This window comes from Melozone crissalis, unplaced genomic scaffold (assembly GCF_028551555.1).
Source record: "Melozone crissalis strain CALT ecotype California unplaced genomic scaffold, PUWL_Pcris_2 ptg000012l_1, whole genome shotgun sequence".
Lineage (NCBI taxonomy): Eukaryota > Metazoa > Chordata > Aves > Passeriformes > Passerellidae > Melozone > Melozone crissalis.
The window spans coordinates 1,147,078-1,208,025 of NW_026535790.1; the positions used below are offsets into that span (position 1 = coordinate 1,147,078).

Genomic DNA, 60,948 nt, shown 5'->3' on the forward strand with positions numbered 1-60,948 from the left:
CCACCCAGGCAGCTGCAGAGAGGAAAACCAAGCCAAGGCTAATGCAAAGCTCAAAGAATCACCAAATTATACAATAAAATAGAATCTCCAACTGGTTTGGGTTGGAAGGGACCTTGAAGTCCATCTCCTTCCACCCCTTGAACACTTTTCAGGCATGGGACAGCCACAGCTTCTCTGGACAACACAATGGGATGGGGAAGTGTCCTCTAGCCCCAGGTATTTAATTTCTAAACCCACCAGCACAGCTCTCCCTTCAGCAAGGTTCATTAGAGCAGATCATGGAAAGCAGCCCTCATTCTTCTGTACAGAAAACAAGGGATTTGTTCCCAGCCTGCCAGACAGTTCATGCAATGCTTGGTCACCATCACCACTGGAAGCCATTCTGAACCAGCACCCCAGCACAGAGAAAGTTCTGCCTTTAGGTGCAGTCAGTCCTTCATCCCTGAGTCCCATTGCCACTGAGAGCAAGCCCATACCTGGAATGGATCTCTGCCTGAAGCATAGTTGGAGAAGGCATCTCACATCCTTTCTGTACCTGTCAGAAGGAGAGGCAATGGAGTAGGCACCTGAGCACCTGGCTTTGACAAAAAAAAAAAATCCCAAAAGGCTGAATTCAGCTGGCCATGTTCTGGATGAAGCAGAACCTGGGGTTCACCAAACACCCTGGGGCCAGGCTCAGCCCTGGCTGTGGGATTTGCCACATCCCAACAGTGTATTGTGACCTGGGGATTTCCCTCACTGCTTTCTGCTCAGCATTTCCCAGAAGAATAGATGATTTCTCCTACCTTTCTTTCTGTTCCATCACAGCTTTTACTTTGTCCAGCTCATCAGACCAAGGCAAAGTGCCACAGAGCCATTTCAGAAGACAGTAGCCCAGAGATTCCAAGTCACTCCGTCGAGATGGTCCTGATGAGAAACATGAGACATTCACACATCACTCATGAAGGGGCAGAAGTAAAGAAATTCAGGAGTTTCATGAGGATGTGCTCTAGGGTATCAGTACTCCTGGGAGCCTGCTAACATAGTTCAGGAATCACCTCCCAGCATCTGGAGGAAGATTTCCTGAACAGTGTGAAAGAGCAGTCGCATCCCAATGAGGAGAAGGACAGAATTTGGCACAGGCTGCCCAGGATAGTGTGGAGTCTCCATCCCTGGAGGGATTTAGAAGTCATGTAGATGTGGCACTTGGAAACTTGGGTTAGTGGTGACCTTGGCAGTGCTGGGTTTACAGCTGGACTCAATGATCTTAAAGGTCTTTTCCAACAAAAGTGATTCTATTATTTAAATGCCTTTCCAGCTCTCATTGCTTCAAGGTCAGAGCACAGCCTGCTGCAAATCTGTTTTGGGCAGGAATCCTGTCTGGCTTGAAAAAGATCCCTGCTAAGCCAGCACGAAGGGCCCTGTTCTCTATTCCCCACACGCCTGCAGCAGCCAAGGCTCCAGATGGAGCAGGAACATCCCTGCTGCAATCACTGAATGACCTGGCAAGTCCCAACACAGCAGCCATCAGGAGGCAGGAGTGAACAGCCCAAAGAGGAACCCAGCTCCTGGTGCATGTGAATGCCTGGAAAGCAGCAGTGCCAGCACGTGTCACAAACCCAGGCCCACCTGTGCCCTTGTGGCTGTCCAGGCTGATGAACTCCAGCGTGCCCTCGTGCGGGGTCCTGCTGCCCTCGCGCAGCGCCACGTGCTTCCCCCCGGGGCAGTAGCGGAAGGCGAAGCCGTAGCCAGCCAGGGTCACCTGCAGCAGCACAGAGCACCCACCTGAGTGCAGAGCAGCCCCCAGGCTGCCCCACAGCTCCTGCCTGAGCACTGTGCAGCCTGCCCAAGGCAGGGACTTGGAGGCTGCCTTATCCCAAGTCACAATCCCACCTCCCGTGCCCTTTCCTAGCAGCACTGCTCCTGCTCCCTACCTGTGAGAGGTCTGCTGGGTTCAGATAGATGTTCTCAGCAGTGATGTCCCCATGCACATACTCATTCTCATGAATGTACTCCAGGCAGTCTAGCTGAGAATAAACAGGGGGAGCAGTTTATATCAGATCCATGCAGGCTCCTGCAGCACCCTGGCTGTCACTGAGCTGGACCTTCCCCAGCTCCCTGGGGCCATGTGGATGAGCACTAAAAACACCACATCTCACAGCCTTCAAGTTCAAAGGTCAGGTTTTTCTCGTTCTTCTTATCCCAAATTCCTTCAAGGTGACACAGTGCTCAAAAGATGCTACTGAAGTTTGCAGCAGGTTTAGAGACCCCAACCAAGCCCCTGCACCAGCTTTAAAACACCTCTGAGAGATCCAGAAGGAAGTTAGAAGTCCTTTCTGAAAAAGTCCCTAGGGAAGGATTGGTTCTCCACATACCACACGAACTGCAATCTGAAAAGCTGCCTTCTCCCTCAGCAGGTGCAGGCCATCGCTCAGGACCGACTGAAGAGATCGCCCCAAATCAGAGAACACCAAAAATCTGCAGGAGAAAAGGGCTTTGCACATTGCAGTACCTACCTGGGTTGGAGGCCCTGCAACAGACACTTCCCAAATGATCCACTGGACCCCACTTCAACTCCACGCTGATCTGGGCAAACACTTCCTTAACTTTGATAAGAGAAAACTTTTATAAAGGAGACAGGTGTGCTCGTGGTGTGTTGCAGACACACAGCCTGAATCTCCCTTTTGTTTAAGTGTCAAGGACCAAAATAAGGTGTCCTCTGGCCTGAAGGGCAGCAGCAGCAAAAGCAGTAACTTCACCAGCAACACAAGGACTGAAGGAAACAAAGCAATGAGAGGCAAACCGTTTAAGACACGATAGGAGCACTGCATAAGGTCAGGAGGCCAAGGGGCAAAGACAAAAGGATTAGTGGAGAGCAAGCAGAGGAGAGGGAAAGCCAGAGATGCTCAGACAGCTCAGGAGCTCAGTCACCTCACCTGTAGCTGTCTGCATGCAGTCCAAAGCCAACACAGTTGGGGATGCCCAGCAGAGGCACGGAATGCCACTTCTTCCACTTCTCCACTACAAGAGAAGAGAACAGTGCAGCAGATGCTGCTGAGGAGCTCCACGAGGAAGGAGTTAGTGATGCTCCTCCTCTGAAGGTCTGCTCTGCCCTGGAGAGCTGACAGTGGCCTCTCATCCTGACTCTGTCCCCAGAATTCCAGTCTCATGTGTGCATTGGCATGTCAGTGAATATAGCACTGTAGAGCAAGAATAGAGCAGGGAAGATTCTGGGAATACCAGAGCAGGCTATGGCATGGGATTGCTACAGGGCTGGGGAAAACAAGGAGAGGGGAGAGAGAGAGGATGAGGGACAAGCAGATTTTTACACTTCTCCCAGAAGTGTAGATTTGACATAAATTCTTCCATCCCCCGTGCCTACATTCTCTGGGCAGCTTTGTTCTTGCTCAAGTTTTGGGATCAATGGAGTTGATACCAGAGAGCTGCTGGCAAAACCACCCATGGAAGAAGGACAGGAGGGTGAGCCAAGGTGAGACAGGCTGCAGGGCTGGGCAGCTCCCAGACACATCAAGAGAGAGTGAGGAGCACAAGAAAGCTGTGCTCATACTGCACTGTCTGCTGGGAGAACTGGCATTGACCAAACTCCTCAGCACTCTGGCACTAACCAAGCAGGGGATTATTTTATCCTGCTCTGGCCTTCCAAGAGATTCACATAACTGATGAGAGGGAAATGCCAGTTATCCTTAGTCCTTGCCCTCACAAGAAGCACCAACCTGTGCCTGCCTTTGCAGCTCGCTGGAAGAAATTCTGTTCATTGTAGATCCTCCCATCTTTGGCATCCTAAAGGGAACAGGGAGGAGTGTTAATTCAGCCACACACATCCTGCTGGAAAGGAAAGCTTGGGTAGATTGCTATAAGACCTTAACTACTCCTTTTAAAGAAAGCAAAGATCAACTAACAGAGCTGAGAGCGGAGCTCAGGTGTCTTGGTTCCCTATTTAATGCTGTCCCTAACAAACACATCAACTCTGAGTATCAGCACAGACTAGGAGAGGGGCCACCTCAGGTTGGGCCTTTCCAGCAACCCATTTACAGCTGTCTGAGGGTTAACAACAGCCAGGCAGTGCAGCCCAGGCACAGCATGGGGAGAGCTGTGGTCCCACAGCTGTTATGTTAGCAGGAGCCAGAGGTGACCTTCTTAGCCACAGCAGGGATGAGGGCATTTCTACAAACACACAAGTCTCTACAGAGAGCTGTGACATTATTCTAGCAGTCAGAAAGTGAGACAGGAAAGTCTGTATTAGTAACATTTGAGGTATTGCTGTCATCAAGTTACCTCCACTGCACACAGTCCACACTCAGAATGTCTGTGTTTGCCTACACACAACACACATGTCTACTCAACACTAACTCAGGACAGCTGCTATCCTGCATGGCAGAAAGTTATATTCTACCTGGTTTGATACAAAACTGGTATCAAAGCTGGAGGAACAGCAGCTGCAGACAGCACAGACCATGTCACAGAGGGTTTTCACTCTGCATCTTGCCTGTGAGCCCATGTGGGTCATCAAACCCAGAGCCAAAATGCTCTCATGTGCCATATCACACTCCACAGTGCTCAGCAGACCACCAAGCAGCCAAAAGAAACACAGAGAAGCTGGGAGTGTTGCCTACAGAAGTGATTACAGTTTCCCACCAACTGGTTCTAGTTTTGTGGCATTTAGCAGGTTTTTCTCATCCACACCGTATTCCTTCTCCATCCTCTTACATGTCTCCTCTGACAAAAGGCAGAGGGATTTTCCAAGTGCATGCAAGAGCCCCACAGAGCCATCAGTCAGCACTGGCCTCCTACAAACCAACAACCCCAAGAGCCACAGCAGACAAAACAGTCTTTCAGCTCTGGTTCCTGAGCTACTGAAAATCAATCTACTGAATTTCCACAACAGAACAGATGTTACTGGAAATAACACATTTCTGGAGAGCCCAAGATATTGACAAGTACCTGGAAAGCTGGCTTGGAACTCCCAACTATAATTCCTATTTGATTTCAAAGTGTGCTCTGGCTTTACATAGTGTCTCCATGGTGGCTCTCACACAAACCCAGCACAGCACCAAATTCCAACCTCTGCAGTTTCCTCAGACCTGAGCAGGGTGTGTGCACCCCTGCCATCGAGGAGAGAAGTTGGTCTGTGTCCTGGATTGTCAAGCAAATTGTATTCTATTTGCCATCTGTATGGCAGCTGTCTTCTGTTAAGTGGGCAGTTTTCCTTATCTCTTCCCCAGCCACTCCTCCCTCCGGGGAGACACCTGCTGATAACAGCTATTGAATGTCCCTGCATGGCTGATAAGAACTACAGCATCCCACTGGGAGATGTGAGCCCAGAGGGGAGAGCCAATCATTCTACCCAGATATAATCTGGAGATTCTGGAACACCAGCACAGCTTCTCCATTGGATTCCCAGAGGAACAGCAGCTGCCTCTTCCCCTGGATCTTCAGAGGAAGAGACTGCACCTTTCTCCAGGATCCCTGCTCCAGCAGAACCCGCCCTGACACTCCACGAGGGCTGAGCCACAATTCCAGTGGGACTGCTGCCAACAGCCTGACCCACAGGGTGTCAGGTTGGGTTCTGACTCTGTCAGTGTTGTTTTGGTTTACTGCCTTGTTTATTTTATCTTTTTATTTTCTTCCCTAGTAAAGAACTGTTATTCCTGCTCCCATATTTTTTGCCTGAGAGCCCTTTAATTTAAAATTTATAGCAATTTGGAGGGAGGGGGTTTACATTTTCCATCTCAGGGTAGGGTCCTGCTTTCCTTAGAAAGGAATGACACTGTCATTCCAAACCAAGACACTCTGGACATTCCCTAATCAAGATCTCCACTTCACACCACCAAGCTCAGTTCTGCAGGTTCCTGAGCCTGGTCAATCAAAGCAGCAGCCTTCTGTTATTAAGGCTTCAGGTTTTTTTTTAATCCTCATATCCATTTTCTTCACACCTTTAGCAGAAAAGCCAACTGAAATCCCAGCACAACACCCTCAGGAGGTTAGATCCATCTCCTAATTTAGCAGGGGCCTCTCTGACCACTCCCTCCCAATTTCTCAGATATTCTCAGCCAAACAGGTCAGGACACAGTACTCTATGCACTATTCCTTACCCAAACAGATCAAAACTCACAAGTTTGAGGGAGTAGCTTTGCTTTTGAGGACAGGTTCCAGATGCTGACTGCGCTGTGGAAGGATGGAACAGATGTGGTTACAGGAGCATGGAAAAGAGGTTGTGCATCATTAAATGCAGCCTGTGCAGCTGGGTTAACTCATCCTTTGCTTCTTTCCCTTGAGCTTTGCAAAGCAACCTCTGTGACAGCACCTTCCCAGATCACTACAAAATAATTCTTACCTTGCTCCAGGAGCTCAGCACCCTGACATGCAGTGCAGTTCTGCTTAAGTCACAGAAGCATCTGGGCAGGGCTACAGTATGGGGGGGGGCTTTGAGGAGTATGTGAAGAATAGATCATTAGTAGAATCTCAAAGGCATCCCCAAATTAATTTGCTGAGCACTCCCTCCAGCTCACTTCATGGTTTGACAAGTCTGTAAGGGATGCCAAGTCCTTCTGCTCTGTATGGATGTTAGAGTTGTATGTGGTTTCCCTTCTTCAAAAGCATTTGCACCCATGACTTGGCTCAGGGCAGTTCCTTTTATTGTGCCCTTAGACCAAGTGCTATCCACAGGTTACCTGCTGCTCATCACCTAAAACCTACTTCTATAAGAACACCCTCCACTATTGATTTTTATCACATTTTTTTAAAAACACAGATGGATGCTTAGACTTTGTTATGCAAGGGCTTGAATAGTGAAAAAGAAAGTAAAGCCAAACATCAGGCAAAACTCAGTAATGGAAAAAATTCCTCCTGGACAGCTTCCAAATTAATGAGAGAAGAAGATCAAAAACTCCCCTGTGGAAGTTCACAACTAGACTGAAAAGATCAGCACTTTCAGCATTAAATGGCTGAGAAGCAGCTTATGTGGTGTGGTTGCTTTCTTTGGCCCCAAAACCCATTGAGAATTGACATATAGTGGGTATTGATACCACTTACAGCACAGGAACTCCTGTACAGTGCCAGCAAATAAAAGAGAAAGAGGAAGTGTGGCAAATAAAAGAGAAAGAGGAAGTGTGGCTCCAACAATGGACATTTTATAATAACAGAGCAGTGTGGCCTCGGCTTGATATTATGCTGGTGGCAGAGTGGCTGACAGGCAGATGCCCAGTGAGGAACGGCTGGAGCTGTGTCAGGGCAGGTTTAGGTTGGATATCAGGAAAGGTTCTTCCCCCAGAGGGTGCTGGCACTGCCCAGGCTGCCCAGGGAATGGGCACAGCCCCGGGGCTGCCAGAGCTCCAGGAGAGCTTGGACAGCGCTGCCAGGGATGCCCAGGGTGGGATTGTTGGGGTGTCTGTGCAGGGCCAGGGGCTGGACTCCCAGGTACTTGTGGGTGTCTTCCAGCTCAGAATATTGTATGAATGACGGGTCCTGCAAGCCTGCGGGTCACCGCCAGCCCGGCGGACACCACGGTGTCACCCACTCCGCGGCCTCTGGGGGTTTCGGGATGTCCCGGCAGCTGCCGCCGAAGTCAGAGCCGGTGACCCCGCGCCCCTCGCCTCCCGGCGCCCTCTGCCCGCCGCGGGCCCCACGGTACCTTCGTACAGCAGCCCACAGCCGCCCTGTTCCAGCAGCCGCACCAGCTTCCACAGCCGCCCTCCCTGGTCCGTCAGCACCGTGTCCGCCGGGAGCGGCACGGCCGGGCCGGCCCGGGGCTTGCGGGGCGAGCGGGGCCCCAGCCGGGCCGCGGACGCCCGCGGGGAGGAGGAGGCGGCGGGGCTGGGGACTGGCGGCGGGCTCGGGGCCGGCGCTGCGGGCTCGGTGCGCTCCTCGGGCGGCGCGGGCAGCCTCCCGCCGCAGGCCGGGCAGAAGCGGAACGTGGGTTCCACGGCGAGCCCGCACTGCGGGCAGAACGGGCCGGGCCTGCGGGACACGGACAGCGTCAGAGCCCGTCCGCCGCCCCGCTTCCACCGCCCCGCTCCCGCCGCCCCCAGCACCTAAGGGAGCCGCCGGACAGCTCCGCCCGCGGCCGCTCCGGGGTCTGTGTCCCTGTCTGTATCCGTGTCCGTGTCCCTGCCCCCGTCCCGCGCCGCCCGCGCACCCTCCTGCCCGGCATGGCCCCGCCGGAGCAGCCGGGCCCGCCCGCCGCGCCGCCACCGCCACAGCGCAGGCGCCCCCCGGGCCGCGCCTCGGCCTGGCGGGACAGCGGGGCTGAGATGGAGGATCGGGGCTTGAGGGGACGTCGGGATCTGAGGGGATACGGGAGTCGTGAGGGAACACCGGGAATCTGAGGGGACATGCGGGCTTCTGAGGGAACACCGCGCTTGTGAGGGAATACAGGTGATGTGCGGGAGCACCGGGGATGTGAGGGGGCACCGGGGATGTGAGGGAGCACCGGGGATGTGAGGGAACACCGGGGATGTGAGGGAACATCGAGGATGTGTGGAGGCACTGGGGATGTGAGGGGGCACCGGGGATGTGAGGGGGCACTGGGGATGTGAGGGGGCACTGGGGATGTGGGGGGACACCGGGGATGTGAGGGAACACCGGGGATGTGAGGGAACATCGAGGATGTGTGGAGGCACTGGGGATGTGAGGGGGCACCGGGGATGTGAGGGGGCACTGGGGATGTGAGGGGGCACTGGGGATGTTAGGGAACACCGGGGATGTGGGGGGACACCGGGGATGTGGGAGGACACCGGGGATGTGAGGGAACACCGAGGATGTGAGGAAGCACTGGGGATGTTAGGGAACACCGGGGATGTGAGGGAACACCAGGGATGTGAGGGGGCACCGGGGATGTGAGGGGCCACCGGGGATGTGAGGGAACACCGAGGATGTGAGGAAGCACTGGGGATGTTAGGGAACACCGGGGATGTGAGGGAACACCGGGGATGTTAGGGAACACCGGGGATGTGAGGGGGCACCGGGGATGTGAGGGGGCACCGGGGATGTGAGGGGCACCAGGGCTCACGGCGGTCCCGTGGGCTCCCGTGGGCCGGTCGGGCAGGGACACGGGTGGTCAGGCCGCCCCGGTGTGGTCCAGCGGAGCCCCGGGATCTGTTCAGGCCGTGCTCCCAGCGCTGCCTTCTGGGGCCGAGTGTTTTCACGTTACTTCATAAAAGACACCAGAGAACTACTCAGAAAGGACCCTGAGACTGCAGAACAGGCGCTCACAGGTTAATGAGTGCAGGAGTTAATGTGTATTCAGCGTGTGCACCTGTGTATCCCATCCCTTGTATACATCCTACACCTCAAGCAGGCACCATTTCCATAAGAGAGGTGTAGGTGCACTTAAACCTTTCCCATCAGGTGGGCTGAGGCCGGGGTTTGCCTGGAGAAGGTGCTTGGCCCCTGAGACCCCACAGCAAAGGGGTAGCAGATGTGGGTGAGGGCAGTGGGGACCTGGTTCTTGTCCCACAGAACATCTCACATGTTAAGGTGTTTTTCAGAGCCATGGAACACCAGCCACTGGGTGCAAGCAGAAGCAAATTGGACCTGGAAGGTGACTGCTCACTGCATGAAGAGCTGAGTGGAGCAGCTGCTCCCACAAAAGCTTAGTGTGAAGCAGGAATGAGCTCCATGTGCTGATGGTGGAAGGTGGAGCAGTGGTGCAAGGCAGCATGAAGAAACCCTCAGGGTATGAACCCTCTGACTGAGCCCACCATGGGGCTGTGTGCAGGGCTTGGAAGAAGCATCACCAGGTAGGGTGTCCTGCACAGAGCTCATTCTGCCACGGGCTGGTCACCCCTTCTCAATTGCTCCAAATGCCAGGGTGTGTTCCTAATATTCACTAAGCACACAAAAAGTCACAGCAAAACCAGAACTCTGCCAATGACTCTGGGAAGCTTGGCATGTGCTTGAATCGGTTTCTGCAGCTGGTTCTGGGAGTTTTTTGAAGAGCCTGGACACTGTCAGGAGCGACAGGGCACGCTGGAGGGTTTCTTCCATTCCTGCCACCATGGCCATCAGGGCACTGCACTCCACAATCACTCTGCTGTTTCCCCTGGCATTGCAGGCAGCAGCAGAGCATTGAATTGCCTCACCTCCACTGCCAGCCCCCTGCAAAACCACTTCAGTTCCTTCTTCCCACATCCCATACAGGTACAGCCTCAATTCCTTTCGTTAACCAAAGCATCCCCTCAGAATTTTGACAGAAAAGAAGCAGCCCTTTGTCAGATTTGTTTGAATTTACCTTTACAGGCTGGTGGGTGGTGTTTTGTTTTCCCTAATTCCTGAACCAAGATCATTGTCCCCAGGCCCTCCATAGTAACCAGTGGCTCAGGTGGGAATGCCTTAGTTCAGCAGATTTATGAAGTCTTCCAATTACCATTTTAATTTTTTAAACTTAAGCTATTAATTCTTGATCATTCTATAATTTCATTGGTGGTTGCCTAGGGAACAGTGATCACGACCTGGATACATTCAATTTGGGGAGAGAAGAATCCATGCAGTAAACAGAAATACAGGGTGCTTTAAAAAGTCAGACCCCAAAAACACAAGAAAAACTGAGAAAACAGAGTGAAAGGCAGACAGATAATAGTAGGAAAAGGCAATTCTTTAAGATTTATTTCAAGAGCCACCAAGCCAGCATCAGAGAAGAGACTCCTCCATCCTACTTAGCGCTGCATTGAAAGTAATAATTAGCAATAAAAAGAAACCCATAATAAATAGATGAAAAGGGAAAAAATTAACAAATTTCTCCATTTCATAATTGGCAATTTACATCAACAGGGCAATCTGGGTGCCTGCAGTCACTGCATAGGGGATTGTGTCTGCAGCATTGCACCTTTTGCCTGGTATCAGCAGGAATTTGCTCCCCCTTTCCTACCTGGGGCATTGAAAACCAGTCTGGATTTTGGGCTGGAGAGGGCTCTGGCTCCTGGAGAGCCTCTGGAGAGCAGGACAGAGCAGATCTGGAGGTCAAGCTTTGGTTCTTTGAACCTTTCAGCTCTCAGATCCTCAGGTGAGCTGCCAGGGCCTCACCACCCTCACGGGGACGGATTTACCTGTGGATGATTCCCTGTTGCACTGCCCACCCATCTCACCCATTAGCAATCATTTAAAACCCCTCCCAGGGTTTCATTTCAAGGATTTGCACCCCACTTTTGTTCTCCTTTAGCCAGAGCTCATCCCTCGTGGAGATGCTCCTTCTATCCCCCAAGTTTCTCTGGTTTATCTGTAGGCTGAAATTCCACCCCCATATGCAGCAACCTACAGCACTTCTGCCCTGTTCCAGCTTCCTCGAAAGCAATGGGTTAGGTGAACTTTTAACTCTCCCTTGCTCTCAGAAGAGGGAAAAGTATAAATTTTCAGGAGAAGACCTGTCTTCCTGTGGCCTTTGTGTGTTGAGGATGGTCTGACAGAGTCACAAAATATCCTGAGTAGAAAGGGACCCCCAAGGGTCATTGAGTGCAACTGCAAGTCTGCTGTTGTGCCCTCTGGAAAAGTGCAGACAGCTGGGGTGGCAACAGAAAGATCCCTGTCTCCCCCCTGCAGGAGTTTCCTTGGTGCCAGCCCAGTTATATCTCCCTTATCTTACCCTTGGCTTCCCAGCACGCTGCCAGCAGCCCAAACACATGACTTACCGGATTTAGGTGCTGGCAGAGATCTTTGAGCTTGACAGAATGCCCAAAGCTGCCAGTTCTTCAACCTCTTAATGAAACGAGGCTGTTCCTTTTCATTTACACACCTCTTGGATCCTAAAGTGGTGCCTCTTGAGAAGCCATGCTAGAGTGCTGGGAGAGGCCTTGGAACCCTTTCAGCTCCAAATTGCCAGGTCCAATCCAGCAGCTTTGAGAGGTCTTGGCTGTTGGCACAGCCGTGGGAAGTGGCCCTGGGGACACCAGCTGCCTCTCTGGGCTGAAGGGACAAGCAGGCTGCCTTTGGGCAGTGCAGGCAGAGCCTGCCCATGTGTCCAGGCCATGCTGCCTCTCCAGCTCCCACCACAGTGGGAGGCTCACCCAGGCACAGAGGAGCAATGGGTGCTGAAATTCCCAGCCATGCCTCCTCTGTGCTGGTGGTGCTCCAGGGTCTGTCAAGGGCCTGGAGCTCTGTAAGCCCCAGCAGGGAAACAGGGACACCTGGGGACACTGCTGGAGGCTGATGTGGGTAGACACTGTGCCAGCTCCCTGCAGAGCACTGACAGGGAAATCACACTTGAGGAGAAGAGGGATTGGGAAGAGCAGCAGGTATTCTGGAAAGCTTCCTCCTGTGTCATCCTTCCCAGCCCGTGGAAATTTTCCTGTGTCTGAGCACCCCAAGGGGAGTCTGTTTCACTGTGCATCTGTTCAGCACTTAAAGGGCAAAGCAATACACCAAGAGACTCCAACCTGGCAGCCGAGATTGGGGGGCTGCAAGCTGGCATGCCTTGGGGTGAAGGGGAATGGGGGCCCCACCCTGGGGAAAAGAAGCCCAAGACATCTTGTCCTTGGCAAGTGTGGGGGGACCAAGAGAAGGTGTTGGATCCACTCACCCTCTTTAACTGGAACCACCATCTTGGCATTTTATTCCTGGGCAATGGCACTCCAGTCTCAGGGCTGCACCATGCAGCAGTACAGCAAAGTTAAGGATGGGAAGAAATGACAACAAGATGGAAAATGCTCTCAACAGACATCAGTGTGTGTGTCCCTGCACCACAACTCCTGGGATGTGTCCAGGGAAGCCCTTGCATGTCCCTGAGCCACCAGCTGCTCTGGAGGAAGGTGCCACTGGGCATCATGGGGTGTGTGTCCTGCTCACACTCCTTCCTCCCTCACAGGGAGCAGCAGGAGGCTGGGATGGAGAGCAAGGAGCAGTGCAGATGGGGTCACACAAGGACAGTGGTAGTGAATCTCTTGCCTGGATACTGCCCAGGGTGGCAGGGTCATGGGGATAGCAGAGAAACTGAAAGAGGAATTACTTAAGCAAGTTCTTCTTCCCAACATCTCATTTGGCTAGTGGCTGAGAGATGAGGGGCCAGAGCACCCTGTGCCAGGCCCACCCTGGCATGGGTGCCCTGGGGACTCACTGGCACACATCCTCCCCCCTATCTGTCCTGCATTTTGGATGTTGTTTGGATGGGGAAGGGAGGGTCCTTGATGGACAGAGATAAGATGGTTTCATGAGCCAGCCAGCACCTTTAACACAGACTAAACCCTGAAACCATGTGTGGGGTGAGCAGGGCTGGGGTTTTCTGAACCCAGCTGGTCTGAAACAGCAGGATGGATGTCCCCACTGCTGCTGACAGGATGGCCCCTGTGGCTGCCCCTTGGGAGTAACACCATGGGAGATGGGGGTGATAACAGCCAACAAGGAAAGGTGGTGGAGAACAGCTTGAGCCCTGATCTCAGGGACACAGGTGCCAGCAGCAGGAGCAGGGCTGACAAGTTTGGCACAGGGGCTGGTTCTTCCTTCCAGGGGTTCATGTGAGAGGTCAGACAGGGACATCCCCCAGGCAAGTGCTTTCCCACTGCCTAATCCCTGCTGTCCCTGCCGCCTCCTCTCTGCCTGATCCTGCCTTTTTCTGGGTTTCTCCCATGTTCCTGCTGAGTCTCCTGCACACTCCCAGCCTTGGGTGTGAGCTGAGTCACTGCAATGCCACTACACCTCATTGCAACATCTCCTGTCTTCTGTTCTAGGCGCCATGAGGAGCCTGTAAATAATTTCTTTGGCAAGATTTTTGTTTTGATCTAATGGCTCAGCTTCCTTCAAAGGCAGGCAGTGAGAGGCACTGCATGAGGCAACAGGGAAGGTCACGGGGAGAACTGAGGCAGCTGTAATTGGGGAGGATCAAACCCAGGCTTGAGCAGGGGTGTGGACAGGTGGCTCAGCCCGGGCTGGCGTGAGGCTCCGGCATGTCACTGCAGGCAGTGACTGTCCCAGATCCTCTCCAGGCCCACAGTTAGCTGTGACTACTCAGCTGGCTGCTGGCCTCACCTGAGACGGGGCCAGTGGCCCCTTGATGACAAAGATGCTGGGCAAGACCACACCATTACCAAAGTGGCCACAGCAGGATGCCATGCACAAGGGTGACACATGATGAGGGAAAGCAAACAGGGAGAGGATGAGCTCTCAGCCAGGCCATGCTTGGAGGGAAGGCACGTGCCATCCCCACTCCTGGCCAGCCTGCATCATCTCAAAACACTCGTGTGGCTCTGCTGAGGGATAACAACTCTGAGCCAGGCAGCTCCTTCCACCTCTGAGCACCGTAATGAGCTTTGCTGTGTGCTGCTGAGGACGTGAGTGTGAGCAGGGAAGCTTTGCTGTGGTCTGGTGGCTGCTCAGTCACCCATGGAGACAGCTTCAGTTCCTCTGGTGTCTGTGGAACCAGCTGGGGGAGGGCAGGAACAGGGCTCCCAGCTGCAGCTCTGAAGATGGGCACTGGGTCCAGGTCTCTCCCAGGGCACAGGCCAGACAGTCAGAACTTCAACTGCAAGCACCCCATCTGGGACCAGACCCATGGCTGTGACATGCTCCAGGTGCCCTGGGGAGCCAAAATTCAGCTTTGGCCATGGCCAGGAACAAAGGCACCATGGTGGAGAGTGGGGTCTCCCAGCTCAGGGGGCCCCAGCAGTGCAGTCACAAGTGCCACTCTGTTTGGCCTCATCTTAATACCAATGCTGCTGATTCCTGTTCCCGTACCCAGACACCTTCACCCTTGCCCTGGTTCTCAGTTCATTTCCTCCTCTCCCAAGGGCTAGCCGGGGTCCAGAAAGTGGCTACAAATCCCCAAGATCAGAGAGGAACACAGGTTTCCAAAGCAGTTGTACTCAAAGCCATCACTGTGGTATTCAGCTACATGGAGCCCCCCCAAAAAATATAGAATCATAGAATTAAAGAATCATTTAGGTTGAAAAAGCTCTCTAAGCTCAAGTCCACCTATTTCTCCAGCACTGCCAAGGCCACCACTAAAACATGTCCCCAAGTGCCACATCTATATGATTTTTGAGCACTTCCAGGGACTCCACACTTCTTTCAGCAGCCTGTTCTGATGTCTGAATTCCTTCTCTTTATCATGTGGAAAAAGGCAGTGGCTGGGGGCTGCTCTGCTTCCTGCCTGCCATAGCCTGGGGCGGGTTGTGTTCACTGGGTCACCCTAGCAGTAACAGCACCCAAGCTACCCCATGTTCCTTGTTCAGTAGAGCTGCCTCAAGCCATGGCTGTCCTTGTCCCCACCGCGGTCCCCTTTCCCCACCCTTCTCTTCCTCCTCCCTCTGCCCACACTGTGCAAACTTTCCCCACTTTGGTGCTCTCAGCACCAGCAGCACCTTCTCCTGCCAGCCTGGCAGGCAGCGGGCAGGACGGGCAGGGCAGCCATTCACTGTGGGCACACTCCAGCGCCGGCACTTGGATCCTTATCGGGAGCGCTCCACCTGCCCCCTGGAGTGGCCCGGCGGTGCCGCATTCCCACGCACGGAGCTGGCACCTGCTTCCACACACCGGGGCACCAGGGCAGGGCCCGTGTGGAGGGCTGCTGCTCGGGAGCGGCGTGGGCGGACAGACGGACACGGCAGACTGACCATGCCCATGCAGGGATGGACTGACCCCGCACCCGGAACCACCATAGCTGCTCACAGCCACTGCCCCCAGAGTGCGTGAGCTCCTGTCACGGACACATGCGGGCCCCTGCACACACACGGAGCCCCTACACACATACACACACACACACACAGCCCGACACACACACACCCAGACACAGAGCCCCTACACACACACAGACACAGAGCTCTACACACACACACAGCCCTACACACACACAAACACACACACACACAGCCCTACACACACACAGCCCCTACACACACACAGAGCCCTACACACACACAGCCCTACACACACACTAACAGAGCCCTACACATACACAGCCTCTACACAGACACAGCCCTGCACACACGGCTGCTTGCACGCACTCGGGTGTCTAAGTGGGCACATGTGAATTTGTGTCCCACACCTGGCACACGTGCAATGCCCAGTGCATGTGCACACAGCTGTGGAACGCCCAGGTGTGCACTCACACTGGCATGGGTGCACACACAGCCACAGCCAGCTGGCACACGGGCAATGCCTGGGGCACACACAGGTGCACAATGCCCTGCGCACACACACACTGGTGCATGTACTGCACAGCGGGGTGTGGGCACACACTGAGAGTTCACACCCAGAGGGATGTGTGCACACACACACCTCACAGACAGGTTCAGAGTACTACACACGTGCCATGCACACACATGATGACACACACGGGCACGGAGGACACACGGGCAGACACATAAATACCGCAAACAGTGAACAGTGGCACACATGTGTGCACTAAGACGTGTGTGTGACACACACACACACACACACACACACACACACACACACACACACACACACACACACACACACACACACACACACTGTTCCTGACCCTCCCACGGTCCCGCCCCGCTCGGGTCCCGCCCCCGGCGCGTGCGCAGTGCCGCGGTCCCGCGGCGGGCGCGGGCGGGGCCGCACGGAGCCGGAGCCGCAGCCGGAGCCGCCCGGCCCGGTGAGTGAGCGGGGGGGTGATGGGTGCGGGTGCCGGCACCAGCACGGGTGGTGGTGGGCGCCGGGGGGCGATGAGCATCGGGGGGTGATGGTGGCAGTAGCAGGGGGGTCGCGCCGGACGGGAGATGCGTGGGGCCGCGGCCTCTTGTCCGCTCGGCGGCCCCGCCCGGAGCTGCGGCAGCTCCGGGGCCCTTGGCCGGCTCCTCCCGCTGCCGCCTCCGCGCTCCGGGGCGGCTCGGGCTCCGTGCCGGCGGTGGCTCCTGCGCGGGCCCGCAAGGGTCGCGTCCCCCGTGGGCTGCGGCGGATGGAGGCGGCGCCGCGCGGGGATGCTCGGCCGCGCTCGGGGGATGCGCCTGGCTCGGACCCGCCGGCATCCCGGGGGAGCTCGGGCCGCCCCTCTCTGCCGGGAGCGGACACGGCGCTGCGGGCACCGGGGGGGGCACTGCCCACTCTGCGCCCCGGGCCCTGGCTCGGTATGAGAGAGTCATGCCAAGGCAGACTTTGATGGGCTGGAGCGTGTCGGGAGAAGGGAACGGATCTGGGGAAGGGTCTGGAGCACAAGTCTATTGGGGAGTAGCTGGGGGGGCTCAGCCTGAAGAAAAGGAGGTCCAGGAGAGACCTTCTCAGTCCACCACTCCCTGATGGGAGGGTGCAGCCAGGTGGGGGTCGGACTCTGCTCCATGGAAACAAGTGGTGGAACAAGAGAGAGCAGCTTCAGGTTGTGCCACGGCAAGTTTAGGTTGGATATTGGGAAAATTTCTTCATGGAAAGGGTGGTCAGGCACTGGAACAGGCTGCCCAGGAGTGTGGTGGAGTCCCCATCCCTGGAAATGTTCAAAACCAAGTAGAAGCAGAAGGGATCTCCCTATCCTCTGCTCACAGCTGCCCAGGTGGCCTGTCCTGCCCAGCCACTGAGAACTGCAGGGCAGGAGCAGGGCTGTACCAGGGTCCATGAGAATCCTGTGTGTTGGGCTCCAGCCCCTTGTTCTTGCTAAATTCATAAGGCCAGTGAGTTTGTAGAGTTTGTCTTTTTATGAGCAACTGCAAACTCACTGGGCAAACCAGTGATGTTGTTTTTAAGGCAAAGGGGATGACCAGCTCTTGCAGCAGTTTTGTCCCCTCTCTCCTGTTGCTGCCCCAGCACAAAGGCAGTTACAGATGCAACCATAGAGCCCATCAGGCTCCCTATGCCCACCGACCCACTCCCATTGCAGGGCAGCAGCTGGGCACAAGCCAACCCCTCATTCTGCAAACAGTATCTAGCCCCAGCTTTCTTCTTTATTTCAAGGCCTGAAGTTCCTGTCTGGGTCAAACCCAGACTCACGTCTCTGTCGGACACTTGGTGTTGGGTTCGTAGAGGGCTGTGAGGTCACTGGTCCCTGTTGCACCCACCACCCCACCAGCCTTACAGCCTCTTAGAAAGTTTTATTACTGTTTGCACAACCAAGGTGTGGTTTTTATGGTGTTGCTCTGCTGTAACTCCCAGATCTCTGTGAACACTGAGAAGGTGAAAACAGCCCAGCAGTGAGAGCTGTGTGTTACTGAACACTCATGGCTGGTCTGGTGGCTGCTGGCCCTGGTTGCTCTTTGCAGGACCTGGGACTTTCTAGATGCACCCGCCTCGGAAATCACTCGCTCTTCCTGTAAACAGTGGCCATAAAAAGTCCTTGCCCTGCTATGGCTGAATAATTTCCAGCACAGACACTGTGGGGAGTAGAGAGGAGTTTCCTGCTCCAGTGACAGTGTGGAAAGTACCCAGGCACTGACAGCCCTCACCAGGTGTGTGATGCCACCACCCTTGGCACAGCTGCAGAGGTGCGGGCGCCTGGCAGCTCATCTTGTAGGGGTGACACGGTGTCTCTGTACACCAGCAGGAAGAAACACCGGGTTTATATTAAAAAAGGCAACGTCTGCCATTTGCAGGGCTGGTTTCTATGGGAACGGGACATCAGAAGAGCAGAACTGCGGTGTGTGCTCTAAAATAACTGCAGGCTCCCGGGAGCACGTGGCCTTTGCTCGGCCCTTTCCGCTGAGGCGGTGGCCGGGCACAGCCTCCTCCCAGCAGCGAGGCGGGGTGGAAGTGGGTCAGGAGGTGGGATGCTGTGGCCTTGATCCCTGCCAGTGCTCAGCCTGTCCTCATCTAAATCCACTGGCAGAACGGCTCTGGTCCAGGCTGGCAGCTGGTGCCACCACGTTACCCGGCACAGCCTGGTACTGCGGCAGGGGCTGGTGGGGACCCACGGTGAGGAGCTGTCTCATATCCACTCATGCAGGCTGTGGGCAGGCAGCAGTGTCTCCTTCCTCACTGACCTCCCTGAGGATGGTGAGGGTGTGTCCACACTCATGTATTCAGGAGACCCTTCCTCCCGGGAGGAGGAAGGGAGGAGCTCCCCAGCAGGGAGAGGAACTGGGTTACTCTCCCTGAAGCTGGTGGTGGTCACCTCTCTCACCTCCCAGATCTTTGGCCCTGCCTCTTGGTGGGAAATTCAGTCTTATCTTGTGGTGCTTGAGGTCAGGTGGGAGCATCTCTGGCTGGCACAGCCCAATGTGCTGCCCAGCAAGGCACCGAGGTCATCATCCACCTGTGGCACTCAGCCCTCCCTTACTACCAAAGATGGGCCCAGACATGGACCCAGGCCCTGTTCTGTCCTCTGATCATGGACATCTCAGAGCTGATCCAGGCAGCACCTCCCAAAACAAGTTAACAGGTTTTCTCTCTTGGGTTGCAAAAAAAAATTTGTGCTTTGGGTACTAGAGCCTGGAAAACCATTTTTGCTCTCAAATCCAGCAAGAACTTTTGTAACTTTGCTTCTTCCTCCTCTCGTCTCCAGCAAGCGAAAGGTCCAGAACGAGTTTTCTTGGAACACTTAAAAACTTGGAAAATATTTATTGGCAGTAATGGAGTTTTCAGTCTTTGTATAGTGTTTGTGTTACCCAAGAGCTGCTTGACATTTTCCCAGCAGCAGCTGTAAGGCCCGTGGGGCGGCCGGGGGGGCAGCTTCAGTTGGAGGGTGCGGCGGGGCCAGCAGGGTTTGGGATCAGCAGCTGCTCCTGCCTGACCTGCAGCATTCGTCCTTTAAAGTGAGCCACAGCTTGGATTCCCTTGGTTTGCTCTGGACTCCTTCAAGGGGGTGCAGAACAAAGGTTTCTGCTTGGGGCTGGGGGGGCTTATTTGGGGCGCTTCAGATGCTGCTGTGGGGGTGTGGGGGCCTGGGGAGCTGCTAAGGGATCCTGGGGCACAGCATGGATGTTCTGCCTGGCCACACATGGACCAGAGGCCAGCTGGAGACAAGGCACTTCGGGAGGCACCTGAAGGTGCCTTTGCCAAGTCCCCATTGCTATTCCTTTCCTGCCTGCTCTGGGTGGGGTTCTGGTGGACTTTTTGGGGCTGAAGCGTAAGATTTCTGCTTTTTCCTGCCTAGAGAAAGATCCTTGAACACAGATGTCCCTGCTGTTGTGGGAATCTGTCTTCTGTGCATGGAGTGGCAAAGAGCTGGTGGGGTTTTTGTGCTCTGAGAACACATCTGAGTTTAGCATTGAGGCTGGGAAGGTGCTTGCAAAGCCAGGAGAAGGCTCCTGGTTCAGGGTTGGGGCTGGGAAGGTGCTTGCAAAGCCAGGAGAAGGCTCCTGGTTCAGGGTTGGGGCTGGGAAGGTGCTTGCAAAGCCAGGAGAAGGCTCCTGGTTTAGGGTTGGGGCTGGAAGGTGTGTGCCAGGGCAGGAGAAGGCTCCTGGTTCAGGGTTGGGGCTGGAAGGTGTGTGCCAGGGCAGGAGAAGGCTCCTGGTTCAGGGTTGGGGCTGGAAGGTGTGTGCCAGGGCAGGAGAAGGCTCCTGGTTCAGGGTTGGGGCTGGAAGGTGTGTGCCAGGGCAGGAGAAGGCTCCTGGTTCAGGGTTGGGGCTGGAAGGTGTGTGCCCGGGCAGGAGAAGGCTCCTGGAGAGCTGCAGGAGCTGGTGGCAGGGGGCAGGTGGGTGTTGTTGCTGTGCCCTGCCTGTCTCAGGTTGCTGCAGCTCTGTTGCCACCAGAGCTGTGCTCGCTGTGTGTGCTCACCAGCCCGGGAGCCGAGGTTGGCAGGGTGGGTCAGCAACCTCCCTCCTGTCACTGGGACACCCTGAAAGCCCTGCTCAGCTTGCTGGGTGCCAGCTGCACCCAGGGAGCTGATACCACCCCAACCAGGGCTGGAGAATGTGATGTGGGGCGCCTGCCAGGGCATTGCTCGTGGGTTCTGTGCCCCCCCTGTGTCCCTGTGGCACTTTCAGTGCTGCCAGGCTTTGGAGCACAGCTCAGAGCTGGCCCCACACCTGCCCGCTGTGATCCTGTCAGGGTTTGCCATGCTCAGAGGCTGGCACTGCTCCATGGGGGCTGCCCTGAGTCCGGCAGTGCGGGCAGGAGCCTCTGCTGGTGCCAGGGCTGCCCCTTCCTCCTCCGTGCTGCTCTGCAAGCCCAAAATCCCAGCCAGTGTCCTGGTGGGATAGCAGTGCTCCGTCAGGAAATGCCACTGCAAATGGAGACACAAACAACTTGAAGGGACGGCGGATGCTTCCCGGGAGGGGGAGGAGGCAGCGGGGGATCATTCTCGAGCACCGACCTTCCCCTGTGCTTCCCTTGCCCTTTTCTCATCCTTGCCTCTCCCAGCAGAGTTTCTGCTGGGAAAGCACCCGGTGTTGCAGAACCAACTCTTCACACGGCAGGGGGTGGAGGCACAGCCTGGAATCTCCACCCATCCCAAAATAATAGGCTGCCAGGAGTTTGACAGCCTTCCTGGGGCTGGTGTTTGTGGTTCTGTAACCCTGTGCTCCTGCAGTTTGAGGAAAGGACCCAGGGCTGGGTATTGAAACAGCAGCTTCCATTTCTGGGAACAGCCATGCCAGAAACCAGGGGCACTTACTCTTAGGAGAGGGAGCACAATGGTTACTTTTGGGGTGAAGCTATCTGCTCCAGACTGGGAGCAGAGAGCTGCCCTGGGCTGTGTGGGATGTGGGATGCTGCCCTCCTGTGCCCTGGGCTGTGTGGGGTGTGGGATGCTGCCCTCCTGTGCCCTGGGCTGTGTGGGGTGTGGGATGCTGCCCTCCTGTGCCCTGGGCTGTGTGGGGTGTGGGATGCTGCCCTCCTGTGCCCAGCTCCACCAGCAGCTGGCACTCACGGCTCTCTCCTCTCTCTCCTCCAGGGTCCTGCGCTGGGCCCCTTCTGATGGGAGGATGGTTCTGCTCAGGCAGTTCAGGCTGCTGCTCTGGAAGAACTACATCCTGCAGGTAGGCTGGCACTGCACCCGGGGGCTGCTTCTGGCGCCGCTAAATGGGGCACATCAGAGCTTGCCCAGCCTCTGGCTTCGTCAGGAAACCTCCCCTGTGGACACAGGGCATCTCTAGGAGGAAGACTGGGGTTTTTGTGCACGTGGTGTCTTTTGTGCTGGGCTGTGTGACCTTAGAGCTGTGCTCTGTCCTCAGTTTCCTTGTCTCTGGCTCCCCAGCCTGCCCTCCCTTCTCCTGGGACCGGGTAACCCACGCCCATCCTGTGACAGTGGGGTTTTCTGAGCTGTCTCATTGCACAACCTCCTCTGGAAGTCCGGTGCCTCCAAAACCCACTGGAGCCCTGGGGTTCTTTTTCTCCATTGCTTTCTACCCTCTCAGGAGCAGCTTTTATAGGTCTTAAAAATATTAAACTACTGGCTCCCACTGCCAGCCACCTCCCACCATGGCAGCTGGGTGGCACTGAGGGATTTGGGGACCGCAGGGCTGGCAGGTCCTGCCTGCTGCTGGCCCAGGTCACAGCCCCTTTAGGTGTTCCTGGGTGGATTCTGTGGCTCCACTGGGACCCAGAGCCAGCCCTGGCAGAGTGTGGGGCAGAGGAGGGAGCAGGGATGGCTGCAGCCTGGCTTTACACTTTAAGTTACCCGTCTGCAGCTCAGCGCAGCGTTTCTGTAAAAATAACCCAAAGGAAGAGGGAAGTGCTGGCTGCACTCGGCCTTCTGGCAGCACAGAACAGGGAACTGGCCTTGGAGGGGACAAAAGGGACTGGCAGCAGGGCTGATTTGCAGCCAGGAGCATCCCCCATCCCCTCTGCAGAGCAAAATTGTTGTTTTCTGGGTGTGCTCCAGGGTGGGGATACATCTCAATGTGTTTTCCAAGGCCACAAGCTGACTCAGGTCTGCTGTGCCAGGGTACAGCTAAAAGTCCTGTTCCTGATAAAGAAACAGAGCTCCCAAGTCACCCCCAGCCCAATGACAGGACAGTGGCTCTCCAGAGCTGCTTGTGGTGATTATGGATGAGTATCCCTGGCACCTCTGGAATAGAGACTTGAATGACTTCTGCTGCAGAGCTGGTGAATGTGTGTGAGCCTGCAAGTTCAGGGAGGCAGAGCTGTTCTGAAGGCAGCCCAGGAGACAGGGAGAGGTTTAGTGCCATAGTAAATCAGTGGGAGGCAGCTGGGCTGCCAGGGCTGCATTATAAACCCATCAGACATCTGCAGCGTTTGCTTTTATGAGCGTGGCTTTGGGAAAGCTCCTTTTTCTCTGCCTGCCTGAAACTTCTGCTTCCTGCCTGTGCTGCTGGGGCTGGCTGTGGCTGGAGTAGACTCTTCCTCCCAGGGGAATCCCCAAGAGGTGTTTTGGGCTTTGACAGTGGGTGCTGAGAGCCAGGGTAATAGTAATCCCCTTATCATTTCCTGACAAACTGTCCAAGATCCTGTTCACCCTGGCTCCTGCAGGGCTGTGTCCCTTCCCAGGCTGCACTCAGGGCTCCCTACCTGCCCCACTGCAGACTCTGCCCACCTGAGCCTGCCCACCAGCTGCTGCATAAAATCCAATTGCTGAGACAGCAAAGTTGTGACACTTAAGCTCTTGGTGCTCCTCTTTCCAGCCTGGCAAAGGGGGAGGGTGCAAAATCCCTGTGTCTTGTGAAGCCCAAATTAGCCAGAGGCCTCAGAAAAGGTTAATGCTGCTGCTGCAGGCACATGCTCTGAGCAGCCATGAACCCCTGTGGCTGGGGACACCTCTGAGCTGTCACTGCTGAGGCTGAGGCTGAGTGTGCTGTGCTGCTCTTGGGCCTGGCCTGGGGTGAAGGCAGCTGGGTTTGCAGGAGGAAACCACAGAATCCCAGAATGGTTTGGATTGGAAGGAACCATCCATCCCACTGCCCTGCCATGGGCAGGGACACTTCCCACTAGACCAGGTTGCTCGATGGCCACAGTTCCCCTGGGACACCAGTTTGAAATGCTGATTGACCTGGGCTGGATGCTAATGGACCTGTGTTGGTGGGGGCTGTCACTGGCTAGGAGGCATTGTGCAGGAGAGATGGCCCTGGGGGAATTGATGCATGAAGGTCCAGAGTGCAGCGCTGGAGTTCATTCTCCAGTTGCTTGAATCTCAATTAAAAAAAAAAAAAGAGCCACTGTGTGTAGTGCAGGAGTGGCTTGGGTATGCCCATGGGTGTGCTTGGCATGCTGTAGTCCTGTGGCCAGAGGCTCTGCTGGGCCCCATCCTGGGATGCACATCCAACGTCCAGCTGCCTCAGCTCCAGCAGGAAAAGTTGCACTGGTTCCAGCAGTGTTGCTGCACGGCAGAGCCCCAGGGCACAGGGAAGGAGCAAAGCACAAGCCTGGGTCATTCAGGCCAGCAGTGTGGTGAGGAAGGCTCTGGTGGGGGCTGCTTTGAGCTGGAGCAGTGCTTAGGGTAGGGGATCCCTTGGCTGGAGAGCCCTGAAGGATGTGGGAGCCAGCAGTGTCATTCCTGGCCTCTGGAAAAACCCAGGTTGTGAAACCTTGTGGAATGCAAGAACGCTATTGCTCCTTGGTGTTCTCATGCCCTGAACCTCATGACTGTGTCATCTACCTTCTGTGTTTGCATCTTCATTTTTATCTCTTGAGAGAGAGAGAGAGAGAGAGAGAGAGAGAGAGAGAGTGTACTATAGTTATCTGTGTATAGATACACACTGTCTGGATGTCTGTGTACATACAGGTACATAGTGTATTTGATATCCTTGCCCCACGTTTGTGTCTCCCCTGGGCTGCAGAAGAGGCAGATCCTGGTGACGCTGATCGAGGTGTGCCTGCCGCTGCTCTTCGCCGCCATCCTGATCGCGCTGCGGCACCGCGTGCACTCCGTCAGCCACCCCAACGCCACCCTCTACCCCAGCCAGTCTGTGGATGAGCTGCCCAGCTTCTTCTCCTCCCAGCATGCCAGCAACCCCTGGGAGCTGGCCTATGTCCCCTCCAACAGCAGCGCCGTCCGGAGCATCGCCGAGGCGGTGGAGAGAGCTCTGCCCATCAACATCAGAGGTGAGCAGGGCTGGGGCTGCTCCTTCCACCCCAGAAATTGCTGTGAGTCTTTTCTCCGGGCAGCCTAGTCCAGTGGCAGGTGTCCCTGCCCATGGCAGGGTCCTGGAACTGGATGGTCTTTCATGTCCCTTCCAGCCCAAACCTTTCTGTGACTGATTCTGAGTCCTCATGCTCCTGGAACACCATTTTTTTCTGAACTTCAAGACTACAGTTTGATGGTTTTGGAGTTTTTTTCAGTAAAATGACAGGATTTGGGGTTGCTTTTTGGTCTCATTTTATTGCAGTTTCTGTCTTGAAAAATATCACCCTAAAACAGTTAAAGAAGGTGGCAGCACTTCCCTGTGAAAGAGTATTTTTGGAAATCTTTTGGCACAGAAAATTTTAGCACTTGGTGTTCCAAGCTGTTAGAATTTTCTGTGGGAAAGCTGACTCCTGCTCTCAAGGAGGAGGAATGTCTGCATGCCCAGGATAGAGGGCAGCATCCTGTGTAACTCCCCCGTGTCTGACAGCAGGCACGGCACATCCCTCCTGTCCTGGGCCCAGCGATGCTCCTGGGGCTGGCTGAGCAGCAGTGCATGGTGCCTTGCTGTGCCCTGTCCCTGCATCTCCTATTTCTGCCCCACAGCTCAGGGCTTCCCCTCGGAGCGGGACTTTGAGGAGTACGTCAGGCTGGACAACCGCTCGGGCAGCGTCCTGGCCGCCATCGTGTTCCGGCACCGCTTCCCGCACAGCTCGGCCCCGCTGCCCCTCCAGGTGAGCCAGGGCAGGTGGGACAGCATCCCCCAGCCGGGTGTCACCGGGTCTGTGCCACCCTCCAGTGAGCCAGGGCACGGTGCGACAGCATCCCCCAGCCGGGTGTCACCGGGTCTGTCCCACCCACTGGTGAGCCAGGGCAGGTGGGACAGCCTCCCCCAGCCGGGTGTCACCCGGGCCTGTGCCACCCTCCAGGTGAGCCAGGGCAGGTGGGACAGCCTCCCCCAGCTGGGTGTCACCTGGGTCTGTGCCACCCATGGTGACCCAGGCATGGCAGGACAGCATCCCCCAGCTGGGTGTCACCCGGGTCTGTGCCACCCATGGTGACCCAGGCATGGCAGGACAGCATCCCCCAGCCGGGTGTCACCCGGGCCTGTGCCACCCTCCAGGTGAGCCAGGGCAGGTGGGACAGCCTCCCCCAGCTGGGTGTCACCCGGGTCTGTGCCACCCATGGTGACCCAGGCATGGCAGGACAGCATCCCCCAGCTGGGTGTCACCCGGGCCTGTGCCACCCATGGTGAGCCAGGGCAGGTGGGACAGCCTCCCCCAGCTGGGTGTCACCTGGGCCTGTGCCACCCACCCCCAACCCTCCGTGCAGGTGGAGTACGAGCTGCGCTTCAAGTACAGCCCCAGGAACGCCCCGCGGAGCGAGCAGACGGGGCTGAACCCCAACCTGGACCGGGACTGGCACACCAGTTACCTCTTCCCGCTCTTCCAGCTGCCCGGGCCCCGCGAGGCCAAGTTTGCTGATGGGGGCACGCCAGGTGAGCACGGCCCAGGACCTGGGGTCACCTTCCTACTGCACATGGCAGGCTATGAGACTTTTAAGAAATAGGTGCATTTAAAAAAAATCATTAAATTCAGTTAATTATAATGAGTTATTATTTATATCAACACTAAATTTATATCTGTATAAGGCAAACAATTAAATATTTGTTTGTTATAGGCATAAATTTATTTTATTTACACGAGGAATTAAATATTTATATATATTAAAATGTTAAAATTTACATATAAATCTTTATGAATATATAAATAGTTAAATGGTTATGCTTTTCTATAGATGTTTATATTCAGTTTTGTGCATATATAAACAAATAATGACACGATTTTAAATTAATATTTAAATATTAATTATTTACTATAGAGCTTCTTTATATTTACTTATATATTAATTATAAATACTTGATTATTATTTATATTAATATGTATTTATTTTGTTGAATTATTATTCATTGCTTAGATGCCATTGGACTATAGTTACAATTTTGTTATATTTGTTATATTATAGCTATCCTTTATTTAAATTTTATTGTGTGACTTCATGGGCACTGCTTGGCCTCTGGGCACCTCTGCTGAGCAGAGTTGGATTAGAATACATTTTAATGTGCATGAATCATTTTAAAATTTAATTTTTTTCCCATTTCAATTTTTAATGGAAATTTTATATCACTATCCAAACTGCCCCGTGTTTATTGTACTGCTTAAGTACTTGAAAAGTAAATAGAGCAGTTCTATGGTTTGCGGTGTTTAAGGGCAGCCAAACCACTGGCAGAGCATGAGCCAGCAGGGACATTGTTGGAGCTGCTGCTGGCTCAGGACTGGGTTTTTGGGAACTCCTCCTGTGGTGGCAAAGGAAATATTTCCCTCAGTGGGATTTCTCCCTCTGTATTCAATTTCAGTGTCCAGGGAGAGTGAGGGCGAGGAAGTGGGCAAACAGGTTTTGCTCACAGTGTGTAAATAAAGCAGAGTGTTTGCTCAGTACATGAGTTAATATCGAACAAAGTTCCCAATCTCATAATTCCACTGTTATCTTCTCTGTGGGTCATTTTAGCCCACTGACTTTCAAAATGTTCATTTGGGGTTTGGTAAGAGAATTTAAGTTCCTGTTCAGGTAACATTTGGCAGCAATTCCACTTAAAAATAAACGATTTAAAGTTGATTTTATTATCTAAAGCTGTGTCAAGAGAGGTTCAGGTTAGGGAAAAGCTCTTCACCCAGAGGGTGCTGGCACTGCCCAGGCTCCCCAGGGAATGGGCATGGCCCTGAGGCTGCCAGAGCTCCGGGAGTGTTTGACCAGCGCTGCCAGGGATGCCCAGGGTGGGATTGTAGGGGTGTCTGTGCAGGGACAGGAGTTGGCCTCATGATCCTTGTGGGTCCCTTCCCACTTGGGAGATGCTGTTGGGAAATTGAAATATTTGCCGTGTTTTCTAATGCACAAAAGTTAACACCACATGTGTGAGTCACAGGATACACTTCTGACTGCAGCCTGTGTAGTACTGCTTATTCTTCTGGTTTACAAAGAAAAAGAGGAGAAACACAAGCCCAGTGACTTGTGGAGGTTGATGGTGACGGAGAATCTCCCCATAACAAAGTCACAGCCATCTTGCAGGACAGCAATCATGAACAGAGTTTTCCTGGCAGCTCCTCCTAAATGATGGTTATGCAAGATCCTGGTTGGGTCTAGTGGAAGGTTACCCTGCCCGTGGCAGGATGTAGAACAAGATAAGCTTTAAGGTCCCTTCCAGGCCAAGCCAGTGATTCAGTGAATTTGCTGTGGTATCAATCCTTCCCCCACCCCCCATGTGTCAGTGATGCTTATATTGCTTTTCCTCTGCACTCCAGTTTTAGTCCCTGTTCCCTTCCCACAAGGGCTGTTTGTCCCTCCAGCCCCAGCCCCATGTCTGTTCCTGGTGTGGCTCTTGCTGTGCAGGTTATCTCCGGGAGGGGTTCCTGGCGGTGCAGCACGCCGTGGACAGGGCTATCATGCAGTACCACGGCGGTGCCAGCTCTGCCAGCCTGCTGGAGAACATCACCGTGGTGGTGCAGCGCTTCCCCTTCCCAGCCTACGTCAACGACCTCTTCCTCCTGGCCATCCAGAACCAGCTGCCCCTGCTGCTCATGCTCAGCTTCACCTACACCTCGCTCAACATCGTCCGTGCCGTCGTCCACGAGAAGGAGAAGAAGCTGAAGGTGAGAGCTGGGATGTGCTCCCCTCCCTCTGCAGCTTTCCCCAATGGATGATGCCTTTAGATTAGGAACAAAATCCCTGCTGGGTGTAGAGCCAGTGAGCAGGATGAGGGGATGGCAGCGGATTAGCGAGCCCCAGGGAAGAATGTTGCTAATCCTGCTGCCATGAGGAGGCTGGGCAGCCGGGGGTGCTGGACCACAGGGATGGTGTTTCTCCAGGGCTGGGAGAGCGGGCAACATGCCTGGCTTCCAGAGCTTGTGGATTCAAGAGTTCAGCCTGTTTGAAGGGAGGTTTTTGCCTTTTGCATGTGGAGACCCGTTGTGCGTGTGCTGTGGGGGCAGCTGGAGCTCGGCCACATGCTTACAACAGCAGGGCTTGGCTTCCCCCAGGCACTGGCTGTCCTGCCCTGTGCTGGGTGGCCCTGGTGGCACCAGTGGCACCCTGCTCTGGGTCTGGGCTCAGCTCAGCTCTCTGGGAACTCCTCCAGTGGTGGCAGCCCTTGTTTGGGGAGATGGGGGACACCACACCATGGTGGTGGCTGTGCAGGACCCCTCTGCTGATACCTGGGGCTGCCACCTCCTCTTTGCTTGTGCCACGAGGGAAAGCCACCTGTGCCTTGCCCTGGCTGTGCCCAGGGAGTGTGGGTGCAGCTGTGGGTGACACTGTGACCTCCCACAGGAGTACATGCACATGATGGGCCTCAGCAACTGGTTGCACTGGAGTGCCTGGTTCCTCATGTTCTTCCTCTTCCTCCTGGTGTCCGTGTTCTTCGTCACCGTGCTCTTCTGTGTCAAGGTGAGCGTCTGTCCCCAGGCCACAAAGTCTGTGCTGGCAAGGCACAGGGATGACAGGGCCACTCTGCCATGGGACTGTCCTGATGTCCCAGGGCTCCTCCAAAGACTGGAGTTTGGGTTTCCTGGGCTGAAATGAGCAGTGCTGCCCCACAGCTGCATTCATGGCAGGGTCACTCCCCCAGAGGGAGGTGGGGATGGGAGCTCCAGGGACGCAGCCTGCAGAGCAGGACCACCCTGCTCCCACAGCCTCTGCAGCTCCTCGAGCTCTGCCCTCTGCATGTGCCCACACCAGGGGAAGCAGGAGGGGGATTTTTGAGTGTTGGCCAGGGTATCCCCTGCTCCTTAGATCCTGCATCACACGAGGGCAATCTGTATTTCCTCCCTCTGGAGGGGTCTGGGAGTTTCTGGGTGTCCTCACCCACCTGAGTTTGTCTCCAGCACTTGGAGAACATCAGGTCTGTGCTGCTGACACCACGGCTGGCTCCAGCAGCTCTGGGCTTCACAAGATTTTCTTGGCAGGTGAGCGAACAGGGAGCAGTGCTCACCAACAGTGACCCCACCCTGGTGTTCACCTTCCTCGCCATCTTCTCCATCTCCTCCATCTCCTTCAACTTCATGGTGAGCACCTTCTTCTCACGAGGTGAGTCCCCCTGCGCTGCCTCCTTTTGTTACTGACACTGGGACTTGTGAGGGGGCATTTCTTCCCATTTTTGGCTGCATTTTCTGCGCAGTATGTGGAAAGGGATGTGGGCACTCTTGCTTCCCAAACCAAAGCAGGTCCAAGGATTGGAGCCCCTTTACTCTGGAGCCAGGCTGGGAGAGCTGGGGGTGCTCACCTGGAGAGGAGAAGCTCCAGGGACACCTCAGAGCCCCTGCCAGGGCCTGAAGGGGCTCCAGGAGAGCTGGAGAGGGACTGGGGACAAGGGATGGAGGGACAGGACCCAGGGAATGGCTCCCACTGCCAGAGGGCAGGGCTGGATGGGATATTGGGAATGAGGAATTGTTCCCTGTGAGGGTGGGCAGGCCCTGGCACAGGGTGCCCAGAGCAGCTGTGGCTGCGCCATCCCTGGCACTGTTCAAGACCATGTTGAATGGAGTTTGGAGCAACTTGGAATAGTGGAAGGTGTCCCTTCCCATGGCAGGGGGTGGGACAAGGTGGTCTTTAATGCCCCTTCCAACCCAGACCATACCCTGGTAGTATGACCAGCTCCTATCTTAGGGCCTCATCTGGCTGGCTTGGCCCCAGACTCTGCTCTGGGATAGGCAGAGGCTTCTGCAGCTGCCCACCATGGGGCTGGGGCTGGGGTCAGGCTCCTGCCTTGCTGGGATGTGTGTGTGTCTCTGTGCTGCCCCTACATAACCGTGCTTAGTGCACAAATCTGGAACGTCCCTGGGTGGGAAGCTGGTGAGCAGTGCTGGGTGGCATCACCCTGACATTCTCCCTCCTGCTTTTCCCTGTGCTGGCAGCAAACGTTGCAGCTGCTGCTGGTGGCTTCCTCTACTTCTTCTCCTACATCCCCTACTTCTTCATCTCGCCCCGCTACGACCTGATGTCCCACAGCCAGAAGCTGGCCTCCTGCCTCATCTCCAACGTGGCCATGGCCATGGGGGCGCAGCTCATCGGCATGTTTGAAGGGAAAGGTGAGCAGGGCCATCTGTTCCTGGGGAGAGGAGCATCCCCTTCCTGTCAGCCTCGTTTGTGGTGGGGGGGCACTGCCTTGGTGGAGAGACATTGGACAGAAGAAGCAATTTCCTTCTTATTAGAGCTGATTGCTCCCATACCAGGGCTCTCTGAACTTGTGCCTGTGCCCCTGGGCTGTGCAAAGGACCATCCTCACTTTAATTACCAGAGGAATTCTGTTCTGATGGATGGGAACCATTGCATTTCCTCCTTCACAATATATATCCTTAATTTCTTTAATTTAAAAGAATTAATTTCTTTAATTTAAAATTTAATTTAAATTTGTTTATTCCATTCAGAGCTATGCATTTACTAGGTGTGGCAGTAGTGATTGGAAGGGGTGATGCTGGAGAAGGGATCATTTCTTCCCAGGCAGTGGCAGAGAATGCCATGGAAGGATCATGATGGGGTGGGGAGTCTCGAGGGGTCAGTGCCTGTTTTCCCTCCACCTGCAGAGGATCACAGAGCTGTGCAGGTGCTCCTGGTCAGGGAGCAGTGAGCTGGCAGAGGGGCTGCTCTCTGCCAGTCCTGGAGAAGATGGCCCTCCTGGGGATGCAGAGGGAGCAGTGTCCCATGTGCCTTGCAGGGACTGGCATCCAGTGGAGGGACCTCATGAAGCCTGTCAGCGTGGATGACAACTTCACCTTGGCCCAGGTGCTGGGGATGCTGCTGCTGGACTCGGTGCTGTATGGTGTGGTGGCCTGGTACGTGGAGGCTGTGTTCCCTGGGGAGTACGGTGTGCCACAGCCCTGGTACTTCTTCCTCACGGTGAGCACTGCTTGCACCCCTCCCTGGGCTGGAGGGGCATCCCTGGGGACAGTCACCACTTCTGTGCCGTGCATTAGGCCAGACAGATGGCCCAGGGTGGCACCATCTGGCCTCCAAATCACAGGGCCTGCAGCATGTCCTCACTAAAGGCTGATGCAGCTGTTGATTTTTACTGTGGATGAAGGTCATCTTGGCTTTAGAGCTCTCTCCCAGCACTCCTGGCATGCAGGGTGTTTTTAAATGCCTCCAGGCCCAAGCAAAGGCATTGGAGAGAAACCGCAGGTGGGAGGAGCCAGATGCAGCTATCTGACACCCCTGAGCAGTGCCATGCAGGCAGGCATGGGTGACCTGTGTGTCACTGCCAGCTGCCACGTGCCAGGGGTGGGTGTCACCCCTCAGCTGCGCCCCCCTCACTCTGCCAAGCCAAACACTTGGCATCACCCTCAGCAGCTGCATGGGCACTGCAGCTGCATGGCTGCAGGGAGAATGTGTTCTGTTTGGATACTGGAGATGGGTCCTTTGTTATTTGATAGAGAGGCTTTTCCTTCTCCCTTCCAAATTCCTCATCCTAGAGTGGTTTCACGAAGCATCTCACTCCCTCTTGCAGTCAGACTGGGGAAACAGAGATGCAGCCATTGACAAAAGCTGATTTTGCATCCAGGAGTTATTGAATTGTTATTCCCACCAGGATGTAAGGTCCCAAACACTTAGTTTCATTCCTAGAGAGCCATGTCAAAAAAAGGGGCTGTGACTGCAGCAGCTGGACCCCAGGCTGTATTTAGTGTTTTTCAGGAGTTTTGGAGGGGGCGGTCATCCATGGGCTCTCCTGGGCAGGATGATTCTGCCTGAGTGATTTTACTTCTCAGTGGAATTTTTTCCATGGAGATGAAGATGGGGAAGAGCTGCTGTGTAAGCACAGGCAGTGCTGCTGTAAGGGAGAGATGGGGGAGGGCAGGAGGAGCTGTTCCATCGTGTCAGCCCTGCCTGCTGAAGGTGTTCTGCTTGGTAATTCCCAGGCCGAGGAGAGCAGTCTGGGAGATCCTTGGGAGATGTCTGTGGGAGGAGGAGGGTGGCCATGGCTGGGATGAAGAGATGGGCTCTGCCTGTGCCTGATTTCTGTCTCTCCCTTCCTCCATCAGCCCTCGTACTGGTGTGGGCGGCCCAGGACTGTTGTGGGGAAAGAGAAGGAGGAGGAGGAGGACCCTGAGAAAGCCCTGAAGAGTCAGTACATTGAGGAGGAGCCAGCTGACCTCGTGTCAGGCATCAAAATAAAGCACCTGTCCAAGGTACTGACTGCCCAGCAGGGCACAAACGCACCATAATGTTGGTTTTGTAAAATCTGTTGCCTGCAGGCAGCTTCTGTGTCCTTGTGCTGCCCTGGGGCTGGGCATGGCTCTTCCCCAGAGCTGGCTGCATTTTGTGGTGGGATGAAGTGCTGTGTACTTAGAGGTGCAGTGACATCTGTATTTAACTTGCTGACATCTGAATTTAACCTGAATTAGACCTGTTGTCTCCTGGTAACACCCCGTGAGCATCCCAGGCTTTGCCTGCTGGGTGGAGCTGAGGCACTTGCCTGAAGCACAGCACCAACTCATGGACTTCATCTCCACAGGTCTTCAAAGTGGGAAACAAGACAAAAGAGGCAGTGAAGGACTTGACAGTGAACATGTACGAGGGGCAGATCACTGTCCTGTTGGGACACAACGGTGCTGGGAAGACCACCACTCTGTCCATGCTCACAGGTAGGAGTCTCCTGCTGCAGGAGCTCATGGCTTTACCCTTGAAGAAGAGCCAGACCCTGTCTCTGAGGGTGGGGAGGTGTTTTTGATCTCCTTGGAGCACCTTCAGTTTCCTGAGCCATTGGCTAGGAGTGCCAGGGTAGTGAGAGGGGCACAGAAGGAGCATGGGGGTCCCTGCTCAGCCCTCCACAAGAGTGGGATCAGCCAGTGGGTGAAATGGCAGCCAGGTTTTGTGCTGGAGAGCTGTGAGAAGAGACTGCTGACCAGGATTGCTCTCTGTAGGCTTTGCCATGGTAACACAGATAAGGTGGATCTGCTGTTTGTCACTCTTGATCTGCTGGGCTCCAGGATACCTATTTTGGCACAAGGGACACGATGACCTTTGATTGTCCCCTTCTGTTCTCTATTGCTCTGAGCTGCTCCTGGCAGCTCAGGGGGCTCACGGGACCTTCCTGGAACTCTGCCCTGGCCCTGCCAGGCTCTCTGCACGGCTCAGAACCGTGTTTGACCTGCCTGTTCCTCTCCTGTCTGCACTGGGGGCCAGTTCCCCCCTGTGGGTGCCCTGCAACAGGAGGAAGCTGCTGTCCCCCAGGCTGAGCACGAGACAGACCTGCTCTGGTTTTTAGCAGAAAACTGTTGGGGGAGGGATGCTCATCAGGACCCTCAGGTCACCCTGAGCTCCCCACAGGTCTGCACTCCCCGACGGGCGGGCAGGCCTACATCAACGGCTATGAGATCTCCCAGGACATGGTGCTGATCCGCCGCAGCCTGGGGCTGTGCCCCCAGCACGACGTCCTCTTTGACAACATGACAGTGGAAGAGCACCTCCACTTCTATGCAGGGGTGAGCCTGGCACTGAGCAGGGGGACAGCCCTTGGGGAGGCACCTGGGGTTCCAGGAGAGGGATTTTGGACAAGGGCCTGGAATGACAAGACAATGGGGAATGGTTTCACACTGAGAGAGGGCAGGGTTGAATGGGATATACAGAAGAAATTCTTCCCCGTGAGGGTGATGAGGCCCTGGCACAGGTTACTCACAGAAGCTGTGGCTGCCCCTGGATCCCTGAATGTGTCCAAGGCCAGGTTGGATGGGGCTGGAGCGGCCTGGGATAGTGGAAGGTGTCCCTGCCCAAGGCGGGGCAGTTGGCCTAAATGATCTTAAAGGACCCTTCCAACCCAAACTATTCCATGATTCCATGAAAAGCAGAACAGCCCTTGCATCCTCTTCCCACCTCATCTGCAGGCTGGTGGAGGAGTGCAGGGTCTCAGTCAGCACAACTCCATGGAGCCACCCCTGCCAGCTGTGCCAGCTCCTGCAGGGGTGGGCAGGAGTCCAGCTCTGCTTCCCCACTTTCCTGTCTGGGTGTGGAGCAGGGAGTGTGGGGAGGTTTGGCAGCCCTACAGGTGGGCTCATCTCTCCCTTCCCTGTCTGGCAGCTGAAGGGATACCCAGCCTCCAAGTGTCCTGAGGAGATCACCCACATCCTGAGGATCCTGGGCCTGGAGGACAAGCGCCGCTCGCTGAGCAAGGCCCTGTCCGGGGGCATGAAGCGCAAGCTGTCCATCGGCATCGCCCTCATCGGGGACTCCAAGGCAGGTGCCTTTGCTGGGCCCCCCTCACCCTGGGCCACTGCAGCTCCTTGGGGTGGCTTCCAGGCTGTTCCTCATCTGCCCTGAGCCAGTAGGAGAAGCAGGGACAGCGGGGAGCGGGCAGGAGCACCCCCACTCTGAGGGTATTGCCCTGAGGCTCTGCTGTCTGGCAGCTGCTCCCCAAAATCATTGCTGTGAGGTTTCTCCTGGGCCCTGAGGTTGTCCCTCCTGTGCTGCTGGGCCTCCCCCAGCCCTTTCTGACCTGCTCCCCTCTCCTGAGTGCAGGTGGTGATGCTGGATGAGCCGACCTCGGGGATGGACCCAGCCTCCCGCAGAGCCACGTGGGATCTCCTGCAGCAGCAGAGGAGCAACAGGACCATCCTGCTGACCACTCACTTCATGGACGAGGCAGACCTGCTGGGGGACCGCATAGCCATCATGGCCAAGGGCGAGCTGCAGTGCTGCGGCTCCTCACTCTTCCTCAAGCGCAAATACGGTATGGGGGCAGAGCAGGCTGTGCTCCGTGTGTTCTCCTGGCCAGGGAGGAGCAGGGAGGCTAGAGAGAGCAGGGAGGGGATCCATTGCTCCTTGCCTAATGGCTGGTGCTCCCCATCCTGCTCTTCAGCCTCTCCTGGGGCCCATCCCCACATTTGCTCTTGCATCGTGTCCGTGTCCGGTGCAGAGAGGTGCCTGTGCATCCCTCTCTGTTCCAGCCCCCTGCCCAGGCTGGGATTGACCCTCCTCTCCCTTCTCTCGTGGCTCCCACCAGGGGCTGGGTATCACATGGTGATGGTGAAGGAGCCCTACTGCAACTTGGGCGAGATCTCCCGCCTCATCTGCCAGTACGTGCCCAACGCCACCATGGAGAGCAACGCCGGGGCAGAGCTGTCCTTCATCCTGCCCAAGGAGAGCACCCACAGGTAATGGCATTGTCCTCTGCTGCCCCTCCCTGGGGGGTCCCTTCTCTTCACACACTCTCACAGGCTTGTTGGAAAGGGGAGCTGCTCCCTGCATCAGCACTGGTCATGGGAAATGGGATTCAGTTCCTCCTGTAGTGCTGAGGGTGGCACACACAAGGCAGGATGTTCTGGCTCTGGAATCAGATCTACAGATGCAGGAGATCAGGGGAGCTGATTGTCTCCTTCTGCTCTGTTCTCATGAGACCCCTCCTGCAGTGCTCCCTCCCAGTCTGGAGGCACCAGCAGGAGGATGTGGAGCTCCTGGAGCAAGTCCAGGGAGGCCACAGAGATGCTCCAAGGGCTGGAGCCCCGCTGCTCTGGAGCCAGGCTGGCAGAGCTGGGGGTGCTCACCTGGAGAGGAGAAGCTCCAGGGACACCTCAGAGCCCCTGGCAGGGCCTGAAGGGGCTCCAGGAGAGCTGGAGAGGGACTGGGGACAAGGGATGGAGGGACAGGACCCAGGGAATGGCTCCCACTGCCAGAGGGCAGGGCTGGATGGGATATTGGGAATGAGGAATTGTTCCCTGTGAGGGTGGGCAGGCCCTGGCACAGGGTGCCCAGAGCAGCTGTGGCTGCCCCTGCATCCCTGGCAGTGTCCAAAGCCAGTGGATATGGTTTGGAGCACTCTGGGATAGTGGAAGCAGGGGATGGAATGAGATGGTCAGTAAGGTCCATTTCAAACTCAAACCCTTTTGTGTTTCCATAATTCTGTGATAGCTGAGGCAAGAACAAACAGCCAGTGGAGCCCAAAGTCTGCCCTGGGGGATGGGGGTGTGCTCAATGCCACAGGTTACCCTGGGGGTGGATGCAAGACTCCAGCCAGCTGCAGGACTGATGCCCAGAGGGTCTTTACCCCTGAGTGCCCCCTCCCACGACTGTCAGTGTCTGATGTCCCCCTTCTCTGCTCAGGTTTGAGGCCCTGTTCACGGAGCTGGAGCAGAGGCGGGAGGAGCTGGGCATCGCCAGCTACGGTGCCTCGGTCACCACCATGGAGGAGGTGTTCCTCAGGTAGGTGCAGGGGTGACCAGTGCCCGTGTGCTTTGGTGATGGCCAGCACAGCCCTCCGGGGCACTCGTTGGCTTTGCTCTCTGGGCTTTGGTTTCCCTAGCTCAGAACAGCTGTATCCTGCCTGGATCTGTTTCATCACCTGCTTTCCCTCCTGGCACAGGGTTGGGAAGCTCGTGGACTCCAGCATGGATATCCAGGCCATCCAGCTGCCTGCTCTGCAGTACCAGCACGAGAGGCGCTCCAACGACTGGGCCATGGATGACTCCAGCAGCCTGAGTGGCATGACGGACATGACGGACGACAGCGGGGCGCTCATTACTGAGGACTGCTCCAGCATCAAGCTCAACACCGGGGTGAGTGCTGGGGATTCAGTGCTGCAGGAATGGGGAGATGATGTGTGAAGGGAGGGGATTGAAGTAGGGCTACCAGGTGGAGCCTCCCCCACAGTTGCTCTTGTTGCATGTGGTTTGGAACCACAATCGAATTGAAAGTTCAAGTTGGAATCTGCATCATTAAGAAAAATGATTTTTAGGGTTGATAGGGGTACTCTTTATATTAATCTTGGGATCCATGTTGCTCTTCAAGGTGATCCAATGTGGTTTTCCACCTGCTGTTGTTCTATCGTTGGGGTTTTCCAGAAGGAAGATGAGAAAATCCATCTTCCTTCCCTCGCTAGGCTCGTGTTCCAGTTCCCTGGCAGCCCTTCATGCCCCGCTGCCTCAGCGCCTGTGATCAATGTCCCTTTTCTTCCCAAGGGCACTCTCAAAGGCACAGGGGGAGGAGGATGTTGCTGGGTTTGAAAAGCACAGAAGGTGTTGGCAGGGGCTGGGCGGGGCACTCGCAGGTGCTCACCTGGTTGCCCTGCAGTAATCCTGTTTGGGAGCCTCAGCTGCTGGGAGGTGGAGGAAGGTAAAGGTCATGGCTAAAGCTGCTTTTAACACCTGAGATTTCAAAGTGACTGTGACTCGTTCAGAAGCCATGAAGCTGGATGAGCTGGAGCTGGGCAGCTGCCCTGCTAATCCCTTTATAGGCTTAGCTGGAGAGCAGGCTGGCAGGTGCATGAAGGATGGCGGTGGTTTGGGGTCACTTCCACATCAGCTGCATGGGGTGACGTGCCCCCAGCTGGCAGGGCTGAGCGTGACCCGGCCTCTCCCCCTGCAGTTCTACCTGTGCTGCCAGCAGTTCTACGCCATGTTCATGAAGCGGGCCATGTACAGCTGGCGCAACTGGAAGATGGTGGCGGCGCAGTTCCTCGTGCCTCTGATCTTCACTGCCTTTGCCCTCATCGTGGCCAAGACCTTCCCGGGCCCGCGGGACTCGTCCCAGCTGCGGTTGACGCTGGAGCCCTACGGCCAGACCATCGTGCCTTTCTCGGTGTCGGGTGCCGCGGGGCTGCCGCAGAGGCTGGCGGAGCAGTACACGGAGCTGCTGGATGCCCAGCATCAGTCGCCGCTGGAGGTGCTGGGTGAGGGCTCAGGGAGCGCCCCTGGAGCAGGTGGTGCCTGGTGGGGTGTCCAGGGGCCACTGGTGTGGTGGTTTAGGTCCCAGCTGTGCCGTATCTGATGCTTTTCTTTCCTGCGTGGGAGTGTCGCGTCACTGGCAGGACCTCTCCTCATCTGGGCAGAGCTGTCTTCTCCACAACCCCATGTTTGTGGCCACTGGAACAGGCAACCTGGGGAATGGTCATGGCCCCAGTGCTCCCAGAGCTCAAAGAGCTTTGGATAACACTCTCAGGCACATGGTGGCATTGTTGGGATGTTCCATGCAGGGCCAGAAGTTGGACTTGATGATCCTTGTGGGTCCTTTCCAACTCAGGAGATTATGTGGATCTGTGTTTCTGTGATGAGGACTAGGGTGGGCCACCAGGGCTGAGTCTGCTTGGGGTTTTTTCCAGTTGGCCTCAGTTAGCAGTGGTGTGATGGACCCGCCTGTAACAGCGGTGGTGTTTGGCAGGTGGGCTGGAGGAGTACCTCATCTCCAGAGCCTCCGAGGAAGGAGGAGCCTTCAACGAGCACTACATTGCAGCCGCCTCTTTCGAGGCCGCGGGGAACCGCACGCTGGTCACGGCGCTCTTCAACAACCAGGCCTACCACTCCCCGGCCACCGCCCTCATGCTGGCTGACAGCGCCATCCTCAGGGTGCTGGCAGGCCCCAACGCCTCCATCACCGTCACCAACTACCCCCAGCCCCGCAACATCACCGAGAAGGCCAAGGACCAGCTCATGGAGTACGTGTGGTGATGGCACAGGGCTCGCTTTCCTGCTAGGGCTCCCATGGGTGCAGGTTGGCCTGGTTGTGCTGGAGTCAGTGAAGAAGCCAGGCTGGAGCTTCTCAGACCCAAATGTAGCTGTGATTGCACTCAGGAAGTCAGGGGGGCAAAGCTGTGGAGATGACTTCTCTGCTGAGCCAGGCAGCCACATCACCCCATGCACATCTCAGAGTTGGCTGTTCCCCTCGAGATACTGGCTGGGGTTATTTTTCCTGGGTGCTCATAGTAGTGGAGGCCATGTGGCCATGCTCTTCACAAAACCCCGCATCCAGGGCCTCTGAACCACACCTAGACCAGAGGGGCCATGTCTGGGACCTCACCAAGGCAGCATGGAGGTTTGTGGTGTGCAGGGTGGGCTGTGCCTGGGGGGTGATTGACTCCCTTGAGTGTTTCTTCAGCATGTTGGCCAAGTGTAGCCTCTTCAAGGAGCCCAGTGTGGGTGTGCTGGCCACAACTTTCTCAAGAGTGGCAGCAGAGGGGCAGGTGCTGATCTCTGCTCTCTGTGACCAGAGACAGGACCCAAAGGAACGGCTGAAGCTGTGTCAGGAGAGATTTAGACTGGAAATCAAGAAAAGGTTCTTCCCCCAGAGGATGTTGGGGCACTGCCCAAGCTCCCCAGGGAATGGTCCTGGTCTCAAGGCTGCCAGAGCTCCAGGAGCATTTGGACAACACTTTCAGGGGCGCACAGGATGGGATTGTTGGGGTGTCTGTGCAGGACCAGGAGCTGGGCTGGATGATCCCTGTGGGTCCTGAGACTATTCTATGTTTCTTTGCTGTCCTTGTGTAGCCTCAGCATTGGTTGGCTGAGGTGTCCCTGCCCTAACGTGTCCCCCTGTCCCCACAGAGGCCAGACTGGCTTTGCCATTGCTATCAACCTGCTGTATGGGATGGCCTCTCTCGCCAGCACCTTCGCGCTGCTGCTGGTCAGCGAACGCGCCATCAAGGCCAAGCACGTCCAGTTCGTCAGTGGTGTGTACGTGGTCAACTTCTGGCTTTCTGCCCTGCTCTGGGACATCATCAACTTCCTCATCCCTTGTGCTCTGATGTTGGTGAGTCACCTGTGGCAGCCCAATCCCCGTTGGTGGGATGCTGGGCTCTGCTCCTCTGGGATGTGCGTGGGTGCAGGGAGAAGGACAGGGCCACTGGCAATGTCTCTGTAGAAAGGACCCACTAGAAAGCTGTCCCTTGGTCCTGCTGGGAGCTGGACCACGGCCAACCAGCTGGGGCAGTGTCCTCTGGCAGTGTCCTCTGTCCTCCCTCTTTGCTGTTGGGACTAGAAAATTTTAAATCCATGAGATGTTGGAGAGGAATTCCCCAGATCTCTTCTGCATCCCAGTCTGCAGAAAGGGCCTCCCCTGGGGACAGCCATGGGCTACTGGTAGGACCCATCCATGAGGTGCTGTCTGGGTCAGTGGAGTGCTGATGTTACCCTGGGCCACTGGGACAAGGAGATATCGCCTGAGGTCAAGCCAAATGTGCCTTCTCCCCACATTGCTGTGCCCCAGGTGATATTCCAAGCCTTCAACGTGCAAGCCTTCACCCAAGACAGCCACCTCGTTGACGTGATGCTGATCTTCCTCCTTTATGGCTGGGCCATCATCCCCCTCATGTACCTCCTCAGCTTCCTCTTCTCGGTGGCAGCCACGGCCTACACCCGTCTGACCATCTTCAACATCCTCTCCGGCACCGCCACCTTCCTCGCCGTCACCATCATGAGCATCCCAGGTGGGTCACTGCCCTCTACCTGCCCAGCCATCACCAACAAGGTCCAGCCCCCAAAAGGGCTCTCTGACCCCAGGGCTGGTCCCACAGTAGCCATAAAACACTACAACAGTCCATTGTCACTCATTAAATGTGACAAAATATGTTTGGTTTCTCTCTAAACTTCAGGGTTTTCCAGATATCAGGGTTTTTTCTCCCAAACCAGCAGTCTCTAATTCATTGATCCACCTGTTCTCTTTCAGAACTGGGCTTGGTGGACCTCTCCAAAACCCTGGATAAAGTTTTTCTCATCTTACCCAATTACTGCTTGGGCCAGTGCATCAGTGACTTCTACCAGAACTACGAGTTCATTCAGTTCTGCACCTCCTCTGTTGAAGCCATCTTCATCTGCAAGGCCTTCAGTGAGTCTCTACATCCTCACCTGGCCAGCCCCCACAGCATCACTGCGGGGTTGTGTGGGTGGATGGTGGAACTGGGCAGTGTCATGGGGCCTCTGCCTGGGCAGTAGCTGCAGGTACCATTTTAGAGCAAAAACTGGGCAGCATATTAGGACATATATAGGAAAAAATTCCTTAAATGGATCACCTTACTCATGATTTGGAGGAAAAATGTGTGCTAGGGGAAGTTTCAGAGATGAGTGAAGAAATCCCAATCTCAAGATTGGTGTCCTCTGCCTGCCTCCAGTGGGCATCTTCTGCCAGATCCCTTCCAGACCCAGATCCTCCTGTGGGAAGCATTGGGAAGAGCTGTGGGCAGGGAGCCAGTGTGGGATGAAGATAAGCCTGGCAAAGCTTTGGGCTCATAGCTTCCTCTGGAGTTTATCTGCCCCTCCCCAAAGTGTGGATTGATCCTGGCGTTGATTTTGTTCCATCTTTCCTCAGATATCAGTTATCAGATGAACTACTTTTCCTGGGAGACCCCTGGGATTGGGCGGTACCTGACCTCCTTGGCCATCCAGGGTTTCTCCTTCCTCTTCCTCCTCTTCCTCATTGAGACAAACCTTCTCTGGAGACTGAGAACTCTGGTCTGTGGCATCTGCAGGCGGCGGAAATGGGTGAGTGAAGCACGTGGGAGGGAGCTGTGCCCTCCAAGCCCAGCCCAGGAGTCCCTGTGAGCTGGAGACAGGCCCTCATCACCTGCATCATATTCCCAGGGAGCATCCCTGGAGCTGGGAGGAGCCAGTCCTGTTGAGTGTATGGATTGGCAAAGGGAGTGAGGCATCTCCAGAGGGATGGATCCTCCCAGGGTTGGGGACACTGGAGGAACCCATTCATCCCCCAGCAGCCAGGTGACACAGAGTGTGTCTTCCCCCTGTGTTCAGGTGGCCCTGCTGAACAGGGTGTCTGTGCTGCCAGAGGACAGGGATGTGGCAGATGAGAGGAAGAAGGTTTTGGAGTCACCACCAGAACTGCTGTCGTCTCTCAGCAGCCCTCTGGTCATCAAGGAGCTGACCAAGGTGAGGCAAGGTGACCTGAGCATCCTGCTGCCATCTGAGCCGTGTCCTCTCGGGCCTTGCCGTGCCATCGGGCAGTGACATGTGGCATGTGTGTGGCTCCTCCAGGTCTATGACAGCCGGGAGTCCCTGCTGGCAGTGGACAGGATCTCCTTGGCTGTCAGCAAAGGGGAGTGCTTTGGTCTCCTTGGCTTCAACGGAGCGGGCAAAACCACCACCTTCAAGATGCTGACGGGTGACGAGAGCATCACATCGGGGGACGCCTTTGTGGATGGCCACAGCATTCTGGCCAACATCAAGAAGGTACCCAAGGCTGCAGGGCTGAGGGTGGTGTTGCAGACCATCCTGTGTTTGCCTGGGCTGAGCCACCTTGCAGTTGCCTCCAAGAGGACGTGGTTGCAGTTCCAGAGGCAGGGACAATAAATATCCCAGGGACATCGTGTCCTTGGCTGGCTCAGCTCTCCATTATCTGGCCATGAGGAAGCAGTTTCCTCTCCACTGGGATTACAGATGTGATACAAATGGAGACCAAACCTGCTGTGGGTAGCAAACCTTTCATCAAAGGGTTTTACCTCCATAGCTGGAAATGTGGAAAATATTGGAGGATGGTCTCTAAAATGAGTGTATCAAACCTTTCCAGACTTCTGCTAGGGGTGTCCTTGCTGGGAATTGCCCACTTCTTTTGGAAGAGATGAGCAGGGGTTAGGCTTTGAGTCCAGTCCTTCCTCTTCCACTGTCCCAGATTTCACAGAATATTCTGATTTGGAAGGGACCCACAAGGACCATCAAGTCCAAGTCTTAGGTGAATCAGGATCCCAGACAAGGTCAGACATGAAGAACATTCCTTGAGAGCATGCCCCCAAATTGCCTCCTTCCCTGAAACTGCCTTCTCTCATGCTCTTGTCCCTGCAAGTGAGCAGGACATGGGGGAGGTACCAGCCCTCCAGCACTTTCCTTCTTCTGAGAGCCTGGGCACCCCAAAATGGTCCCTCACAGTGAGGAACCAGCTTGGCAGAGACATTGTGAGCCCACCAGCTGCTGTCCAGAGACACATCTGTCCATCCCTGCCAGCCCAGCTGCTCCAGGGGGCATTCCCCTCTCATTCCCCCCACGGTTTCAGAGCTGCGGCTCAGTTCCATCACTCAGGGAGGAGCAGCAGGGCCCGTGGGTGCCCAGGCAGCCCTGGCTCGGAGCCCTGCCCGTGTGCTGATTGCTGTGTGCTCCCCTGGGCACAGGTGCAGCAGAGGATCGGGTACTGCCCGCAGTTTGACGCCCTGCTGGAGCACATGACGGGCCGCGAGACGCTGAGCATGTACGCGCGCCTGCGCGGCATCCCCGAGCGCTACATCGGCAGCTGCGTGGAGAACATGCTGCGGGGGCTGCTCCTGGAGCCGCACGCCGACAAGCTCGTCAGGACCTACAGGTGAGAGCAGGCCTGGCCAAACCGCTGTCCCTCCCCTGGTGTGCTGCTCCTGTGCTCATACTGGGGCTCTGTCCCCGTTCCTCGCTCCCGTTTTCAGCTGAAGTTTGAACTTGGTGATCTCTCTGGTCATTTCCAACCCTAATGGTTCTGTGATTCCTCTGCAGCGGTGGGAACAAGCGGAAGCTGAGTGCTGGCATTGCCCTCATTGGTGGCCCCCCTGTGATCTTCCTGGACGAGCCCTCCACTGGCATGGACCCCGTGGCCCGGCGCTTGCTCTGGGACGCAGTGACACGGACGCGGGAGTGTGGCAAATCCATCATCTTCACCTCCCACAGGTGACACCTGGCTTGGCAGGGCTAGGCATAAGAGATCAGGGAGAGTGGTGGGATCCGAGGGATGGGACACACCTCCGGGGCCTGGTGAGTGGGCATACACTGCCTGCAGCCAGTGGCTGGCTCGACCCAAATCTCCCTCCTCAAAGAGTCCAGAGCTTCAGTCCCTCCTCAAAACCTCCAGCCGCTTCCCAGAAGCTTCTGCTTGTGTCTGGTGTTTACCTGCCCGGAGAAGCTGTGGCTGCTCCATCTCTGGGGGCATGCTGGACTGAGCTTGGAGCAGCCTGTTCTAGTGGAAAGTGTCCCTGTCCATGGCAGGGGGTGGAACAAGATGAGCTTTAAGGTTCCTTCTAGCCCAAACCCCCCTGGGATTCTCTGAACGAGTCCTCTCCTTCCTGCAGCATGGAGGAGTGCGAGGCACTGTGCACACGACTGGCCATCATGGTGAATGGGCAGTTCAAGTGCCTGGGCAGCCCCCAGCACCTCAAAAGCAAGTTTGGTAGTGGATACACCTTGCTGGCCAAAACCCGGAGCGAGGAGGAGGGTGAGCTGCAGGCCTTCAAGGCCTTCGTGGAGAAGACTTTCCCAGGTACCGTGAGCTGCTGGAGTGGTTGCTCCTGGAGCAGGGGCAGGTGCTGGCTGTGAACTGCAGCACCTTCCCTAACACAGAGCCTCTCCCTGCTCCATTCCCCAGGCAGTGTCCTGAAGCATGAGCACCAGGGCATGGTGCATTACCACTTGACCAACAAGAACCTCAGCTGGGCACAGGTAAGGGGGCACTGGGAACCTTTCTCCTGCCCCTTCCCATGTTCTTGGTGCTTTGCTTTCGGTGGTGCATCCTCCCCACACTGCTTTGCACTGTGGAAACCTGGCATGGGTGGGCACAACTTCCCCGTGCTGACAGCTCCCTGCTCCTGCCCCTCAGCCCCAGGAACCCCCTGGCAGTGCTTCAGTGTGGTCCCACTGGGGCTGTGGGCAGTGGCTCTCCCCAGCCACCGATCCTGAGGGGTCCTAGCCCAGGGACACCGATAAAACCCCACAGTACAGATACAGTATGTAACCCTCTGCATACAGAGTTAGGTATAGAGCATACCTAGTATAGCTCTCTGTATATACTGTCTACATGTACATTATCTATATGTGAATACATACAGAGATATTCATAGTATATAGATAGTTTTCATATGCAGTATCTAAGTGTGTATATATATATTTATCTGTATATTACATGCACTGGATGTAGTGTATATCATATACTTTATATTGTATTTATACAATATATAATATATACTCAATAGGGTATGTGGTATAGGTAATACTCTCTAAGATTATATACTCTATATACTCTATATCAAGTATGTGGTATAGTCTATAGAGTATATATAGAGAGAGTAAATAGTATACAGATTATATTAAAACTATGTATGGGATTATATAAAAACTAGAGAGTGAGTTTATCAATATGTATATCATATGTAGCTCAATATAAAAATGATGTGTATGCTAGATACAGATAGTTATGTATAGTGTATATATTATACTAAATGTTATTTCTATATTATGTAAATATTTTATATATATAATGTGTTAGCAGAAGCCTTGGGCAGGGATTCAAACCCAGATATGTGTGTGTATATATATAAATACATATATACATGTATCTATATGTATGTATTTGTATATATGTATGCATTTATCACATATAATTGTGTAAAACAATCATATCCACAGCATATGTTTTAAAATGGTGTCAGATACTCCTGGCTTCCCCCGACTCTCCTGCCAGGGAAGGTGTCATTTTCCTGCGTCTCCCTGGAGAACAAAGCTTTCTCTGCTTTCCCTGCCACAGCTGGGAGGTTCCCTGTCACAGTGGGTGCTCCCTGTCACAGTGGGAGTTCCTGTCCCAGGAGTCCCCCCACACCTCACGCTGCCTCCTGTCCCTGCCCTCCCTTGCAGGTCTTTGGGGCCCTGGAGAAAGCCAAAGAGAAATATCGCTTGGAGGACTACTCGGTGAGCCAGATCTCCCTGGAGCAGGTCTTCATGAGCTTCACTCGCTTCCAGCACTACACAGAGGACAGAGGGAAATGAGCCCCTGGTGCCCCGGCACGGACTGGCCCTCAGCCTATACATAGTATATATAGAGACAGTAATTTATATATCGGCGTGTCTTAAATACTGTATCAATGTAAACCTTCCCAGCGAGGGTGAGGGGATGGCAGCTCCTGGCTGCCAGGCTCCGGGGTGCGTGGGTGTGCGTGTGTGTGCGCATGTGACACTGCCACTCTCCAGCCTTCTTCATCCATACAGCAAAAAAACTCCACCCAAAACCCCGGGAGAGCCTGGATGGGTGGAGAGGGGCGTTGGACTTGGGATGGGGGAGGAGGATCCCCTGTGCTCCCTCCTCCCTGCCCTCGCTCACACCCAGCGGGACGCGCCCGCGCTCCTCACCCGCATGTCCCTGTGTTGTTTGGTGGTTGCTCGTGGTTTAGCAGGAGCCTGTCACATAGCTCAGATCCAAACCGTCCTTGGGGCAGCAGGATGTGCTGGGATCGCCCCTGGAGCACTTTGTGCTGTCTGGCACCTGCCAGGCATGGCAAGAGGAGGCTCTGTCTCCTTTAAGCGCCAGGGAAAGCTTGCCAAGCGTGGCTCGAGGAGCTGGCTCTGGCCCCAGCTGTGCAGGGGGAGCTGTGGTGCCAGGAGCTGGCTCTGGGTGAGAGGTAGCCATGGAGCAGTGCCCAGAGCTCGGCCTCAGAACAGCACGTGATGGGCACGGCTGGGAGCCAGAGCTGGGGCAGTGAGGGGTGCCCAGGGACACTGCAGGGACGGGTGAGAGGTGCCACCAGGTCCCTGGGGACGCTGTGGGTTGAGGGAGAGGTGCTGCAGGGTCTTGGCTGTGCTCTGTGGGATGGGTATGAAGTGTCACAGGGTGCCCAGGGATGCTGCTGGCCTCAGTGCTGTGCCCATGCAGGGGCTCTGCCAGCAGCACGGCCCCACACTGTGCAGGGCAGCCACAGGACCAGCGTGAAGCCAGCGATGCCCTCGCTGTGCCCATGTCCTGCTGAGCTCACCTCTTTACACCCCACACAGCTTCAACCTGACCACATCTGTCCTGCATCTGCCTCCTCATCCCCTCTGCCCCTGACCAGGCTGTGCCAGCAGCAGGCAGGAGCAAAGGCCCTGTCCTGCCCCTGCCTGGCTCCAGGATGCTGCTGGGCACCAGCATTGCCCAGCCTTGCCTGGGCCCAGTTGGAGGAGGCAGCTCCTTTTTGGAGTTTCCCAGTGACTGGGTTGGGGTTTTTTTTGTTTGTTTGTTGGAAATCTGTGTTGATTCTTGTCTGTCCTTAACTAGTCCCTGTGTCACCTGGGGCAGCCCCTTGGGAGCTGCCCCATGATCAATGCAGAGCTATTTGCACTATAGTACTACACACAATTGCACATAATTAATATTTATGGCAAGGGGGGGCTGATTCCCTCCCAGTGATTGCATTGTCAGGGGTTGGGTTATATTTTTGGGTTGGGTTTTCATTTTTTTCCTTGTGACTGACTCATTTATTCCTGTTCCATTCCTTTCCTTTGCCTAATGTTGTTGTTCAGAACAATGGTGCATCATGTTACTAAGAATTTCCCTGGATCTTAAAGATGTGTGCTTTTATTAGTCAGCAGCCAGCAGGTGAATGGCCTGCTCTGACACCTTGGAGTCCTGTGGAGTTGCTGGTAGGGAGGGATTGCACCCTGGGAGCATCCTGGTGGGCAGCAGAGCCAGCCACTGCCAGGGCACCATGCAGGGGGAATCCCAGCTGCAGGGACTGTCCCAGGGAGGGAAGAAAAAGGGGGGGGGGATGGTTTTAGCTGGGAGGGTGGGCTGGCAGTGCCCTGAGCACAGCAGTAACTGTTCATGCTGGCTCTGGTGCCCCTGCAAGGCTTGGTGCTGGGTGGGGACACAGAGGCAGCTTCACCCCCTCCCTGCCCATGCTGCCATGGCAGAGCTGGGGGAGAGCCCACGGCAGGGCTGACCTCCCCTGGCCCCAGCCCTCCATCACACTGGGGCCACCCTGGCCTGAATGAAGGAGGTGTTATGGAAGCAGCATTGCCCTGTCCCAGGGCTGGAACACCCTGCCTGGCAGCGAGGCGGGCACTGTGGGCTGTGCGTGGTGCTGCTCCTGATTTCAGTCACAGCCACAGTGCCAGGTGTGCCAGCCTGGGGCTGGGAGCAGGACCAGGAGTGCTCCATGGGCAGGTGCCAGGGGCACAGCTGCTGCTGGCACTGCTCTGGCCTCCCAGGTGGGAGAAGCAACACAGCTCCTGGCCAGCTTCTACTCCCCCCTGGCTGCACTGTGGTGGTTGTTCCCCTCATAGGAATAATAAAGATGATTTTTTTTTTCCAGTGGGTGTTTCCTGGCCTCCTTTCGATTCAGACTCTGTTCAGCCTGTGCTGGCCTCCTGCTCTCTGCCTGGGGAGAAGGGCATGGGGGTAGAGGGGTGTCCTACAAACCAGAAGGAGAAGAGCTCAGTCTGGCTTGAAAAGCCCATCAGCTGAGTTTTTTGTAGAAGCACAAGTTGGGGTCCCCATTCTCTTTACTTCAGGTAGCCACAACTATCCCCTCTCAGCTCTCCCAAACAGCCACAGTGAGGGAGAGACCTGAAGCCTTTTGGCCTCCATGGCAGTGGGCAGCTGGCCCTGGCACTGCCATTCCTGCAGCTTTGCCCACCGACATGCTGCAGCGCAGCTCTGGAGCACAGCCAGGGTGCTCAGCCCCCCTTGCAGATTCCCATATGCCCCCCAGTCCCCAACAGCACCAGCCCCTGGCTGAGCCCCGGGAGATGGGGCAGCATCGGAGCAAGGATGCAGCTGCGAGGAAGGGGAGCTCCAAGCCCTTGGATCCAGAGGAGCCACGGGTCAGCTGGGAGCATCCCCTCTCCAGGGGCTATGATGCTGCAGCCCCTGCTCCCCCTGCTCCCCACGGCACAGGCGCGGCTCCACGGGCAGTTTCAGCGCTTTATTGTCTGCGGTGCTGCTGCAGCACCCCCTGGCCTCCCGCGGCCGCAGGGGGAGCCGCTCCCTGTCCCCAGCGTGGCACCGCAGTGTCCCTGGAGCTGGAGGCTGCAGGAGTCGCAGCAGGCCGAGAACTGGCACTTAAGGAATCCTGGCTGGGGCTGCGCGCTGCTCCTGTGCCGGGCACGGGGAGGGCGCGGGGCCGGGCATGGCTGTGGTCCGGTGCTCGGGGCTGGCTCGCTCCACCTCGGGCGTCTCAAAAACGCTTCAAAAACGCCTCTGATGCTGGGCTGTCACCAGGTGCTCGCAGCTTCGTTTCTCTTATAAAGAGACCAAAGGCAACCTTTTCTTCCCTTTTATGAGCTGTTCTCGATTTTGGCCAGAAATTGCTGTGCCCACCAATCCTCCAGGTCGATGGGAACGAAGTCTGAGAAAGAGGGGAGGGAGAGAGGGGAACAGCTGGAGCAGGAGCAGAGCTCTGGGTGCTGACTCCAAACCCCAGAAAAAATAACCATGGAATCACAGAATATCCTCAGCTGGAAGGGACCCACAGGGATCACCCAGCCCAGCTCCTGGCCCTGCACAGACACCCCAACAATCCCACCCTGGGCATCCCTGTCCAAACTCCTGGAGCTCTGGCAGCCCCGGGGCTGTGCCCATTCCCTGGGGAGCCTGGGCAGTGCCAGCACCCTCTGGGGGAAGAACCTTTCCTGATCTCCAAACTAATGACACCCCCAGGTCTCCTCCACCCCTGTGCCACGTCCCCAAAAGGCCAGACTGGATCAACAGGGACATTCTCTTCCTTGGGGAGCTCTCAGCTGCTGTGAGAGCCCAAAGGCTGCTGACTCCAGGTGCCACCAGACAAGTGTTGTCCCCAAGCCCAATTGGCCCTGCTAGCCCCAGGAGAAGCAGGTTCCCACAGGCACCTCCTCTCTCTCCAGCATGATGCTGAACCCCTTGGTGGCAGGAGAGGGCCTGAATCCCAGAGAAGTCAGCAACACAGTGGAACACGCAAGGGATGCAGTGGGACATCCCCAGCACCCCCAGAGTGACCTCAGCACCAGCAGGACAGACCCATCCAGCCCCTCTGGCACACCCAGCACTGGGATCCTCCTCCTCCTTCCCCTACAGCCCCGTTCAGGGGCAGGCTGAGCCCACAGCCCCTCCCTGCACCCCGAGCCTGACGCACCCCAAAGGGCACAACCACTGCCACTCACTTTTGAGTCCGGGGTTGGGGGTTTTCTCCACGTACTGCACGGGGCCGCAGGCGCTGTCCCCGCTCCGGCTGCTGTCCAGCTGCTGCTCTACCTGCTGCCAGGCTGGGGAGGGAACGAAGCCGGGTGGGTTTGGGACCAGCTCCCAGGGCAGGGGGCTGCGGGACAGGAGCGGGAGGCGGAGCAAAGGAGGGCAGTGCCCAGGCTGGGGACTCCGTGCCTGTCCCCAGCACGGGGCAGGTGCTGGGGAGGGGCTCCATGTGCTCCAGCTCCCCTGGCTGCTGCCCCAGGGACCCTCTGCCCTCACCTTCATAGACAAAGCGGACGTTCTCCTCGTGGGCCAGCGTGTAACATTCCTCAGGGCCTGAGATCTGCTGCAGCAGCAGTGGGGGCCTCTTGCCATTCACTCTGTTGAAGACGAGTTTCTGTGCTGGGCTGGGGAGGGAGGGAAGCAGGGGGGAGGTGAGGGCACAGGCAGCTCTGCCCACCCCAGCAAGAACTGGGGCGGTTCAGCTGTCCTGAACTGTGTCCCCACAGTGCACACACTCACCCACAGCTGCAGCCACCCTGCCCTGTCCCCAAGGACTGGGATGGAAAGGGACCCAGCCCCAGGGACAGGGGATTCTGACACAGGAGGGGTGCAAGGGGATCTCCCTGGGGAAAAGCCCCAGCTGCCCATCTCCTACCCATCCTCCAATCTAGCACCAAGTACAGTCCCTAAGATAAAGAATCTGCCACCGAAATTGCAGGAATATCAGGAAATGGAAGTGAAATCAGTCAGGTACTGGAGAGGGGATGTGCCATCCTCTGCAGATCAAACACCCAGGTTCACAGGAACAGCTCTGGCCCCAGCATGGGACACACAAGGTGTCCAAGGACTGGGATGTTACACTCTGAAAAGTGGGAGGAGGTCAGGCTTCCTCAGAGCTGGGATCCCCTCTGGTGAGGGGCACTTCAACCACTCCCTACCCGGATGCAGCAACACCCACCAGAGCTAAAGGCAAGACTTGGGATGAGACCTGGGAGCACATTCAATGCAAACCCCAGTATTTTGGCTTTTCTGCCCAGCTCTAGGGCAGGACACGCTTGCAACAGCCACGTTCCTCACGGGGCAAAGTCTAAGGGGCCCTAGGAGTGGGATTGGAGGGCAGGAGAGACTGGGAGGAGGCAGCTCCTGCAGATCTGCAGGCAAGGGCTGGGGAGGGCAGCGACCCTCAAGCCCCCACAGCCTGGGGCAGGGAGGAGGGCAAGTGTGGAGAAGCCACTTCAGTGAATTCCAGGGGTCCTGGGAAGGAGAGGAACCGGGGGGTAGTGGGGAGCTCATTTCTTGGAGCTGGAGAGGACGTGCAGAACCAGTGGGGTCCCACTACCCTGTCTGGGCGCGCTGTGACTCCAGTCGGGAAAGGGTCTCCGTAGGGATCCCATCCGCACCTCCCAGCCACTGGAATACCCCACAGCACCCTGCCACAGCCCCGGGTACTGCTGCGGGACACTGCAATTCACCAGAAAGTGCCACCCCGGCTTTCGGGGCACAGGGGAGCGCCGGCTCCGCGTGGGCTCCGCGGTCCCCGGGGGTGCGCGGCGCGGCCAAGGCGGGCGGGACCGGCGCTGGCCCCGCCGCCCGGTTCGTGCAATCGGGGCCGCCGGCGGAGGGGCTGGACCAGCCCGGCCCCGGCTCTGCCCGCACCGGGACCCCCCCGCGCCGCCTCCTTGGCGTGACCCCGCCGGTCCCACCGCCCGCGGGTTTGGGCACGGCCCGTGGGCAGGAGGGGGGGCGGCCACCCCGGCGTGTCCCCGACGCGGGGCGGCCACGGCACCGGGCACCGAGCCCAGGCGTGCCCGGAGCTCCGCGGGACGCGCGAGCACCGCCGAGACCCCCGGGCCGGGCGGCACCGAGCGGAGCCCCCGGCTCCCCGTCCCGCGTCCGGCCCGGCCGTCCCGGTCCCGTTCCCTTCAAGGTCAGGCCCGGCCGCCCCGCGCCGCTCCCCGCCAAGGTCACCGGCGCTCACCTGGCCGGGGGCCACAGGCCGGGCTGCGCTCGCCCCCGGTACTCGCCCAGCTTGCTGCTCTCCACCGCCTGCTGCGTGGGACCTGCGGGGAGCGCGGGGCGTCAGCGGCGGCCGGGCGGGACGGAGCCCCCGCGGCCCCGGCCCCGCGCCCCCCGGTACCTGTGCGCCGCTGCGTGGCGAGCTTGCTGGGGCCCCGCGTCAGCGTGTACATGGTGCGGGCCCCGGCCCACGGCCCCGCCGCCCTCTCGAGTGCCGCAGGTGCCCCTCGCCGGGGCCTTAAGCAGGCAGGGCCGGGCCCCCCCGGCTCCGACACGCCCCCGCGCTTAAAGGGGAACGCGCAGGGAGCGAGGGGGACGCGGAGCCGGCGCCCAGAGCCCGGGGGGAGCGGGGAACACCCGCGGGACAGATCAGGGGGACACACAGATCGGTGGGAGGCGTGCGGGGACACACGCGACACGTGTGTGCTGTGCAAGAGACATGTCTGCGTTGTGGGGACACACAGGGGACGCGCACGGGATACATCGGCAGCACACGTGTGGATTTATGGGCACACACAGGATGCAGGAACAAGCAGGGCACATGCTGGGAGCACATGTGGGGGCTTCCATGGGACACAGAGGGGACATGCGGGAGACATGGGACTCGCACAGGACACACGGAACGCGCAGAAGGGACATTGAACCATGCGGGGCTGAAGTAGGGGAGAGGGCACAGCAGGCACGTGGGACACAAGATGGCACAGGCGCGCAGGGGACACGGGACTCACGGCAAACTCGGCGGGGACCTGCACGGGGACAGTCGGGACACAGGACACTGGAGCCACGGCACACATAGGGGACAGATAGGGGTCATTCCTGGGACACAAAGGACCCGGGCAGGGAAAAGTGAAGGGGTGCATAGGCAGGGGCTGAGGTACCACCCCCACGGGGACAGCGCAGGGAGCCGGGTGGGCAGCCGCGTCCCCACCAGCACGGTGATCTTTGGAGCGGGAGGTTCCGCCGAGGTGTCCCCACGTGGCAGGAGGTGCAGACCCGGGACACGACCCCGAGCTGGCCCCCGGCCACCCCGCAGTGTCCACCGGCCGTCCCCAGTTTTGGGGACAGGCCGTGTGACAAACACACTGGGGTCTCCGGGAGGCTCCAGAGGCTGCAGGGCCACCCCACGAGGGTGACCTTTGCCTTTCCGCCACGTTGCCCCGGTAGTGGCTGGAGAGGGAGGGCTGTAGGAGGGTACCTCCCATGAAAGCCCAGCCTCGCCTGGCCCTGATGGGTGCCAGGCACGCGTGGACCCTTCCCGCGTGTGCATCCACTGCTGCCACCCCCAACCCTGATACTGTGCCTAAATACACACCTGACCCACGGGATGCTGCCACCAGTGGCGGTCACCTGGCTTGTAACGTGTTGGGGGCTGTGCCTCAGTTTTCCCCGGATCTGCCCGGGATTTCTAAGAGCCTGTTGGCGCATCCCTGAGCCTTTCCATGTTGGGGAGAGCTGAACCATTAATCCCTGTGCTCCAGATGGATCCCTCCGGACCTCCATCACCACTGACAGCTGCCGGGGAAAAGGGGGGGTGGTGTCCCTCCCCCGGCCCCGTTTCCCTGGGGTGTCCGCGCAGAGCCTCACTTTGTCCCTTTTGGGGGTCCCGGTGCAGGGCGGGGAAACAGCAGCGTAGGGCCCAGGGGTCCCCGCGGGGCGGCGGGACGGATGGGCAGCGGGGCAAAGCGGCTCCCGGCCGCGCCGCTGGTGTAGTGGTATCATGCAAGATTCCCATTCTTGCGACCCGGGTTCGATTCCCGGGCGGCGCAGTTACTTTTTGTCTTGCTCGATGTCGCTATAGGACACGAAACACGCACGCATCGCTGTTCTCAGGGTGAAGAAAGGGGAAGTTTATTTTCTGACTCCAACATTTATAGTTTTCCAGAAATGACAGTGAATTGGACGGTGACTGTGCCACCTCTCCAATGCCACCGGACAAACCAACGGTCCATCAAATTTCCCCTCCTCCATAAAAGAATGCAAAACAATGAGTTATTTACAGAAACTGTGTGTGAAAGTTTGCTACAAGAATGTAAGCATCAGAACGCTTACAAAATCTCACAAACTCGGGGCGGCCGCTCTGCCTTTCCCCTCCCCGCAGTGCGTCGCTCCTCCCGCGGCGCGGGGCGGTGCCGCGGCCGCGCTTCCCTCCCGGCCCGGCCATGCAGGTCCCGGCGGCGGCGGAGCGGAACAAGGGCCCGATCCTGGCGGTGCTGCGGCAGTGCGCGGGGCCGGGCGCGCTGCGGGTGCTGGAGGTGGGCGCGGGCTCGGGGCTCCACGCCGCGCACTTCGCGCGGGCGCTGCCGCAGATGCGCTGGCAGCCCTCGGACATCGACCCGCGGGCGCTGCGCAGGTGAGCGGGGCCGGGGGGCCGGGGGAGCCCGCAGCACTCCGGGGGCACCGCCTGCAGCCCCTCCCTCGGGCCGTGCACCGCGGCCTCGGTTCCCTGCTCCCCGTTCTGTTTTTTCTTTATTTATTTTATTCCGTTTGGGGATTTGGGGAAAACCCCAGTATCTAATTCTCCAGCAGGCCTGGCTCTCCTGCTTAGCGCTTTGCTCCCTCCAGGAAAACCCCAATATCCAGCTCTTGGAATAACTGGATACATTTTTTTTCTCAGAAAAGACCCACTCAACAGTGGGCCCAGGCTCCACATTTTTTTTATTTTTTCAAGAAAAAATCCAATAGCCAACTCTCCAGCAGCCCAAGCTCCCCTGTTCAGTACTGTATTCTTTCCAGGAAAACCCCAATATCCTGCTCTCAGATGAGATTAATGTGTGTATTTTTTCACAGCAAAGACCCCCTTAAACAATCCAGGCTCGATGCTTTATTTTTTCCAGGCAAACCACAATATTCAGCCCTTGCCCAGCCCAGGCTCCCCAGGTCAATACTCACAATATTTTTTTCAATAGATCCCCAATATCCAACTCCCAAACAACCCATGCTCCCCAGCTCAGGACTTTATTTTTTCCCAGAAAAGTCCCAAATTCCATCTTTCCACTGTAGAAAAAAAAATAAGCCTGGTGGGGAGATGCTGGAACCAGCCCCTGTCCTGGAGGAGTTTTGTGCTGCCCACCCAGCAGCACCCACCACCCTGGGTAAAAATAATCTCCAGGCTGGGAGGCTGCAGGAGCTGAGACCTCGGTGGTGAATGTGCCAAAAAGGGTGTAAATAACACCAAAATCAGGAGGTGCTGGTGCAGTGGTGCCAATGGGGTCCCCACGAGGGGAGAATGCTCCAAACTTGGTGAGGTTGGGCCTTGGGGCCTCTGCATCCCCATGCTGCTGGTTCTCCAGGTGCTTCCAGTTCTCCGTGTGGCAGCTGGAAGCAGAGGGCTGGGTAAGGACCCCCAGGCTGTGCTGGACCCACATCCCTGTGGGTGTTTCTCCACTCCTGAGGGTCCGTGCGGGGCTCTGGCCCTGCCTGCAGCGGCTGCAGGGGCACCCGGCCGGCCTTGAGCTGGGCTTGGTGCCCACAGCATCGCTGCCTACGTGGAGGCCACGGGGCTGCCCAACCTGCTGCCCCCCATCCTGCTGGACGTGTCCCAGGGCTGGGAGACCTGGGGGGGCACCCAGCCCGCCAGCCTGGACCTGCTGGTCAGCATCAACATGATGCACATCGCAGAGCTGCGCTGCACCGAGGTGAGCGCCCTGCACAGCCCCTGTCCCTGCTCAGGGGGGCTCCCGGGGGTGTCCCCGGCCCCCTGACCTGTCCCCACCTCTCTCGTCCCCCAGGGCCTGTTCAGGGGTGCCGGGGTGCTGCTGAAGCCCGGAGGTGTGCTCTTCACCTATGGGGTGGGTCCCCTGTCCTGCTGCAGGAGAGTCCTGGGGGCTGCAGGGTGCCAGAGCAGATACTGGGGGGCAGCTCCGCTCATGGCTTAGGGAGGGAGCTGGGAAATGCAGGGGCTTGGCTTTTGGGGGGTCTCTGCCTTTTGGGGCACCTGCTGAGCCCTGGAAGGGGCAGTTTTGGAGGAGGCAGGTCCTGTCCTCCCTCACCTTATCCAAAGCAGGGTCTGGGGTGCCTGCAGAGGGTGACAGGACCCACAGTGGGTGACAGGACTCCCTGGGGGCCGTGTCTCTTCCCGCTTGGCTTCTGTGCTTGGTGGGGGCATCAGGCCGTGGCAGGGGGCTGGGGGGCACAGGGGGCTCCTGCCTGCAGCTCCAGCCATGTCCCACCAGCCCTACGCCGTGGACGGCCACATCAGCCCCCAGAGCAACGTGGACTTCGACCGCAGCCTGAGGCAGAGGTAGGAGGGGGCTGGGGGGCTCCTGGGGCCCATCCTGCCCTCTGTGTCCCCCCCCTGCAGCTGCAGGAAGCTCCCTCCCTGCGTGGTCCTTTGAGATAAGCCAGGCCTGAGGGCAGCCCCCGGCCGGGGGTGTCCCGGGTGTGACCCCCGGCTCCTCCCGCAGCAATCCCGCCTGGGGGCTGCGGGACACGGCAATGCTGCGGGAGCTGGCCGAGGCCAACGGGCTGAGCCTGGAGAGGATGGTACGTGCTGGGCCCGGGGCTGAGCCTGGAGAGGACGGTACGTGCTGGGCCCGGGGCTGCCCGTGCTGCTGGGCACCTCTGAGCCCGGCTCTGTGCTTCCAGGTGGACATGCCGGCCAACAACAAGAGCCTGATCTTCCGCAAGCTGTAACCAGCCCTGCCGGCACTGCCAGCGCCTGCCGGCACTGCTGTCCCCACTGCTGCCTCCTGCAGGGTGTCACCGTCCCGCCGTGGCTGCCACTGGGGCTGGGGACAGCAGTGATGGGACAGAGCCCCGCTCACCCAGCTGGGGCTGGCTTGGCTGGGCAGGGTCCATCTGCCCCGGTGCCTTTGGGGCTCCCTTTGCAGTGGGGTGCCCCAGCCTGGGCCACAGGACCCAGCACGGCTGCCGCGGGGGGGCACAGGTGTGGGGGGCGACAACACCCCTGGGCATGGGGGAGACTCCTTGCTCCATTTTCTTGGAGGATGCTGTGCCAATGGTGTCTCCCTTCTCCCTTTCCTCAGGATTGTGCTGTTGTCCCCCCAATAAACTCTGTGGCTTTGCCCCCTACACCCCAGCAGCTCCCTGATGTTTTCAGCACAGACACTGGGGGTGGGGGTGTCCCCAGTTCCAACTCCAGCACCAATGAAAGGGTCAGGTCCAGCACCCAGGGATGTTACACTGGGCCCAGAGGCTTTGGTGAAGTGGGAAGATTTTATGGGTGGGGTGTTCCCAGCAGGTCTCCCACCCCTCTGCAGCCCAACCCAGTTCTCCATTGCTTCTGGACAGGCTGGGGTAGGGGTCACACGGTGGGGGAACATGCAGCAGATAAATTACAGCGGAGGTGGGAGCTGGTCTGGGGCTCAGCATGGGGTTGGGGAGAACTACCTGACAGTGGTCACCTCTAGACACAGGCACTGGTGCGGGGGCTCCCCCAGGCTGCCCCCCCATGCTGTGTCTGCAGCTCCCCCCGTCAGCACATCCTGACTCTCCCCTAGTCCTGGAAGCGGTTCAGGAGGTCGCAGGTTTTCTTCTCCATCAGCTCATAGATCTTCTTCACCCGTTTGTCGTTGGCCGCCCGGACGTAGCTGCTGGGGTCCAGCGTGGCCATTCCGTCGTGCACCTCGCCCATGATGATCAGGGGCCCGTCCTCCGCCGTCATGTTGGGACAGGGGCAGCTCCAGTCCATGTCGGTCAGGGTCACCTCCAGGTACTTGATGTTGAAGAACTTGAGGCCCATCTTCTCATCCTTGAGGACGTCCTCGAGGGCGAAGCGGGCTATGCCGGAGTCCTGGTCCTCCACGATCTCCATGAGCCGCCCCACGATGGCGAAGTCGCTGCGGCAGAGGCTCAGCACCATCTTGCTCTTCAGGCGGCAGGCCTTGCACTGCAGGCTCTTGGGGAAGGGGCACACGTCCTCGCAGGTCTCCTTGCTCTCAAAGTTGTTGGTGTTGCCCTCGCAGCCGCCGTAGACGAAGGAGTGGCACTGCTTCAGCAGGTGGTTGTACGCCCAGCGCGGCTCCCAGTTCTGGCAGGGCCCCTGCACCATGGGCAGGAGGCAGGTGGGGCGGGCGCTGCCCAGGCAGGCGGCTCGGCACTCCTCGTACGTCTCGAAGTGGTTCCTGTTGGCCCCGCAGCCGCCGTAGCGGAAGGTCAGGCAGGAGCCCTGCTTGGCATCGAAATGCCAGCGCACCTCCGTGGGCTCGCAGCGCCGCCGGTCCGGCTCCTTCAGGCACTCGGCGCTGGGGAAGGGCTGGGGGCTGCCGCTCCGCGGGGTCCCCCCCGGCTCCCGCCGGAGCACCGACAGCGGGAAGTCGGCGCGGAGCAGCCCGGCGGCGTTGCGGGCCGTGCAGGTGTAGATGCCGGCGTCCTCGTAGCGGGCGTTGTAGATGACCAGCTGGCCGATGTTGGTGACCACCACGTTGCCGTACATCTGGTCCGGCCGCATGATGAAGTTCTCCTCCCGCTCGCTCTGCTTCTCCCAGGTGATGTCGGGCTGCGGGCGGCCGCTCACGTCGCAGCGGAAGCTGACGGTGCCGCCGGCGCGCACGGACTGGTGGAAGGGGTTGGTGTAGAGCGCGGGCGGCACCGGCAGCTCGGGGCCCGCGCCCGGCGTGGGGCGCGCCGTGGTCTCCTGCGGCACGGGGCTGGTGTCGGGCCAGGTGAAGATGTGCTTGCAGGGCACGGTGGTGAGGCGGGTGCCGCGCAGACACGCCTCGGCGTCCATGTAGCACTTGTTGTAGTAGGTGAGGCCGTCGGAGGCGCAAGTGAAGTTGGGCTCCTTCTCGCAGCGGTCCTTGCACTTGCACACGGGCTGCCCGTCCCAGATGTCGCAGTCGGAGCCCTGCTGCGCGCACACGAAGCTCTCGCAGGACGCTGCGGGCGCCAGCGCCGGGACGCTGCCGTCGGCAAAGCGAGCGGCCACGCAGCTCCGCAGCCCACACACGTTGGTGCAGCATTTCTCAAAGTCTTCACAGTCCTGGCCGGGGAGGGAGAAGAGATTGAGGGGGACGTGGAGGTCACCGCTGTGCTGGGGCTGTGGGTGCTGTTCCCACCCCTGTGGGACTTTGGGGTGGGCAGGTGTCCCCCGCACAGCCCCGTGCACCTTCAGCATCGCTGGGCTCCGGCCAGAGCCAGAGCTCCCCGGCACAGCTGTCCCAGCCCCAGCCCACCCTCAGCACCCCCAGGATGTTTCGGGGTGCACCGCGGTGATGATGATGGTCCCTTCTCCTCACAGCAGAGAGCAACTTGCCCTTCTCAGCTCTTGCTCGCCGAGGGGAGGCAGAACGCAACAGACGAATTGTGAAGGAGTCTCCCCTCGGGGTTCAGACAGCCCTAACCGGAGTGGGGTTACCCCTGCTCAGCCTGGTGGAGCCAGGGCTCTCTGGAATGGACAGCGCGGTCCGTGGGTGGGCTCCGGCCCCCAGGGGAAATTTGTGAGAGGATTCTGTTCTCGGGCTGATGGGGTCCGTGTCCCAGCACACCCATTCCCTTCATCCCAGCCAGCCCTTTGACAGGGTGGAAGCATCCTGGGGGTGCACAAGGAGGGTGTTCTGACCATGGGACACGGTCTGAGGGGGTGACATGAGAGGGCAACCAGCAGTTTCTCTGCCTGTGGGCAACAGGGGAGCCCAGCAGACAGGAGGGGCTTAGGGGGCAAAGCTGCAGCAGGGTTGCAGAGCCCGTTGCTCTCAAACAACTGAACCGGCTGTGCCACCCAGCACAGCACCCACACCACACCCCACAGCATCTCCTTCGGGTGCCTGGGGATGCCCCCCAAAGCCCGTTACCGCCCGCAGCCCCCCCGCTCACCTGGTCGGTCTGGCACTCCCGCTCGCAGGTGCTCTGGGCATCCACCCACAGGTTGGGGTTCAGCTGGTTGGGGCACACGCCCAGGTGCCGCATCCTGCCCGGCTGCAGGCTGAGCCCGGCCGCCGCCGCCAGCACGGGCAGGAGCAGCGCGATGCGCAGCGGGCCCCGCTGCCGGCCCGCCCGCTGCCCCCGGGCCCCGCGCCCGCCTCTGCCCCGAGGAGCCATCGCGGCCGCCCCGCCGCCGGCCTGGCTCGCTGGCGAGGGCTCGGGGTAAATCACATTCAGGACGGACGGGATGAGGGAGAAGGCGGGCGGGGGGACAAAGAGTAGGAGGAGAGGACCAAACCTCTGTCCTTCAGCACACCCGGCGCCCGCCGGACCACCGGCGATGCCGCCCGCCGCCTCCATCCATCGCGGTCGGCTCTCGGGGACGCGGCGGCAGTGGCGGGCGGCTCTCGGGGCTCAGTCCATCCCCGGCACGGCCAGCGGGGCGAGTGGGGTGGAAGGGGAGGACGGGAAGGTTGTAATCTGAATCCCCTCCCTTCCCACTGATGTTTCTGGGTGTTTGGAATGGGAAAGGCGCTGACCTCAGCCTCTAACCCCGGCGAGCCCGGCGAGCCCTGGGCAAACACGGGGGGAGATCAAAGGCAGAA

General features: G+C 57.4%; 5 protein-coding genes and 1 non-coding gene across 6 annotated transcripts in view; 3 read left to right on the forward strand and 3 right to left on the reverse strand.

The window, feature by feature from the left end:
* The window catches only part of VRK3 (VRK serine/threonine kinase 3), a 9,298-nt gene extending 1,149 nt beyond the window's left edge, over positions 1-8,149 (reverse strand). The window contains exons 1-10 of the mRNA XM_054270745.1: positions 8,031-8,149; positions 7,631-7,956; positions 6,113-6,165; positions 3,714-3,780; positions 2,916-3,000; positions 2,355-2,457; positions 1,914-2,006; positions 1,609-1,741; positions 786-906; positions 477-535 (exon numbers count right to left, since the gene is read on the reverse strand). Coding sequence (XP_054126720.1) covers positions 477-535; positions 786-906; positions 1,609-1,741; positions 1,914-2,006; positions 2,355-2,457; positions 2,916-3,000; positions 3,714-3,780; positions 6,113-6,165; positions 7,631-7,956; positions 8,031-8,149 — 1,159 coding nt within the window. The remainder of the gene's footprint in view (positions 1-476; positions 536-785; positions 907-1,608; positions 1,742-1,913; positions 2,007-2,354; positions 2,458-2,915; positions 3,001-3,713; positions 3,781-6,112; positions 6,166-7,630; positions 7,957-8,030) is intronic.
* An 8,345-nt stretch (positions 8,150-16,494) lies between these two features.
* On the forward strand, positions 16,495-46,821 carry ABCA3 (ATP binding cassette subfamily A member 3). The gene is made up of 31 exons (XM_054270755.1): positions 16,495-16,543; positions 21,704-21,788; positions 24,546-24,810; positions 25,436-25,563; positions 26,162-26,327; positions 28,277-28,536; positions 29,213-29,329; positions 29,848-29,968; positions 30,796-30,969; positions 31,596-31,777; positions 32,917-33,063; positions 33,390-33,519; positions 34,205-34,359; positions 34,952-35,107; positions 35,390-35,600; positions 35,874-36,024; positions 36,971-37,069; positions 37,230-37,422; positions 38,231-38,534; positions 39,023-39,296; positions 40,183-40,387; positions 40,844-41,063; positions 41,303-41,461; positions 41,942-42,114; positions 42,382-42,516; positions 42,622-42,816; positions 43,749-43,936; positions 44,101-44,271; positions 44,670-44,857; positions 44,963-45,036; positions 46,225-46,821. The coding sequence occupies exons 2-31, from the start codon at positions 21,735-21,737 to the stop codon at positions 46,354-46,356; spliced, it is 5,127 nt and encodes a 1,708-aa protein (XP_054126730.1). The 5' UTR covers positions 16,495-16,543; positions 21,704-21,734; the 3' UTR covers positions 46,357-46,821.
* A 2,429-nt stretch (positions 46,822-49,250) lies between these two features.
* MCRIP2 (MAPK regulated corepressor interacting protein 2) lies at positions 49,251-52,787 on the reverse strand. Its single transcript, XM_054271033.1, has 5 exons — positions 52,644-52,787; positions 52,485-52,566; positions 50,783-50,910; positions 50,479-50,580; positions 49,251-49,688 (listed from the first exon to the last, which is right to left on the reverse strand). Exons 1-5 carry the CDS (start codon positions 52,693-52,695, stop codon positions 49,618-49,620), a joined length of 435 nt encoding a protein of 144 aa, XP_054127008.1. The 5' UTR covers positions 52,696-52,787; the 3' UTR covers positions 49,251-49,617.
* A 1,430-nt stretch (positions 52,788-54,217) lies between these two features.
* Positions 54,218-54,288, forward strand: TRNAG-CCC (transfer RNA glycine (anticodon CCC)). The gene has a single exon. It is a non-coding gene; the product is annotated as a tRNA-Gly (tRNA).
* A 393-nt stretch (positions 54,289-54,681) lies between these two features.
* METTL26 (methyltransferase like 26) lies at positions 54,682-57,247 on the forward strand. Its single transcript, XM_054270821.1, has 6 exons — positions 54,682-54,872; positions 55,995-56,157; positions 56,251-56,310; positions 56,695-56,762; positions 56,926-57,004; positions 57,107-57,247. The coding sequence occupies exons 1-6, from the start codon at positions 54,682-54,684 to the stop codon at positions 57,152-57,154; spliced, it is 609 nt and encodes a 202-aa protein (XP_054126796.1). The 3' UTR covers positions 57,155-57,247.
* A 730-nt stretch (positions 57,248-57,977) lies between these two features.
* Positions 57,978-60,520, reverse strand: WFIKKN1 (WAP, follistatin/kazal, immunoglobulin, kunitz and netrin domain containing 1). Its single transcript, XM_054270820.1, has 2 exons — positions 60,296-60,520; positions 57,978-59,462 (listed from the first exon to the last, which is right to left on the reverse strand). The coding sequence occupies exons 1-2, from the start codon at positions 60,518-60,520 to the stop codon at positions 57,978-57,980; spliced, it is 1,710 nt and encodes a 569-aa protein (XP_054126795.1).
* Positions 60,521-60,948: the final 428 nt, after the last annotated feature.

What these genes read in the sequence shown, in the direction of transcription:
- ABCA3 (XM_054270755.1), top strand. Translation starts at nt 21,735, where the DNA reads ATGGTTCTGCTCAGGCAGTTCAGGCTGCTGCTCTGGAAGAACTACATC. An exon ending in CCCTCATCGGGGACTCCAAG is followed by an intron (nt 35,108 to 35,389) that starts GCAGGTGCCTTT and finishes TCCTGAGTGCAG; the next exon opens with GTGGTGATGCTGGATGAGCC. An exon ending in TCTGCAGGCGGCGGAAATGG is followed by an intron (nt 42,115 to 42,381) that starts GTGAGTGAAGCA and finishes CCCTGTGTTCAG; the next exon opens with GTGGCCCTGCTGAACAGGGT.
- MCRIP2 (XM_054271033.1), bottom strand. Translation starts at nt 52,695, where the DNA reads ATGTACACGCTGACGCGGGGCCCCAGCAAGCTCGCCACGCAGCGGCGC. An exon ending in CGTCCGCTTTGTCTATGAAG is followed by an intron (nt 50,581 to 50,782) that starts GTGAGGGCAGAG and finishes TTCCCTCCCCAG; the next exon opens with CCTGGCAGCAGGTAGAGCAG. An exon ending in CCCCAACCCCGGACTCAAAA is followed by an intron (nt 49,689 to 50,478) that starts GTGAGTGGCAGT and finishes CCTCTTTCTCAG; the next exon opens with ACTTCGTTCCCATCGACCTG.
- METTL26 (XM_054270821.1), top strand. Translation starts at nt 54,682, where the DNA reads ATGCAGGTCCCGGCGGCGGCGGAGCGGAACAAGGGCCCGATCCTGGCG. An exon ending in GACCCGCGGGCGCTGCGCAG is followed by an intron (nt 54,873 to 55,994) that starts GTGAGCGGGGCC and finishes TGGTGCCCACAG; the next exon opens with CATCGCTGCCTACGTGGAGG. An exon ending in GTGTGCTCTTCACCTATGGG is followed by an intron (nt 56,311 to 56,694) that starts GTGGGTCCCCTG and finishes ATGTCCCACCAG; the next exon opens with CCCTACGCCGTGGACGGCCA.
- WFIKKN1 (XM_054270820.1), bottom strand. Translation starts at nt 60,520, where the DNA reads ATGGCTCCTCGGGGCAGAGGCGGGCGCGGGGCCCGGGGGCAGCGGGCG. An exon ending in GGGAGTGCCAGACCGACCAG is followed by an intron (nt 59,463 to 60,295) that starts GTGAGCGGGGGG and finishes CTCCCCGGCCAG; the next exon opens with GACTGTGAAGACTTTGAGAA.